Genomic DNA, 72,089 nt, shown 5'->3' on the forward strand with positions numbered 1-72,089 from the left:
TCTTATTCTCGAAGGAAAACTTTGCTAAATATAATATTCTTGGACTCCATATTATCTCCCTAAAGATCTTGCAGTATAAAGCTCAATTTCTTTCTGACAAGATATACTGCTCTTGAGAAGTATGCCAACTTGAATTTCCTTAATATGTGACATTTATTTTTCTAGATACACAAAACTATTCCATATCCTTACTGAAGTTATTTTACCTTTTAGAAAAAATTTACTTCTAAACTTTCTCAAATTGTTATAAATAATTATAATGTATTTTCTAGCTGCATCTCTTAAAAATTTTCCCTGAGGTTTTTATTTTATTATTATTGTTGGTTTATGATATTATTATCCTTTCTTTCAGGGTTACATGTGCTTCATCAACTTTTTAAGAGTATCTCTAAGAATACTATTTAATTTTATTCTATTTGTGTCTAGTTTTTAATTAATATAGGTCTTTAAAAATTCCTTATCTTGTACTATTTTTGTTTTAATTGAAGACATAAAACCTCTCTTTTTTAGTACGTATCCCCTTAGTTCCCAACTTCTATTCACTCCCATGAATTGCATTTCATTAATGTGTTATAATGAATCTCCAGTCTTTGACATCCTTGGTTATTTCACAAATACTTTGCTTCTCTCCACTATCAATGCTTACTCTTAGCCGTTGCCTCTCAAGAAGTATGCTAGAGATGGAATTTGCCTAACCCTGACCACCTCAATTGTTCATTCTATCACTTTCATGGTTTCTCTGGGTGGCTTGTCCTGGCAAACTGTCACACATAGTATCAACCTTGGGGTAATAAATGTAAACACATGGAACATTCAAATTAGGGTATGTCATTGTTCATTTTTTACATGAGAATATTTACATGGTGGGAGAACACTTATGTCCCAAGAAATACCATAGGTATCTACAAATAGCACTAGAGAAACTCTAAATCTCCCATGTATAAAGAAATAATGTTAAAAAGTGACTGACAAAACCTGGAAATAAATAAGTGGATAAAGTTGTATTAAAAGAAGTAATAATATCCATATAAAGGATACAATCACCAAACCTCCCAGGGACAAAAGTGATGGATTATATACACTTATGCCAATATAATTCCATTCCTTGGTTTCCTGTTAAGATTCTGTATTGGCTAAAAACAACCAAAGCCAAAGGATTCAGCCTTCCAGGGCAGAAAGAAAGAAAAGAATGGAGATTAGATTTGAAACTATACATGGAAGATCGGCCAAAATTTTCTTTTCCCCCTCTACTTTTTACTTTGTCCTTTTTTTCAGATAAATTGTTGTGTCCCAATTCCAGGGGATACCCTGGGCATAGTATGCTACTAATCACTACATGATCATGGGAATTGCTGATTTATTTTCACTTTTGTTCTTTACATAAGATAGAGGGAATGGGGAGAGAAAAATGTAGTATAAAATATAGCTGCTGTAGTCCTGGGCTTCACAGCTGGTCATGAACTATGTTTGTAAAAACAGATATTTTCATGGCCTAATTATTCTATATCTCCTTTGCCCTTTTCCACATCACACGTAAATTATGTACTTGAGCCAGTAACATAACTCAAAATTTTATATTTGCCAAGTATATGTTATTGTTACCCACTGTTCTAGTCAAAGCCACAGTTCCCCAATGATCATAAAAGATGGTTCTAAATTTCTTCTTATTTTCCAAATAAGTTTCCTGCTCCCTATGCATACACAACACAATTTTCCCTAGTAATAAAGATCAGTTAACACAGTAGATTCATATTGATTTGTTGTTTAATCTGGAAGAGAAATGGCAAAGAGTACCTTTCAGTTTGTAATTATGATTGGGTTCATTACTGGGTTCCCTGATGGGTAGAGACTTCTTGGGGGCAATATGACTTACAAGTTCAAATGCAAAGGTGATGAAAGCAATAAACAAACATATCTCATGTAGATTATTAGGTTTAATGATGAGAGAGCCCACTCCTATCTCAACTATTAGTTTCAGGACTCAGGTTTCTAATTATGGGGAAACTGTTACATTGACTCCTGATTTTAAAGAAATGTCAGAATTTATAGGCTGCACTCCCGACATAACAGGTTCATGTGGGCCACCTGTTATCACAACTGAGTCCTTTGAAGGTCACCAGATTGTTCTTTCAAATGAGATGATTCTGATTGATGAAACACATGACAAAAACAGTGAATTCCATGCACACAAATATATTGCATACTTTTTTTTGCTATAAATCCCCTGGTAAGTAATGTCATGTGCATACATCAAAATGAATATACTATTCTATGAACCTATGCATGGTAGTACACAAAGAAGTGTTGGATCTAAAAAAGATACATATATACCTAAATGATAATTGTGTCATTGAGAAGATAATCACTACTGTGATGGGAGTGTGTGCTAATGTAATCTGCCACAAGGATGCAGGTTGATCCTGCCTGTGGAATTGTGTCAGGCAAAGGATTTGCTTGGCATTTCTACAAAGATATCCTGAATTCAATCAGTAATCACTAAGTCAATCATGGAATATATGTTCTGTCATCATCCACCTGCTTAATGTTCTTTTTTTTTATTTTTAAAGAGAGAGAGAGAGAATTTTTTAATATTTATTTTTTTAGTTGTCGGCGAACACAACCTCTTTGTTTGTACGTGATGCTGAGGATCGAACCTGAGCCACATGCATGCCAGGCGAGCGGCTATCGCTTGAGCCACATCCCCAGCTCTTAATATTCTTTTTTTAACATCCTCATCTATAGCATATCTGTCCACTTATTTGCTCAAGCTAAAAATCAGATAGACATGCTTTCCTTGTTACTTTATTTTATTATGTATATTCTATTAGCAACAAAGTCTTAAAAATTCTATTCAAAATGTCTAATAGAATCTTTCCCTTTTCTTCATTCTCTAACTCACAACCTACTCCATAGATTGTTGTAATGCTCCTTTCACCACAAAGATACTTTCCTGTATAAGTGTGCGTTTTCCAGCCCCTTCCCTCTCCACACTTCACCAAGCTTCTTTCCCCAACAAAATACAAATATGTCACTAACTTCATTTTAAATGTATCTACTTTACTTTAGGGCTGAATACAGTTTTAAAAACCCACTAAAATCAATCCTGGCCCTTTCTTTCACTCATATCATGTATATGTCCCCTTCCAAGTTTTTGGCCTCTAACCCCATTGCTCTACACAACTGAGTGTCTGAGAGTCCATAGATAATATGTTATATGTTTCTGGTATAGTTCCATGCATTGTGATTTTTCATTGTACTCCAGGACAGATTCGATTAGGTATAATGAATACAATTTTAAATTAGAGAAAAAAATACAATCAGAAATAATAGATATATTTAATCTACAATATATTACTTATCTTCAAAATGAGGAGCCTCAAGAATGTTTTGTAGCCTTATTCAATTTGTCAAAATAATAGCTTATATTAGCCATTTTTCTGCCTAAATATTTATTTCTTCTCATTTAGTCAATTATTATGTATTTTTAAGTGTCAGAAATTCTATAACCTCACAAATACAAAACTAATACTGTGCAGAATTAGTCACAGTCACATAAAATGTATAGATATTTATTTTTAAGCAAAGGTATTAAATGCAAAAAAATGGTTCTTACAGTCTCAGTATTAGACATAAATTGATCATCTGAGAAGCACATAGTAATGCTGATAAAAAGGTATATAATATATATGTATATATGTATATACACCCCCCCACACACATATAATGCTATTTATTTTCACACTTTGTGTACACAATATGACATTTAGTATCCGGTCACCTTGTGTAAAAGGTTTTGTTTTGTCTGGTCTTGCTTTTCCTCCCATTGATTAGAAGGGTATGGAAGCAGAACTTCTTGTCACTTCACTGGAAACTGTCTGGATAGCAATGGAGTGTATCATAAATCAATTCTATCAGGCAAACCACTCACAACCAAAGTCAATATCACAGTATGAAGTATGCGTAACAGAACTCAGATCGAATAAACCTCAGCTCTTGCTTCATCAGAGAACTTCAGTATTTTTTTAAACACGTACAATGATATGAAGAAGCTGTGGATATATAATTTTTATCTATAATTAACAAGGCACGTAACTGGTAAACATATTTTTTAAAGTGAAAGTAGACAAATTAATTGACCACATTCTTAAAATTTTAGCCATTTTTGAAGATGTGTATCATGCCTAGATGAAAGTTCTATGAATTATTGAGTACCATGACCCACTAATAGGTCCAAGTTTTTTTTAAATTATGTTAACTATTTTGAATTGTATATCATAGATATTTTACCTATTACAGACATTTTCATATACAATATATTAATTTCCCCACATATTCTTTATTTAATTCATATCCTTAAATTATTTGATTTCTCTATAAAAATCTAAATTTGAACACAGGCCATTTTAGTTTGTCATAGTTATTTATATTTTTAATATGCACATAAAATTTGAATGGAGAAATATGGGTCTTGCATGGGAAATAAAGTTGAAATGATTCAATAACACATACTATATATATATATATATATACACAAATTGTTTATTATATAAATATTAAACATAAAATAATGATTAGTACAATATACCAGTCACCCAATTCAACATCAGCTAGTTATATGTCATTTTCATTTATTCTGTGCTTCCACTTACTTCCCATCTGAGCTCCACTTTATTTACTTCTGGGTTAGGTTAGATTACAGGTACTGTATGTAATAAATATTAGCTGTATGGTTTTGACAAATACACCCATAATACCTTACTGCTGTTAAGCATAGGCTATTCATAATCTGTGTTCCTACACAGGCAACTTGTTCTATCTCTAGATGTAAGTTACTGTTAAGTGTCTGAGATTCTATAATCTTACAAATATAAAACTAATACTATACAGAAGTAGTAAGAGTGAGATATTTATTTTCAAGCAAAGTTATTTAATGATTTTTTAACCATAGGTTCATTTTGTCTGAAATCATGCAATGTATACGATTTTGGTACAGCTGTCTCAGCACACCGAGCTTTTGAAATTCAACCTGGGTTATGTGCTTCAGTAATATGACTTTTGGTATTGTTGAACAGTATTTTATTGTGTGAGTACATGACACTTTGTTCATGCACTTCAGTATTGAAAAACCTTTGGGTTATTTCCTGTTTTGGACCATTAAGATTATAGGGTCTATTAACATTTTTAAACATGTACCTGTTCTATTCAGTTCAGTTTCTTCAAGTAATGTTAAGAAGTTTTCATTTGTAAAGCATTATTACTATCACTTATTCAATGATTTAAATATTTTAGGCATATAGAAAAAGAGAAAAGAAAGATCATAATTCTAAAGAATAAAAATTTGATCATTACAATTGCTATGATGATTAAGTAATACATAATTCTAGAATCAGAATCACACAAAGATTTATACAAAATAGGTTAGTTAGTAGAGACACAAAGGCAACTGTTTTTATCCACTTGTTTGGAAGGGTATTTTTTTTTAATAGCAAAGTTGCTTCTTCTTGACTTCTTGTCTTTAAATAGATGTTCAATAACCTATGTTACTGCTGAATAGTTCTTAAAGCCAGGAGAGGACTTTGTATATCATTAAGAAGGTTCCTACTGCAATAGACTAAGTCTGATTGCCTTGAACTTATAACAGCCAATGGTGAAGTTGCTCAAATATATTATTTTTTTTATATTACCAGTTCTATTCTGTTCCTCCTGCTCCTGATTTTTCAATTTTTACTACTTGTATTGTAATTTATATTACTTTTATTATTGATATAATTGTTATTATTGATATCTAACTACGTTATGTTATATAATTGTTATTTTTGTTTTCATTATAAACCAGTAGTCTTGAATGTTTATTGAGAAAAATATTAAATTTCAAGTGCTCTGTGAAACTAAGAACATATACAAATATGATTTCAAATAAAAAAAACAGCAATATAATATTCAGCCTTCAAATGTCATTTGCTCTTGGCCAATGCTTTGGGCATATTCATAATAAGACAATAATATAGAAATAATATATATATATATATATATTATAATATATATGCAAGGCTATTGTAACAAAATTATATTAGGAATTTTTTATGTTCAAGAAAAAACTTTGATAAATTATGCTAGATGTACTCAAAAATATGATGTAGTTACTAAAATGATATGTGGAGATATATTATTAATATGAAAATGTGTGTTTCTAAATTTAACTTATGACATTTACTGACTGAAAAAGTATCGGTAAACAAAAAAGCTACAATTCATAATATTATTTAGAAGTTAATGAAAATAAAAAATCTAAACAAAAGATCCATCAAGTGTATTGATTGTGACAGAGTGCAACCTCTCTTGACAGATTATGGGAGTCACAAAATGTTACAGTCAAGACAAAATGTTCACAATAAGAAGGAATTAACCAAGTCAATAAAAGTTAGGAGAAGAGCATTTCGTGATGCTATAAGGGGTTTGCCTGGATGTCCTATTTAATAAAGTAAGGCCTTGGTATAAGGAGACTAAAGAGGAAATTAGAACCAAGCTGGTCATATTGGACTATGGAAAGGATTTTGGATTTGATTATAAGTAAAATGTATAGCAATCCAAAATTTTTAGTCTAAGAGAAACATGATCCATATTCATTTTCAAAGCTTATCTCTTAAATGAGAGAGAATAGAATTAGAGTAGTGGATTAGGGAGGGTCAAGAGTGGACTCAGGCATAGTGAAGGAGATGAAAGTGACCCAAATAACAGGGTAGAAACAATAAACAAGACATTTTGTGGGTACATATGAGAAGACATGGTAATAGGTTGGATTTGGGGAATGAAGCAATGACAGACCTTTTTTTAAAAAATTCCAATATTAAAACTAAACAGCATATAACTACATGTTATATTAATAGAATGTTGGATCATTATACATGAAAATGTTAATAGAGCACTTACTGGTTTCCTCTTTCTGCATTTTTAAATAACATTTTTCAAAAATCAGTTATGAGCATTCCAATCTGATTTTCCATGTTGGTAATGCATGTAACCCAAGCTGTACATTACTCCTATCCCAATTTTTTGATTGGTGAATTTTTGTTTTGTTGCATATGTTTAATTAAGACTTTTCATTAGCACTAATTAGTCTAACTGAATGTTCTTAACTCTGCCTACAGAGTTGAGAATGGGTTAGACTGGAAATACAATATCTATGCTCAAGAGAAAAGAATACAGATTTCACTGTACCATTTCTGACTCTAAGTTTATGAAAGTCTGTTTTATTTATTATTTTTGTCTTCAGTATATAACATGTTGAATTGCAATTACTGCATAGGCAACATGATTTTAGTGAAAAACTGACTAAACCATTATTTTTTGTTGTTGTTATCAGTTTTACTCATTCAGAGTTTTCTCCATTTTTTGTGTGAGTTCTACTTGCCTTAAACTGAATAATATTTTTGTGTCATTTCATAGGAATGTATTCAGAAGTACCTTATTGTGAACCATATCCATAATTCTGCCCATGATTCCTGAGCACATAGGTCCCCTTCATATTTCAAACAACCTTGGAGTTCTCCTTCGTACTAACTGAGTCATAATTCTCCATCAATTCATTTCACACCTGGACTATGCACCACTTTCTTCTCATGACAAATTGCATGCTAGAAGCAGTTGCTTGAGATAGACATACAGCAATTCTATATTTATTTCATAAATTAACATGTTTTTTAAACAAAATAGTGGTCTTTTAAAAATTATATACCTTTAAAATAATAAAGAATTTTGAAATTATGCAAACGTTCTAAAATATATTTAAATTTTAAAATATGATGGTAAAGTTATATATTTTAAAAATGCATACAATATTAGAAATATAAGTTAGATATTTTTAAAATGGGTATGTTCACCTTTTTAATATGAATTGTGTGTGTGTGTGTGTGTGTGTGTGTGTGTGTGTGAGGTGCCTTACCACTAAGCTACATACCCAGCTGTTTTATTTTTAATTTTCAGAGAGGATTTTTTTTTTAAGTTGCTGAGTTTGGACTTGAACTTGCTATCCTATTGCTTCAACTTCCTGAGCCACTGGAATTGCAGGCATGTGCCACCTTGTCTGGTTTTAACAATAAACTATTTTAGATGATATTAAATCTCATGATTAGAAGTACATTTCTATTTCACTAATGAAATATATACACATAAAGTATTTTGTACTTATTATAATACTAGCGCTGGCAAATTATTAAGACTGAAACTATAGAAGTATCTAATTAAAGTCCTAGGTTTTATAATATTTTAATTTAACTTTCAAGAAATGTCCTTGTACATATTATTACAGGCAGAATTCAAATAATTCACAAGTCAAACTAAAATAGCTATTTAAAATATTCCCACAAAAATGATTTCAGCCAGATTAATGAAAAGAGCAAAATTTTCTTTCAAAAGAGAGACTTTGGGCTGTATATGTTTCCGTAAAAAAAAAATGGTAATGCTTATAAGCATTTCTATTCAATCAAGTAAGGGCTATGGCTCTATGCTCGATTTTCAGTTACATAAACAAAACATTAACATGTTCACTATCACAATCTCAACATCATACACACATTATCAACCTCAATGAATAAAGATTATGCTTTAGTAAATTAAAACTCTCCCATAAACATAAGGAAATGCTGGATTTGTTTCTTCATTTTTCATTAAAAGAATACTAGTAAGATATTAAATATTTCACAGGCAAATAATTCAACCAAGAGAAAGTTATATGACATCCAATAAGAGTTCAAATTGTATTCAGTAGACAATATTCATAATTTATAATTCTGTCTAATTACAAAGTTGAACTTATATTTATCACAATTCAATTAAAGGAAAAGAGGGAAAAAGAAATCATGTTTGATATAAGAAATCAAAGATGCAATGTTTACAATGCATAAAAGAAAATAATGTTTAATTTAATATACATGAAAGTTCCAATTTAAAATAAAACAGTGCAGAAACCAATAGTCTATCTATAGTTTCCATATTAATACGTTATGATGATCTAAATTAATTTAAAACACATTGAGTTGTTTATGAAAAAAATAGTGGTGTCATAAAATCAGTAGACTACCATAGTAATTGCCAAAATGGTATTTTAATAACCAATTTTGAAATAAAATATCATCATTTTTAAATATGAAAATTGAAGGAGGACAGTTGCAACTATGAAATGATATTGGATATTAGCTGCAATGATTCAGAAAAAAATCAATTTATTTTAGAGAAAAAAAATTCAGACAAAAAGTGATTAATCTCCTGAGAGATAGAAAGGAGAAAAATAATTTTAAAAAAATTACCTGGAAAAGTGAGAATTAAAAAAAATCAAAATTACCAGTGTTTCTAGTAAATATGAAAGTTTTAAATTGAAAGATAAAAACACAAAGTCTATAAAACTAAATTAAAAAGCCAATAACATTCTACTTATGAGGCATTCCTTTAAACACTTTTAAGTGAATATCCAAGCAAAGATATTCCAAGAAATTTGTTGTTGTCATTTCTATTTTAAGATGTGGAAATCCATAAGTGCACGTTCTTCCCACCCAAATAGCAAAAGAGTTTGGTCAACAACATTATTACTTTTTTCTTCATGTTTAATTTTAAAATTTTTAAATGAATACACAAAAAATTAAAGTTGGACATATTAATGGTGTATCATTAATACATGTACATATTGTGTAAAATTTAAATCATATATAACATATTTATCTACTAAGACATTGTTCATGTCTTTGAGGAGAAAACATTCAAATGTTTAGTACAATAAATGGACAATATTACAATAAACATTCAAATGTTTAGTACAATATGATTGTTATCTATAATTACCATATTACATAATGATATCCCAAGAGCTTCTTGCTCCTATCTAACTATATCTTAATAACTGTTAGTCAAACTTTCCTCATCCCTGTTTACTTACTCCCTACTTTTCCTGGCCTCTGGTAACCAATATCTTACTCTCAACTTCTATGAAATCAACTTTTTTAGATTATACATATGAGGTAGGTGATACAATACTTAGTTTCATTCTGTGACTGACTTGTTTTACCTAACATAAAGGTATCTGGTTCCATCTGTGTTAAAGCAAATAACAGCATTTCATTTTTCTGTGGCTGAATAGTATTCCATTTTATGAATGTACCATTTTTTCTGTATTCATCATCAAGATAAGCATTAGATAGTGTACAGTTTTTGACTTTTATGAGTAGTGATGTAATAAACATGGAAATGAAGATTTCTTCCCCATATCTATGTCATTTCTTTTGAATATATGCCCAGTAGTGGAATTGCTGGATTCTATACTAATTCCTTCTTCAATTTTCTGAGAAAAAAAAGTTCTCCAAAATGAGTACAGTAATTTGCATTCCCACAAACAGTGTGCAAAAATTTCCTTTTTTTCTGCATTCTCACCAGCACGTATTATTCATAGTCCTTTTGGTATTAACTATTCTTGCTATATCATTGTGGTTTTGATTTACATTCCCTTGATGTTTAGTTATGTTGATCATATTTCATGTACCTGTTAGAAATTTGCACATCACATATCTTATTTTTAATAAAGTCTATAGTCATAGCCTATTTTAACTGAGTTATTTGTGTTGTTTGTTATTCAGTGTTAGGGTTTCCTTTTATAGTCTAGCTATTAATGTTTTCTTCCAATATGTAGGCTGACTCTGTATTAAGTTGAGTGTTTCCTTTGATGTGCAGAAATTTTTAGTTTGAAATAATATTATTTGTCTATTTTTTTCTTTCATTTCATATGCTTTTGTAGTCTTTTTCCAAAAAAAATATATTGTCCATTCCAATGTCCTAATGTACTTCTTCTATGTTTTCTTCTAATAGTTTCATAGTTTCAGATCTTAATTTAAGTATTCAACCTTTTTGAATTGATCTTTTTAAGTGGTGAAAGAGGGAGTCTAGTTTCTGTGTGTGGATATTCAGTTTTTCTAACACCATTTAATAAAAAAGACTGTCCTTTTTGGGCTGGGATTGTGACTTAGTGGTAGCATGTGTGAGGCACTGGGTTCAATTATCAGCACCTCATATAAATAAAACAAAATAAAGTTCATTAAAACAACAACAACAACAACAAAAATATATATATATATATATATATATATATATATATATATATATATATATATATGAGACAGTCTTTTCTTCAATGCATATTCTTAGCACATTTGTCAAAAATAAGTTGTCTTCAGATGCATGGATTTACTTCCAGGCTTTCTATTCTAGTCTATTGGTCTATGTTTCTGTTTTAATCCCAATAAGATGCCATTTTGATTACTACAGCTTTAAAGTATGTTTTGAAACCAAGTAACATAGTGCATCTATAATTTTTGAGTCTATGAGACAGTTGACTTTTTAAGACCATTATATGACAAATTCCAAGGGATTCAAAGTTCCCTTTGAATTTTGTGCATGGTAAGACATAGGGCCTTAATTCATTTTGGTGCATATGGATTTCCAGTTTTCCCAGAACCATTTGTTGAAAAGGCTATCTTTCCTCCCATGTATGTTTTTGGCACCTTTCTATAGTATGAGATAATTGTATTTATGTGGGTTTGTCTCTGTGCCCTCTTTCTGTACCATTGGTATAAAAATCTATTTTGGTGACAATACCATGCCATTTTTGTTACTCTTGCTTTTTGGTATTGTTTAAGGTCTGGCATATAGAAGAAAAAGTAGGTTCAAATCTTCATCATGTCAGATTAGGTCCTGACTTCCTTAACAAGACTACTATAGCTCGAGAAATAAAATCAAGAGTCAATAATAGGGATGAACTCAAGCTGAAAAGCTTCTTCTCAGCAAAAGAAACCATCAGTGAAGTGAAGAAAGAGCCTAAACTTGGGATCAGAATTTTATCACACACACACATTAGATAGAGCACAAATTTCTAGATATATAAAGAACTCAAAAAAACTTAAAACCAAAAAAAAAAAAACAACAAGTAACCCTATCAATAAATGGTCTAAGGAACTAAACAGACAATTCTCAGAAAATGATATACAATTGATTAACAAATACATAAAAAATGTTCAACATCTCTAGCAATTAGAGAAATGCAAATCAAAACTATTCTAACATTTCATTTCATGCCAGACAGAATGGCAGCTATTAAGAATATAAGCAACAACAAGTATTGAGGAGGATGTGGGGGGAAAGGCACACTCATACATTGCTGGTGGGACTGCAATTTGTTGCAACCAATCCGGAACGCAGTATGAAGATTCCTTGGAAAATTTGGAATGGAACCACCATTTGACCCAGCTATCTCATTCCTCGGTTTATGCCTAAAGGATTTAAAAGCAGTATACTACAGGGATGTAGTCATGTCAATGTTTATAGCAACACAATTCACAATTGCAAAATTATGGAACAAGATAGATGCCCTTGAGTAGATGAATGGATAAAGAAACAGTGCTATATATACAAAATGGAATATTACTCAGCATTAAAATAGAATAAAATCATGAAATTTACATGTAAATAGATGGAGTTGGAGAATATCATGATAAGTGAAATATGACAATCCTCCAAACCCAAAGGCCAAATATTCTCTCTGATTTCTAGATGCTGAAACATAATGGAGGTGGGGGGACCATGGGAGGAATGGAGGAACTTTGGATAGGGCAAAGGGGAGGGGAGGGAGAGAAGGGACATGTGATTAGGAAAGATGTTGGAATGAGATGAACATCATTACCCAAGTACACGTATGAAGAAATGAATTATGTGACTATAACTTCTGTAAAATCAGAAACATGAAAAATTGTGCTCTATATGTATACAATGAATTGAAATGCACTCTCCTGACATGTATAACAAATGAGAATAAATAAATATATAAAAAAGTTCCCTTTAAGGACAAATAATGCATATATTTTCATCTCAAGCAAAATATATGAAAAGAAGTGAATGCTACAAAAATGATTAAGTGAACAAAATAACAACTAAATTGCAAAAAAATTGTTAAAGGTCGTGTATTCCATAATATTGACCATTTTGAATATTTGGAAGCCCCAGATACAAGCAGAACCTTTATACAACAACCAAATATTTTCCATAGCTTATTCTCAAAGTATGTGGGACATAGGGAAGGAGACAGAGTCTCCTTGAGTCTATAAATATATATAACCTACCAGAGTTTGAGTTTGGACCCTTAATATCTAGAAAAGCTCATATGTACTCAGACTCTACATTAATTCAAGGTGTGACTGACCATTTGTGGAATCAACAATGCCATTAAATTTATGATATAATGCCAAAGCTCTGATGTTGTTAAGGCATCGCAAAACCTAAACCTTCTATGATATAGACGAAGATATCTAATACTGGGGGATGGCCAGGCAGTCCACTCTTCACATAGTCTCGACAACTATCTACTTGCGATAAAGGTAGAGAAAAACTTCCTCCCTTGTCTGCAAAAAATCAAATCAAATTAAATTAAAAATCTTTAGCTAACACTTCTATTGGCAGTAGGACTGGAACTTGATCTTGATACACAAGATCAATTCCTGATCAGAAAACAGAAACTGGCACTAGCACTAGCACTAACGGCCTGAAAGAAAAAGAAAGCATTCCTGCTTACTTTGACACACATTCATTATTCTACCCAAAACTATGACATGTCAGGAAAAAGGATAAATAATAGAAATTGTCATAGGTAAAATATCAATATAATAATTACACCCACTAATGAAATAATTTTGGGAATTACTATACAAACACTTTTTCTGTATGAACATTATGATTTTTATGTTTAAAAATTTCGTGGGCTAGATGGACAGAATGAATTTGCAAAGAGATGGAAATTACAAAACTGTGCTAGAAAGAAACCCTAAAATTTAAGTCCATGTAAAACAAACACACACACACACACATACACACACACACACACACACACACACACACACACACACCCCTCTTGAGAAAAGAGGATGGCTTTTTTGGTAAGCTTAACAGAAATACTCAAGAAAGCAGAGTAAATAATCAAATATTTAAAGAAAGGTTAATGATCAAAAATGAAAATAGAAAAAAAATGAAAAATATACAAACAAAAACAATTATTCAACAAAAGACTAGACAGAAGACACCACTGAGAAAAGTACTATGGTTAATTTTCTAAAGCTAATGAATTACCAACATACCAGAAATACATAATTCAGTGATCCTCAAGGAAAATAACAGGAAAGAAAATGCACCTAAACTCATCATAGTCAAAGTGCCAGGAATAATTAAAAGAAGAAGGGAAAAAAAATCATGCTTGAATATAGCAAAAAAAAAAAATTAAAAATGGGCAATGGACAGAAGACAAAATGTGTCATTTCCTCCTTTCTTCTAATTATTTAAAGACATACAAAATCCTAAAGCAGCAATTATAATGCTGTATTATTATTATTTAATATTTATATCTATAACTTTATTATCATAATTAATATCTCAATAGTAAAGTTACAAAGGAAGTGTGTTCTAAAAATATTTCTGTATATAAATTTCAACAACTGGAAGTATTCAAAAGTAGAAAGATAAATTGAATTTTCTTGTTCTTGCAGATTCAGAATCCTGAGTCCAGAATTGCATAGGCCTCTTATAATACTTAATGATATTCTAGTATTTATTAACATATTATTTTTAATAAGATAGAAACTCCTGATGTAAGTCAATTGCTTTAGTTGTTACAAAACAGAACAAAAAAGCATCTATTTCTACATTGAGTAGAAACTTGGGTGACTTACACAAGTGAATGAGAAAGAAATATATAGATTCTACTTGGAAACTTTCTAGAACTTTGAATAATAATTGAATTTGGGTGATTTCTACCAAAATTTCAGATAATTTTTTCTCAGCTATTGTTTATCAGAGATAATTTTGGCTTCAAAATTAAGTTCTTGCACATAACCAATATTACGCTATGTAAAAAGAAGCATAACTCTATGTCAATTAAGTCAACTACCATTATCATATTAATGAATGTTTGTTAAGCAGGTTCATGAAATAGGTGCTATAATTGTGCTCAAACTGGAGACTTAGAAAAGAAGAATACTATTTCATTTCACTTTATTACCTTTATTTATATCTTTTATTTCTGCCTATATTTCTGGTGAATTTTCTGCAACATTTTGTTATATTATTTTCTTTGAGTTCTAGTTTCTGCAAAACTTTATTTCATTCATTGCTCAGACATTTCCCCTAATATTTCATGTATATATGACTCACATTAATGTGAGTTTACATGCTCAAAATACATACCAAACAACATATTGCAAACATTTAGCTCTACCAACACAGATTTCTATAATGTGTCCATAGAGCTAAATTTGTTAGCCCTGGCTATATACCTTTACGAATATTTGTCCTTAAATATATTAAAATTCTTGCCCCATGATGTTTTATTAATATTTATATATCCTATAGTTGCCAGGAGGACTTTGAAGGGGTAAATCCTTCAGGTTCCTCTTGACTATGGATCATACAGATTTTAATTGACTACAGACATACTATGTTGATAAAATTAGTACCACAAACATATTTAATTGTTAAATACAGTAGTTTTAATTTTGGTCAATTTAATATTTAATGATAATCAATGTTTTAGCAACTTTAAGATCATTTTACTGTGCATTCCATAACATTTAAATATTTGATGGATCTATGGCTTAATAATTTCTGATTTAGTGTGTGTGTGTGTGTGTGTGTGTGTGTATGTATAGTTATATAGTTATATAGTTATAGGTAGACACAATATCTTTTTAAAAAATTTTTATATGGTTTTGAGGATCAAACCCAGGGCCTCATGCATGCTAGGCGAGCGTTCTACCTCTGAGCCACAACTCCAGCCTTGATTGAGTATATTTTATATTTGAGAAAGAATTCAAAGAAAAGTAAACTTTTATATAATAGATAAAAACATAAACAACTCTATGTTGTAAAAATATTAGATTATGGAATCACAATCTGAACACTTGCTTCTATTTAGTGTATTACCTTCATTGTTAATATATATTAATAAAAGTGAAGAAATATTTTTTCAGCCTGATATATATGTATATATATATATATATATATATATATATATATATATATATATATATATATATCTTCCCTTAATATTTGTAAAATAAAACAGAAACCAGGTCCATATTATAAAATCAGAAATTATTAATTTTTATATTTATAAAAACAAATTAACCACAACCTTTATTAAAGCGAAATAATTTTTTTCCAACACATATAGAATTTGCTTTTACAAAATTTATAAGACACAAGCAAAGATAGATATATAACAATTCTTTACTGACAGTAATGGTTCAACTGCATTAATAAAAGGACACTTGCTTTTAATATTTCCTCCTTCACTATTGTGTAGCAGTGACTATGACATGCTTTTAATTTAGAATTTTTATACCATGAATATTTTATTAAAATTTCATGTGAAAATATCAGCATTGAAATACTTTTAAGTTGATTCCATTATTAGGGAACAATTTTGTAGATAAAGTTGCTTCACAAGGGTACAAAGAAAAACTTCAGGGAAGCGGAAGAGTTTGTAGTCAAGTTGTTTTCTAGTTTTTACTTGTAAGTTTAGAATCCATGGCTTGCCTCACATTGCACTCTGCTCCACTGATAGTATCCGGCCACTGCTTCAATTATTTTTGCTCAGACTCCCTAGGCCTATTTAAATGCACTTCATCACAGAGCAGTAATCTCTCCTAGTTCTTCCTCGTTAAAACATGTCAAAAAATCAGAATAAGGATACACACTTTGAATGTCATCACTCTTATATAAAACTAGTAAAGGAATAAAGCAAAAATCAATTTTCCAACAAAAAGAATTCATAAAAGAACTGGGCCATCATTATGACCCAGTTGTCTGTATTTTGTAATTTCTAACATCAAGATTATTTATTACCTAGTAAGTTATTTTCCTAGCATGTGCTATTTGCCTAGCATGTGTGAGGCATTGGGTTCGACTCTCAGCACCACATAAAAATAAACAAAATAAAGATTCATTGACAACTGAAAAATATTAAAAAAAAATTATGCCAGGCTCAGTGGCATATACCATTCAACTGTGAGCAAAAATGTTGTCAATGTCTTATTGTGACTCTCCATAAAAAACACTGTGCTAACAATCAATTCTTAATTTACAGTTTAAAAAATTATGACTGTATGAATGCAATTACTCTGAGCAATAATGTTTTCCTCAATATAATAGTATTGAAAATTTCAGTAATATCCTGTTCTTAGGCTTTGGATATAGAGCGATAAGTACATTGTAGCCTGGACTTATTTTAAAGCTATTCTTGTTGAGTTCACTTGAAGATCAGCACAATACATTTGGCATGCATTTCAACATTCGTCCATTGTTCTACAATTTTCTGGTATTCATTTGTCACACTGACAGAAACCAGTTTAAAATTTAAATCCATATCCCTCCTGAATCCTGTAAGAGAGTTTGTAGGCCAAAGCCCACACAGTGACTGATGATGCTGCTGTCAGGTGCCAGTAGAGGCAGTGGAATTGCTCAACAAGTTTCTTAACACGATAAACAATAAGGCAGATTACAGAGAAACAAATGACTTACCATAAGGTGGCTTCCATGGCATTCTTCATATTTGTCCCCTAAAGTCATTTCCACAAATAAAGTATTTCAAATGTAGGAAATATTGCTACAAATAGATTCATATTTAATTCTCTTCTTCATTTGGTTTAATCTTTTAAATAAACCATGTCCAACTGAAATACAAAATAAATGATTATTTTAAAACACTTCTATAAACAAGTTGTTTTTCTGCATCAAAGATAGAGATTGATGGGATTTGACTTTGGGCTAACTTTACTGTGAGTTTATTCATCATTGTGACCTAGTTCTCTGTATTTATTAATTTCTAACATCAAGACTATTACCTAGTAAGTTATTTTCCTCTAAGCCAGGGTCTCTCAAAGTCTGAGCTATGGAGGAATATTGTTGTTTATTTTCATATCAACACAAGCCATACAGAACTGTACAATATTCACACAGACTTTAATTTTTCCCTAACCAAATATTTAAGTCTATAATAACAGTCACAAAAGTTATGCACCTTAAAGAGCTCCATTAAGGATGTCCCCTAAGCACACCATGCGCTTATGTGCACTCTGTCTCTCATGCTATAATATATGCATATACAGGTTAAATCTTTTTAAAAATGCACTTTTTACCTGATCTAAAGGGGTCTATCATTTAACAAACGATTTGACCAACTCACCCATGTTAGTATCATCTATGAAAAATTAAATTTACAACATAACATTCATGTGTTCATACCTGTTATGCTTATATATTTAATGAAGCATATCCACTAGACAAAAAAATTAAGGACTTATATTCCTGAATCTTCTAGAAGTGTCTGACATAATATTTAAATGTACACCAAAGCATATTACCAGGGGAGTTCTAAAGATAAGCTTACTTATTAATGAGAATATATTGTTTTAATACAAATTAGAAAAGCAGATTAGCTTAATGTTTGATACATTGTCTCTTCATTTACTACATATTATTTATAGTGTCTTAGATAATATGAAAACTTTGAGTTTAGATAATAATAATTCACAGGAAATTTCATGAAGAATAAGGTAAAAAGTTATAAAAAATCTATGTTGATATTGGATCATAACCAATGTTTTACAGAAAATAAACAAATGATTATTGAAAGCTCGTTTGGGGAGTAAAATTTAAATGGGACAATTGGTCATTAATTAATATTAGAAGCACATTTTCAACTTTTCCATAAATACATTATAATTGCAAAGAAAAAAATATCATGATTAGAAGTCCAATTTGTGAACCGAATTTATCTGAAGAAGCTGCATCTTTATTAAATATCCTGTAGACTGCTTGACCTAGCTGACCAAAATGTGATTCTAGAGAGAAGAAATACTGTAGATCAAGAACCCAAATTAGAGGATGGATGGGGTTATGGCTCAGTGGCAGAGCACTTGCCTAGCATATGTGAGGCATTGGGTTTGATACTCAGAACCACATAAAAATAAACAAAATAAAGGTTCATTGACAACTAAAAGTATTTTTAAGAAATCAAAATTATGCCAGGTTCAGTGGCTCACACCTATACTCCCAGTGGCTCAGGAGCCTGAGGCAGGAGGATCCTAAGGTCAAAGCCAGCCTCAGGAAAAGGAAGCACTAAGAAAGTCAATGAGATCCTGTCATTAAATAAAACACAAAATAGGAGTATGGGTATGGCTCAGTGGATGGGTGCCCCTGGGTTCAATCCTGGTACCCCCCACTCCTCCGCCAATAAGAAAGAACCAAAATTATCTTGAGGTATTCTAGGTCCTTTGTTAGACACTTACCTTCAATTTTGTATCTGGCCTAACATTTTCAGGACTATGATGTAAATTTCTCAGAGTGTAACAGTAGGCTTAAAACACATCTAGCCTTCACAAACCCTAACACTAAGAGTACTGACAGGAAACATCTGAAATCTGTAGGAGAGATTTCTCCACCTTGCTGCAGCCTGCCTACCTGGTGTTTCCTCCCAAGTAACTGGCAAATGTAATGATTTATGATTTTATTTTATTCTGTGACTTTGAAAGTTTGTGTCACTTCTTCCACAGTGGAACATGTCATTCAGGTTAACTTGAACATATGTTCCCAAGGCCATAGTAAATTTTGCTTTACTTAGAATAAACAATTTTTTTCATTTGTTTTAAAGAAGAGTTGTTATTTTACATCAAGAAATTACATCAATCACGTAATGTGAATATGTAACAAGTACTTGTACTCTTTGATGTTGTATGCAAATGTTCTGTTAGTTGTTAAAAGCAAGGCTAAAGACTTGGGACTTCTGCTCCCTATTGCCTCCCTCTCCTTTGGTCTGTGTCACCTTGGATTCCAGTAGCAAGACCTGATGGCATAAACATCTCATAATGAACCAAAGCTGCCATGAGGAAACAGCAACTCTCTCATTGAGAACAAGGCCCTCTGTATCAAGGCTGAGATAATGATGAACAGACAACACTGATCAAGATCACCTGCATTGGCCACTGTGAAAATGCCCCAGCTATATAGCCCCGAACCCTTTCTCTCTTTTCCATTTCTATAAAAATTCAAAGTCATTTTCAGCACCTTAAAGACAGGGCCAAGGACATGGGTCCCTTGGAAAGACAAATTTGCTTTTACAATAGAAATAACATAAATATAACTGCATTTTCCATACCTCAGATGAAGTCCACCCAGTGTTATCACAGTGAAAATCCATTGTTTCCTTTGGCTATTTTACCAAGAATTCAAAACATAGCATTGCCTAGATGAATTTTCTATTTTCAACTCACCTACAATTACTTTTTATTTTAATTAAAGTTAAATATTTTTTATTACCTTTACCAGCTCAATGTTATTGATTTTGACTTTTCGTTTATTCTCACGTTTTTGACTTTAGTTATCAGTCCGCTCCTTCAAATGTTTCCTGCTTCCAAACCCTTCTTTTTATTACTTTTATTTCTGTAATGACTTATGAATTTATGATCTTGTGACGATTTTATTGTAAAATTATCTTCTGTATTTGCCCAGTCTCTTGTCTACCCACATTAATATTTGACACAACTGCTACTGAAGTAATTATCATATATTAATCATTCTGGGCATACCCCTGCTCAAATATTTTAATGATTTTGCTTTGTTATGGGACTTAGGTCTGAAAGCTCATTCCATGGAAAACCAATGTCCAAGAGATGAGTTTGGGGAGAAAGAAGGTCTCTAGTCAGTGGACAAATAGTGGGAAAGCAGGAGATCTGGTTGCAAATTCACTTCTCAAACTCAGGAAGTTGAAGAGCCACAGAAATAGGGTAGGAATGATGAAGAAGGAACATTCATGTCTTTTAGGGGAATAGGTGGAGGTCTTCCAGGAAGGTGCCACCATTTTTTTCTCATTTCACAGTCTGGTGTTTCTAGTCATAGCAGCTAAAAGGTGTATTTTTAATCTAGAAAAGGAGGAGAGAGACTTGGCAAGACCAGGTTAAATCAGCTCTATATAATAATTCTTGGCAAAATGTTTCTCGAGGATTGACATATCTACAAAATATAGGAGCAGATATAAAAAGCAAAAGTTAAGGCAGTGGATGAAACACAACATGGAGGAGAGAGACCAAATCGTTTTATCCCATTCTTGTCATTCATCAGACATTAGCAGGCCCAAGTAAAGAATCAGTTTTTTTTTTTTTTTTTCAGAAAAAGTGGGCTTCAACTTCCTGAAAGATAACCTTGGCAAACATCATCATCTTAATCCACATGTAAGAGGTGTTATCTATAGGAAAGCCAGTGGGAGAATAATGATGTACCGCCTAGTGTGTGACCTCTATTTTCAGTGACTAATAAGTCAACTAAGAGCAAGTGAAGTTAGAGGGCTTATTTAGGTTTTTCCTTGGTAACACCTTAACAAGGAAATATGGTTTAAACACTTCGACTAACCTTTAAGAATGTCCAAATCATTCCTTTAGGAAGCTGTGCGATGAAATGTGCATTCTCACAAATAAAAGCCATGGGATAACAGGAGGACTTAGGATCAGAAACAGGTTGAAATTATTCTAGGGAAGTATCAGTTATTCAGTTGCCAGTTTTGTTATTTTTCTCTATATTTATTTTCTTTCATGTCATTTTATTGTCAGATTTTGACTTACATTAGGAATTCATTTTATAAGAAAGAACAAGATTTCTTTGAGCACACTGGCTTTTATTATTATTTATAAATTATTTAAGATTATTAAAGACAATATGTTAGCTTCCCAGAATGCTAGGGGGGTTGAATGTTAATAAGGACTATATCAAAAAGGGAGTGATTTCTTGTATGTTAGAATTCCAGGCTGGCTGAACATTTCTGGAAGCATGAAATGTTGGTGTTGGTAAACACTACCTCATGAATATTTTCATGTTTCTCCATGGTCAGGGCTTTCAGAGCAAGGTCACTGGTATCTACTTTTAGGGACAATTTTATGACAAGCAGGTCTTGGGTGTCAGAGAGTGTGCTTTACTTCAAAGGAATGTGAATTGTCCTCTCCCTTGGATCATTTTTCTACATTCTAAGAAATGAATCCTGAATCACTGCTTTATAATTAAGGCAGTGACATACAGTTAGAGACTTCATACTCATCCCCCTCACCCCACCCCCATCTAGATTTCAGAGCAAATGAAGTCTCCTCCACTTAGGCTCCAGAGAAATAACAGCCAGTCAGATGTCCCAGCTGCCCTGCATAAGCTTTAAGTTTCATAATTCTAGGATCTATTTCCTCTGGTGCCTTCCCTGCATGCACAGCTGACATTTCAATCTCACTGTTCTCCCTGTGGAATACAGGGACATTCTAAGTTTACTTCACAAGGTCTCTTCTTGATCTAGAAGTGTGGTGCCCTTATTAATTACAGATAGATACAGAGGTTTTATATATATATATATATACATTCTATATATACACAATACTATATGCATGTATGTTGCTATGTATACATGCCTCCATATTTATATTTATGTATATATGTGTGTCTATTTTGTATATACATACACAAATGTATGTACACATGTGTATATATATGTGTGTGTGTGTATATATATATAATCATAAATGAAATTTTGATGAGATATTATATTAACTCTTTCACATCCAGCATAATATCTGTTTTAACAGGTAGTAAGAAGATCATACTGATGAAATGAAAAATTCTAGGTCCTGAAACATAGAAAGCATATAACGGCGGCTGCTGGAACAATTAGGGAAATAAATGTGAGTTTGACTCAGGACAACAGGAAATTCAACTTGTTCAATTTTGTAAAAGAAACATTTCTAAATGTTTTGTCCTTAATTTAGGTGTAGTTTATATTGAAAAAAATAAATTGTTTCATATATATAAATATACATATATGTATGTATATGTATGTGTGTATATATACATATATATATATTTTTTCCCTTTTAAATTGACATCTATATGCATCTGCCTTCTACAGATGTTTCCTGGTCTTCATGCCACTTATGAAGGTAGTAGTTTGTAGTGATTAAATATGTTGAACTAAATAGTTTTTTTCACGAGGCAGGAGAATAGGGAAGGAATACAAGCAAAAGTCTTTAGTCTTAGTGTTCAAACTAAAGCAAGTAACTGTGATTATAATGTTAATTTTAAGTAATAGTTCTTTCCTATTTTAAGCAGTAGTTTCACTGCTGTCCTATGCACCACACTTTCTCTTTCTCAAAGAAAACCCTTATTAAAACTGCAAACAGAGAACTCTCCAGCAAAGTAGTAGTGGAGGAGAAATGAGAGAACCATGTGGGATTCTTCTCAAGTCTTAAACATGATGCCACTCCATAAAGGTCTAGTCCCCATTAGGTTAGCATTTGGGACAGTGTTTTGTGGGATTTCTTTGGTTAATCTTGCTCTTTTTTTTTTTTTAAGAGAGAGTGAGAGAGGAGAGAGAGAATTTTTAATATTTATTTTTTAGTTCTCGGCGGACACAACATCTTTGTTGGTATGTGGTGCTGAGGATCGAACCCGGGCCGCACGCATGCCAGGCGAGCGCGCTACCGCTTGATCCACATCCCCAGCCCCTAATATTGCTTTAAAAAAAAAAAAAAAAAAGAGTGGTTCATAGAAAATCAATCATGTCCTCCACCTTTTTTCAGTTGGTTAGGTACTTGAACCACAGAAAGTCTGAGCTAGCTTGGGGAAAATTGTGTGACACCATACATGACCTTCATACACCTCACTGGGGAACAAATAAAATAATTTGGCATGAACAAGAAATGAATGACCTCTGTGTGCCATTTCTCTCAACCACTGTCTTTCCTGTGCCATGCATGCTATAGCTGAAAGTGCTGCTGTGCATCCCTTTTAATCCATGTTGCCTCCTGCATCTTTAAAAGAACTGCAGGTTCAGCAAAGGCAGGATCCCAAATGTGCATAATTAACATCAGTAGAGGTTAATTACAGCTGCCCATAAAGCTTCATTAAAATCTAGCAGAGAATAAAACCAATATGAATATTTTATTATTTTATAAATCACAATTATCTAGTCAGGGTAGTCAGTGTACAATAGGGCTGGACTCTTCTTCTGCAAAAGTATTTTTGAAGCTGTGGTCTAGTTCGTATTCATAACAGCACAACTTAACTAAGACTCATACAGCTTCAATGTTCACTCCTTTAGATGATAGTGCATTCACTGAATATAATGTTAAAAGAATAAAAAGGAAAATGTACATTCTGATTTCTTTTTAGGCTTATTGGTGAAGAAAATTAAATTAATCATAATTTCTGTTCAGAGTTACATTAGTGGCAGTGCACATGTGTACTTTTTATGTATCTATTTGTTTTAACACTGAAGAAAGTTGATAATCATCTAGTAACTAGAATTTAACTATAAAATATATCAGTTTATGTGATCCTCAAAGGGAGAATTTTCAAAGATTTCAGAGTTATGTTCAATAGTGGATTGTAAAAGACTGAGCTTTAAATTTTAACCCTCACTGAGAAAAACAAAGATAAAATATTTCAATTAAGGAACGTCTTAGAAATTTGTCTTAGACAAAGCAGCATACATTGGATTATTGATAATTAATGCTAGATTATAGGATATTTTGAACTAGTAGGAAGAAGTAAATACTAAGTAGCATGAAATAATTAGCATTTGTAAGACTATATCACAGAAATTTTTCACATCCAGATATAGTAGCTATTTCCTAGGTTCAAATTTTTGATAATGCTTTCTAAAATATATGTTGGGTTATATGGACCTTGCAGGATGAATAGAGTAAGCACTTTTCCAGCCCATTTTTTTATCAGCTCCTAGTCATTTTCTTTTAGTAAAATAAAGCTAACACAAGTATTATAAAAATCATTTTATTTGTTTGAGCTAATAACAGTAATTAATTCACTTTTGGTTTAGTCATAGACATGCTAAGTATGGTATTGCAAAAATGCCTATAATCTCAGTACATACAACTATATGTAATTTGATTTTGCAACACCATACAACAAGAGAAGTCTATTTCTCAATATCTTGAATGTGGCATTGGCCACAAAATTCAGCACAGCTTAACTAGTAATTGGTACAATGTTTATACATGATGTAAGCAGAGATGTGATATGTACCTATGCATTATTATTTGACATCTTCCCTGGTCCTTGAAATTCTGTGATCACATTCATGTGAAAACCCCAGAAAAACCTGCTGGGGACTGATGACCCAGTTACTTCCATTAACTCTTCTGAGATCCAACCAACCACCACACGTGTATATAAATAGGAACACAGCCTGTCAGCTGACTACAAATGCAAGCTTAGTGAGTTAAAGGCAAGTTATGCAAGCTTAGTCCCATGTAAGTTATTATTCTGCAGATTCATGGGCAAATACATGGTTATAGCTTCAACATATATATTTAAGAAGTGTTTTGTTTTCGTTTTGTTTTAGTTTAGCAAAGACTAATATATATTAGGCTATATGTGTACCACAATGAAATAAAGAAAAGTCTTCCAGTGTTATGCAAATTTTTACACATTTTTGCATTTGAATACGATAGATAGATGGATATATAATTTAAGTTACTAACATGATGTAAGAAATCAATTGATAGTTTGGAAGATGAAAGAAATGAAGTCCTCAGTGAGGTCATATTATTAGAGTAGTGTTTTTCACAGACTCTGGAAGCATTTCAATTACAGACTTCTTTTGGAGAAAAACAAATATATACATTATTTTACTTTATTTTTATTTTTTGATCATTTTTACTTGCAGCAAAAGAAAAAAAAATGGAAACTAATACAAAAGAGTTCCTTAAACAGGAATTTTCTTTTTTATCTGAATAAAAATATAACTTGAAAGAACTAGAATCTGAAAATCCATTCATGGCCTATGTCAGAAAAAAATGCTACTTGGAAAAATATGTCATCAGAACTTTCCATGATTGCTTAAGCTTGTATTAAAGTGGTTAGAAACATGAAGGCTTCAGTCATATTGCCAAGTGTCCAATATAAGGTGCATTCCAAAATATGGAAATACATTGAGCAGTAAACTGAAAAGCTTTGCAAAAAAAACTCTTGAGAAGTTCAGTGGAAATTCTCAAAATATCTTTGCTTTGAATAAAAATACCCACCTAGCTGGCAACTTTCCTAGATGCTAGAATGAATCAAAGGTAAATTCAGTCTTTACCAAAACCACAAGAACCTTAACAAATTCAGTTCATGATTCAAATTGTCTCTTCATACTGTCTTAGGAGAAGAATCATTGAATTATTCCTGATGGAAGATAAAACAATTAGCTTTCATACTTCTTTATATATATATGATCCAAATTTAATAAAATAATTACCAAGCTTGAAAATAAACGGGAATGCATAATCTGCAAAGGAATAAGCAACAAAACAAAAATAACAGAATCTGTCTCTGAGATATTTAAGATAATGAAATTACCAGATGAGAAATTAAAATTCCTAGCATTAATATGAGTAAGAGAAAATATTCAAGAAATATAATAAATCTAAGCAGGTCAAATGTGACATATTCCCCAAACACACACACACACACGCACACACACACACACACACACACGATAAGCAAATTATTAAAAGTCAATACAAGAAAAGGAAGCCCTTGAAATAGAGGTGAGGAAATGGAGGAAAAAAGGTCGTAAGACAGCCTAAAGGAGGGAAGAGAGAGGCAATTTGGAGGGCTGCTGCCTTTTACTTTCTCAGGGTTGGATTGACTGAATATGAGCCCTGTGCTGCATCAGAGCAGAAATAGTATGTGGCTCCATTTTGCCTCTCTTCTTGGGGGTCAAAGTGGAAAACAACATTCTTATTTTCTACCATGGCAGGGAATACATGAGTCTATGTCAATTCAGAAGACTATATGCTATCCATTTGATGGAAGACTATTTTCTGAAATATGAAGTTGTATTTAGGAATTTCTCTCTCTCCTCTTCTACTGACTGATGCTACTGTTTATTCAGTTCTGTAGAGAGAAAAGATCTCTTTTTCCTATTAGAGCTCCCTAACATTGTGAAGAGTAGGGTGATCTTTTTGGAAACCAAACATCCATCATTAGCTTAAACCTTGAGAGTTTCTTAGTGCCATGAGATGGTTCTTCATTTCAGGGTTTCAGAACAATGGAGTATTACCAAAATTTTCTGGATGGAATAAATATGGGATAAGCATGACCTCCTGATGAGGGCAGTGAATTTACTGTACAGTTTGGATCATAAATGTACTTCAAAAGTCCACGGATGAAAGACTTGGTCCTCAGCTTGGAATCACTAGAAGATAATAGAAATCTCTAAAAGGTGGGACCTAGTAGAAGGTCTTAGGTCACTATAGGCATATCCTTCAAAGGGATGGTGGGAATCTGATTCCTTCCCATTTCTTTTTCATCTGCAGCCATAAAGGAAACAGTTTCACCATGTCCTCATATCCTGTTGCTTTGCCATAGGCCCAAAGTGACAAGGCCAATGAGGCCAATAGCTCATGGAGTAATATCACTGAAACTGTTAGTCAAGATAACTTTTTCTTCATTTATAAGTAGATTATCTCATATATTTTATTCAAGTTAAAACTGTAACCAACAGACTGCTATTCATGAACTCTTGAAGAGCTTCCCTATCAATTCACAATCGTATCATCAATCTTGAGTTTGACTTCGAGCTCATCACCTGTGGAATATGACCTGGCCACAGAGGGAGTCCACGCATTCATTGCCTTCCACTTCAGTTACACTACATTTACCATATTCTGCCATTGATCTTGTGATACTCCAAATTGTTAAGCCCATCTTGAGATGCAATATCCATCTTGTCCAATTCTTCCCATTCATCTTTTGTGAAGTTTGAAACCTATCTTTGATCAAAAGCTCAAACCAGCATCTGCAATTTTCCAAGACCCTATTTCAAAAAACACAACAAAATGGGCTTGAGTATGGGCTGAGTGGCTTAATGCTCCTGGCTTTAAACCCTTGTACCACTCCCTCAAAATGGAAAGCTGTTTCATTTGCCTGTCTACACAAATCCTAAAATATGAGATTGAATAGCAGTACTCTGGATGTCCCTTGAATATTACAGCTTCAGTTAGGTGGTCTTCAGCTGTATTGAGGCAGACTTCCTTGGCATAATTATTCTATATCTGTATATCATATAATATAGCTCACAGAATTTATTACAGAGTTAAAAATGGAAGTTATTAGAAACCCTGACCATTCCAGAGCCATATTTAAAGAAAATCTTAGATCCTGACTGTGAAATTCCTACAAGTAGCCTTTGGGTATCCTTCATGTGTCCTTTGGGGAAAACGAGTCTATTCCAAGCCTTGTGGTAATGTGTACACATTTTCAGTGTTTAATGCTGCCATTATCTTCAAAAGAATGAGAAGAAGGCCACCCGGATTGGTCTTGTATTGTTACAAAAATGTTTCCTGTGAAAGTCTAATATTAAATGAGTTTTTATGAAAAAAAAACTCAATGACTATTTGATGGTAATGGTATGAGATTCTAAGAAGACAGTTCTTCATGTCAAATGAGACTGTAAAAAGCTATCACATAAAATAAAAAATTCAAGCATCCTTTGTAAGTCTTGTTCATTGATTATAACCAGTGAGACAATACAGGAAAAAAACAGATGTTATTGGCCTAATAATAGCAAACACTTCTACTAAAGAGGAAGACTCTTCATCCAAAAGAAAATAAATCTTATGCTACAAACACAAAGGCTTAACCAAGTATAAAACAGTATTCTTTGGTAAGGTATACAGTGTGACTTCTGTTGGTCCTGCTGCCATTTTGTCTTTGTCACCATATGACTCAGTACCACTCTAGCACATGACTATTTTGAGCTTGTTCATCAGATTTCCAGGAATGCAAAGAAATGATGTTAATCATGAACTACTTGGAATATGTTCTGCTAGCGTGCAGCAAAGTGTATAAGATGAATTAAATAAATTGTATTTACCAAATGGAAAATAATTTGCTTACTTCAGAATGAAAAAAAATCCTGCATTGTTATGCTAGTACTTTATTGTGAGATGTAAAAGATGGCTCAAAAGTTCTGTCAAAAATTTTAAAAGTGCTAAACATTTTGTACATGTTGCATTCATGTAGCAATAATGTTTTGTTAAGATTTATGGCTCCAGTATAAAATGTTATATATTTTTTTCATCATTGGTGAAAAAAAAATCTAAATAGCATGTACATATCACATTTCAACAAAGAAAATCTTTAAAGCAGTCATGGAAAGAAATCAAAAATAGAACCAAAAACAACAGTAACATATAGCTGATCTCTGGGCAGAAATGGTGGAAGGAAGATAATTTTGGCTATTGCCAAAGTAGAATTACCTCACCAGCCAAAAGATCCTCTAAGATCAAGAGTGGCTTAAATAGAAAGGAGAACAGTAGAATAGAGAAAGGGATCAAGAGCAGGGAGGAGGAAGAGAGGACAAAGGAAAGTACTGGGGAACCAAGTCATTGAAATTATGCCATGTGCCCATCTGAACATGTCACAATGAACACCACAATTATAATATTAATCATATAGAGACCTCTAAGATCCTAGGAAGGGGATGGGGAGATGGAAGTACTGAGAAATGAAATAGAGCAAAGTTTACAAGTGTGCAAGTATGGATATGTCCCGATGAACCCCATAGCTCTCTGCTATTATAAAGCACTAATAAAAGCATAATTTTAAAAGTGAAATGAAAAATTGAAAAGAAACTTGCATAAAAGGGATAGTGCAAGTTTTTCGTACATAGGAAATAATCCTGCACAGGAAGAAAGTAATGGAGTAAAGAAATGGCATCAGAGAAAGTAAGTATAGGTGCATTCATAAATTCAAGAAACAACATTAACATCATTCTCTATAATTTAAAATAAATGTAGAATTACTATTCTTGACAGTCCTGATGTAAAAGGTTGAGTGTAACATTAAGGAAACAAGCCTTTATGTGTGCTAAGATTCCAAAGGGAAACAACTCCTTGAACCCACACTTTATTATTCCTTGAGACAAAATGAAAATTTCATTCACTTTCTAGAGATAGTGCTTTTTTATTTTGCTGTTTTCTATCATTTTACTCTACTATTTATCCTGTTCTTTTCCCAAAAACATCTTGATATATAAGCCACTACCAAGAAGCAGAGTATTTTTAAATAAAAATAATAAATTGTCCATAGCTATAAATCTGATAAGAAACAATATCAAGATTTAAATATAGTTGTTCTGATTCCAAGATCAGAGTTCTTTTCTATCACTTGATTTATGTTTTATTGATATTTATTGAATTTGTCTCAGATTTTATGAAAAATTAGCTGTAGAGATAACCAGATTTTGATTGATTTCATATGTAGGAATTATTAAATTAGCAGAGTTACACCCCCCTTTAAATCTTAGAACATATTAATTTAAATATTATGCAAATTTGGTAACTGATGCACTTCTAACTTAAAATTGATTTGTTCAGTTAATTATAGTTGATATACTTCTTGTTCATGTCTTATAATATGATTTGGGTTTCAGAAATAAAATTTTGCTGTTATCTGAATACAAGTAATCAGGTGAATAAATTATTTCCCAATTTATTTTTTGTAGGTGCATTGTAATTATACATTAATAATAGTGTTTGTTGTTATATATTCTTACATGCACTAAGTACAATATAATTTGATCAGTTTTATTCCCCAGTATCTCCTCTTTCCCTCCATTCCTCCTCCACTTGAATATAAATATTTAATGTCTTAAATCTTTGCCTGAAGATTTGAACCTCTGTAACATAATAAAATGACAGACAATAGTAATCGTTATAGTTATAAGATCTCATTAAATAAAAACTTAGGTTAACATATGAGTGAAAGTCAAATAACTTTAAACAGAAGGTTTTAATCATGTTTTTTCTTCACCATTCCAAGATTTGTGTATTTTATTGTGAGTCTTAATATTTCATGTTCTACATTGAGAATTTACAGTATGATAAACAATGTTTCTCATGCTCTTTTATGTCCATGGCCTGTCAGTTTTGCTTTTAAATGAAAAAGAAATCATGCAGATATAAGTTAAAATCCTTGAGTTGACAAGCTTATCCTGGATTATGTGGGTGGTTCTGATATTTTCATTGGGGACCTTAGAAGGAGGACATAATTAGTCAGGAAGATCAGAAATGTGACCACAAAAATAGATTTGAGGATGCTAAAATTGTTGACTTTAAGATAAAGGAAAGGGCAAAACAAGAAATTTAAGGCATATAGCTCTAGAAACCAGAAATGACTAATAAAAACAATCTCTCCTCTGAGTCTCCACAAGGAATCAATATTGTCATTAGCCCAGTGAACTGGAAACAGACTTCTGACCTCCAGAGCTGAAAGAGAATAGATTTGTGTAGTTTAGGCCACTGTTTAAAGTAATTCTGACAGCAGCAATAGGAAACAAACGAAAAACTATTAAAAACTGTTTTCAATGTGTGAGCTTAAAGTTTCACATACATAGATGCTTGCATTTTAGTAGGATTTGATTTAAAATTCTTGTGCAACTCAGTTTTAATTTATAATACTTTTTCTATGCAGAATTTTATCCAACACACTGATCAGTATGTTTCAATTGCAGCATCTTAAAAATAAAACATTTGTTATCAAGTGATGGCATATGCCTATAATCCCAAGGATTTAGGAAGCTGATACAGGAGGATCATCTGTTAGAGGCTAGACTTGGCAATTTAGAGAGAGCCTGTCTCAAAACAGAAAGTAAAAAGGGCTAGTGATGTAGTTCAGTTGTAGAACACTCCTGGGTCCAATGCATAGTATCAAAGAGAGGAAGAAAGGAAGGAAGGGAGGAAGGGAGAGATAGAGAAAATTGTGTACCAAGCAATCTCCTGTCCAGATTTTCTTAACAGAAAAGCATTACAAAAATTAATATTCAATATTGGTTAATAATATAAAATGAATTAGGGCAGAATCCAATGGCATTCTATACAACAGCAGAAATGACTACTAAATTGATATCCTTAAAATTTCTTAGTCTTAAGTGAGAGTAAAGGATGCAGTTCCCTACAGGCCTACAAGAAACACAACACAAGGTCAATGCAAATCTGAGTAGTTGCTCCTCCAGCAGCCTGTGCCTTCAGGGAGCTTTTAAACTGAGAAAAAAAAAAGTTTCTTTGCATTAGCTTCTATTAGACCATGCACCTGTGTCACAATCCCCAGAGCATGAATTTTTGCCACCACCTGAGAAAATAAATAAAGTAATAGAATTTATTACTCAGTTTGAAAGATCCTTAAGGCAAGAAATGTGTTTTTTACACTCTACAAGCCACCATCAGAATGTGCCATTTGGCCAAAGGACAAGGAAATAGAAAATGTGAGATATCACAAACACAGCTGGTATTACATAATCAGGATTTACCTGTGTCTTAATTATTACTAGTCTCCTCTAAGGAAATTTTATTTTCTTAAAGGTAATAACAGAGGTTGTACTCTTCTTGAGCAGAATGGCTCTTTTGAAGAACAAGATTAAAATGACTATTAAAACCTAATGCCTTAATTTATGGCAAAATGCCTTTAAAACCATTCTTGAGAATTATTTGATTCATAACATTTCATTTTTATTTTTACTCTGATATTTTCTCCAAATTCAAGCTTTAATTTTTAATTTCCAACTTTCTTGTAAATATAGATACATTAGAAGCCATTCATTACAGGTGATTTTCAGATTAGGCAAATGTCACAGATACTCCACATGATGACTTGGGCAAAGAGAAAGATTTAGCCTTCCCTTTGTACCCCTGTGCTATATGCTGTATTCTATCTATTACATTAATGTATTCAACACAAATTAGGTACTCTCTGTAAGAGTGTAATAGATGCTTGGTATATACATATATATATATGGTCATATACATATATATATGGTCATGTGAAGGTATGGAATGAAAAATGAGGTAGGGAGAAAATTAGAATAAAACATATCATGTAATTTTAATGAAATTTGAACCAAGTACTGGAAAATCACATGCAATTTATTCTAGTAATGCTGTTCTCAATGTCAGAACTGGTATCACTTACATATGCCCTTTACTTTTGGAATAGTCTGTAGGTTAATGACTTTAGATATACACTTATAGATAATGACTTTAGATATACACTTATAGTTTATTATTTCAGCAAACATGTCTTAATTTATTCCAAAGTATTAGAAAACATCCTTGAAGTGGAGAGTAAAAATATTAAGGAGAAAATGTCTTACAGCTACTATGTACCATTCACATAAAATTGCCTATTTTGAATATAATTTCAACATGGTTAGAGGTGTAATCTTTGTTGCCAAACTATTTTTTATAATATATCATCAAGTTGCTGGTAAATCTTGATGTTGGTATTGTCAGTCTGGGATGTGGTAAAACCTTTTTCCAACACTCTGTCAGAATTCTCCACTTAGGCTAGTTCGGTGGTATTAGTAGCAATGCACAGTTCAGATTTCCCTTGAGGAAAAGCTAAAGTTTCAGCTGAGAAAATTGTGGTTGGCTGAGGGCATTTAGCTACAGAACCTTCAGGATCTGCATTCACATCAAACTCATACTCTTCTTGGACAGGTTATGGAATTTAATGAAGCAAGAAATGATAACAAAGTATAAAACTTTACTGCTTCCCTGAGATCATATCATTGTACATTTCTCAATGTTATTGCAAAAGCAAACAAACAAACAACAAAAACTCTATATTTGATGACAGTTGTTAACACCTGACCTGCTTTAACCTCACTAATAAAGTAGAAACCAGTGTTTTTCTACTGGTTAGAATATTTCTTAATTCTTATTAAAGCATCACACTTAAGCACAAAGGGCATTGCATTTAAGTATGCAGCTGGCCATTGAACTTGCTGGCATTCAGTAAATTGGCTCTAGGATGTGAAATTAATGGACTATAAAATTTGTCCTGAGAGAACTTTAATTTTACAAGGATAGCAATAAAATCCATGTTATTATTTTTCCTACATGGACCTTTTAGTCATAACTGTGTGTCTAAAACTTAACGGCAATCTATTGGTGGACATAGTCAGTATCTATGTATTGAAGGAGACTTCCCTGTTAAAAAAGTAATTATGCTATTATTAAAATATAAATTGAGAAAAACAGTAGTGATAGGAGCCACTTTGTATGGTTTAGCTCCCTTACTTAAACTTTACTGTTCTGGATCACATTTAATTTTTAGAACATTACAAAAGAGATTTTGTACACATGAGATATGTGAAGAAGAATTGCCAATTATGTAAATATTACAAATATGTGAATAATATTTTCTTGTTAATGGCAAAATCAGGATTCAAATCCAGTTTTATCTAGCATTATAGTCTTGTCTTTTTCGCCCACTATGCCACACTGATTCGCAAACCTGTTTATTCAACACAATACTTGATTAAATAGTTTTAGGTAATTCCCTAGCCTTCCCTCTCCACACATCGGGGAAACCTTAAGGGCCTCTCCCAGCTCTCCCCTAAGGGCCCCTCCCAGCTCTCCCGTGAGCGCAATAGCCAGACCGAGGGAATCAGAGGTGACTCGGGACCCGCATCGCGGAACTACCGCTCCCACCAGTGCTGACAGCTGAGGTCTCTAGCACCAGCTACCGGGGGCGTGGCTACCAGAGGGCAAGTAAAATTCGCTGAGGATTCTCAGCCCCAAGCTCTACAAACTTAGGGTCTGAGGGAATGGCAAACTGGAAGAGTGTGCCCAGTCGTTCATGAAAACCGGGCTCCCGGGAGCAGCAGACCTGGCGTGCAGCCAGTATTGTGGTAAGCGGCACCCGTGAGAGGGGCCTGGCTAGAGGAAAAGTGGGAAGTGACTAGACACAAGAGGAGGCCCTAGGCACTCAGGATTGGAGACTCGCCCAGTCTGGGAGGAGCTGCTGCACAGTGATTGGTTCCCTCATATTGACAGGAGAAACTTGGCCTGGTGGGCACAGCGCCACCTCCTGGAAGAGAAGTTAATCAAACTGCATTTATTAGTTTTTTTTTTCTTTTTTTGTTTTCTATTTTTTTTTTGATTTGGGTTTTTCTTTCATTTTCATTTTTCTTTCTTGTTTTTTTAAATTTTTTTTCTTCTAATTTTAATTTTAATTTTTTTATTAATTTTTTTAATTTTGTTTTCTTTTTTTATTTCCTATTTTTTTTCTTCTTTTGTCATTTCATTTCTTTTCAATTATCTTATCCCCCTTCCGTGAATTCTCCCTGCTTACTCTCATTCTCTTTAGTGACTTCTTCCCTTCCCTTCTAATACCTTTCCTCCCAAGCATCTAATAAATTTATAGGAGTAAACAGTAACTCACCAGTCAAACAGAACAAGAAGTAACATGAGCAGCATGAAAAAGCAAGGAAGAAAAGGAGTACAAACAATGCAGGACAGCCTAAATATTCAGGAGGACCTAGAGTCATCAGAAAAATGGTCATATAAAGAACTCAAGGAACACCTTAGACAGATGGAATGGGAACTTAAAGAGGATACAAGACAGCAAATTCAAGCAGTGAAAGAACACATTGAGAATGAATTACATAAACAGATAAAAGAAGAAGATAAGCATCTTTATCAGGAGATAGAGATTATAAAAAATAATCAAACAATAATTCTAGAAATGAAGGAAACGATAAACCAAATTAAAAACTCAATTGAGAGTATCACTAACAGAGTGGAGCAAGTAGAAGCCAGAACATCAGATAATGAAGACAAAATATATCATCTTGAAAAGAGTCTAGCCAACTCAGATAGGCTGGTAAAAAATCACGAGAAAAACATCCAAGAGTTATGGGATAACATAAAAAAACCAAACTTATGAGTCATCGGGATAGAAGAAGGTACAGAGATTCAAACCAAGGGAATGAGTAACCTGCTGAATGAAATAATTACAGAAAACTTCCCAGAAATAAAAAAGGAAACAGATATACAAATTGAAGATGCATACAGGACACCGAGCACACAATATCACAGTAGACCAATGCCAAGACACATTGTTATGAAGATATCCAATATACAGAACAAAGAGAAAATATTAAAAGCTACAAGAGAAAGGAGACAGATTACATTCAGGGGTAAACCAATAAGGTTAACAACAGATTTTTCATCACAGACACTGAAAGCAAGAAGGTCATGGAACAATGTATTTCAAACACTGAAAGACAATGGATGCCAACCAAGAATTCTGTATCCAGCAAAATTAAGCTTCAGGCATGACAACGAAATAAAAATCTTTCATGATAAACAAAAGTTAAAAGAATTTGCAGCCAGAAAACCAGCATTGCAAAGCATTTTGAGGAAAACACTACACGAGGAAGAAATGAAAAACTATAACCAAAACCATCAGTAGGAAGTGCCTCGGTAAAGACAGAGGGCGAGGGGAAAGATAACCATCGAGAAACAAACTAATTTTTTTTAAAAAAAGGATAAATAATCAAACATGGATGGAAGTACAAACCATATATCAATAGTAACTCTGAATGTTAATGGCTTAAACTCTCCAATAAAGCGACATAGGCTGGTATCATGGATTAAAAAAACAAATCCAACAATATGCTGCCTCCAGGAGACAGATCTGATTGGAAAAGTTATACACAGGCTGAAGGTGAATGGATGGGAAAAAATATACCATGCACACGGTCCTCGTAAGCAAGCAGGGGTGGCCATCCTCATATCGAATAAAATCAACTTCAAGACTAAGTTAATCAAAAGGGATAAAGAAGGACATTATATACTGTTAAAAGGAACCATTCACCAACAAGACATAAAAATTATCAATATTTATGCACCAAATAATGCTGCTGCGACATTCATAAAACAAATTCTCCTCAAGTTCAAGAATCAAATAGACCACAACACAACAATTATGGGTGACTTTAACACACCTCTCTCACCATTGGACACATCCTCCAAACAAAAGTTGAATAAAGAAACTATAGAACTCAATATCACAATCAATAACCTAGACTTAACTGACATATATAGAATATATCAACCATCATCAAATGGATATACTTTTTTCTCAGCAGCACATGGATCCTTCTCAAAAATAGACCATATATTATGCCATAGGGCAACCCTCAGTAAATATAAAGGGGTGGAGATAATACCTTGCATTTTATCTGATCATGATGGAATGAAACTGGAAATCAATGATAAAAGAAGGAAGGAAAAATCCTACATCACATAGAAAATGAACAATATGTTACTGAATGATCAATGGGTTACAGAAGACATAAAGGAGGAAATCAAAAAATTCTTAGAGATAAATGAAAATACAGACACAACATATCGGAATCTATGGGACACAATGAAAGCAGTTTTAAGAGGAAAATTCATCGCCTGGTGGTCATTCCTCAAAAAAAGAAAAAACCAACAAATAAATGAGCTCACACTTCATCTCAAAGCCCTAGAAAAGGAAGATCAAAACAACAGCAAATGTAGCAGAAGGCAAGAAATAATTAAAATCAGAGCAGAAATCAGTGAAATTGAAACAAAAGAAACTATTGAAAAAATTAACAAAACTAAAAGTTGGTTCTTCGAAAAAATAAATAAAATAGACAGACCCTTAGCCATGCTAACGAAGAGAAGAAGAGAGAACTCAAATTACTAACATACGGGATGAAAAAGGCAATATCACAACAGATGCTACAGAAATACAGAAGACAATTGGAAATTATTTTGAAAACCTATATTCCAATAAAATAGAAGATAGTGAAGACATCGATAAATTTCTTAAGTCATATGATTTGCCCAGACTGAGTCAGGAGGATACACACAATTTGAACAGACCAATATCAATGGATGAATTTGAAGAAGCCATCAAAAGACTACCAACCAAGAAAAGCCCAGGACCGGATGGGTATACAGCGGAGTTTTACAAAACCTTTAAAGAAGAATTAATACCAATACTTTTCAAGTTATTTCAGGACATAGAAAAAGAGGGAGCTCTTCCAAATTCATTCTATGAGGCCAACATCACCCTGATTCCGAAACCAGACAAAGACACCTTAAAGAAACAAAACTACAGACCAATATCTCTAATGAACCTAAATGCAAAAATCCTCAATAAAATTCTGGTGAATCGAATACAAAAACACATCAAAAAAATTGTGCACCATGATCAAGTAGGATTCATCCCTGGGATGCAAGGATGGTTCAACATATGGAAATCAATAAATGTTATTCACCACATCAATAGACTTAAAGATAAGAACCATATGATCATCTCGATAGACGCAGCGAAAGCATTCGACAAAGTACAGAATCCCTTTATGTTCAAAACATTAGAAAAACTAGGGATAACAGGAACTTACCTTGACACTGTAAAAGCTATCTATGCCAAGCCTCAGACTAGCATCATTCTGAATGGACAAAAGTTAAAGGCATTCCCTCGAAAATCTGGAACAAGACAGGGATGCCCTCTATCACCACTTCTATTCAATATAGTTCTCGAAACACTGGCCAGAGCAATTAGACAGATGAAAGAAATTAAAGGCATAAAAATAGGAAAAGAAGAACTTAAATTATCACTATTTGCGGGCGACATGATTCTATACCTAGAAGACCCAAAAGGGTCTACAAAGAAACTACTAGAACTAATAAATGAATTCAGCAAAGTGGCAGGATATAAAATCAACACGCATAAATCAAAGTTATTTCTGTATATCAGCAACAAAACTTCTGAAACGGAAATGAGGAAAAACACTCCATTCACAATATCCTCAAAAAAAAATAAAATACTTGGGAATCAATCTAACAAAAGAGGTGAAAGATTTATACAATGAAAACTACAGAACCCTAAAGAGAGAAGTAGAAGAAGATCTTAGAAGATGGAAAAATATACCCTGTTCATGGATAGGCAGATCTAACATCATTAAAATGGCAATATTACCAAAAGTTCTCTATAGGTTTAATGCAATGCCAATCAAAATCCCAATGGCATTTCTTGTAGAAATAGATAAAGCAATCATGAAATTCATATGGAAAAATAAAAGACCCAGAATAGCAAAAGCAATTCTAAACAGGAAGTGTGAATCAGGCAGTATAGCGATACCAGATTTCAAACTATATTACAGAGCAATAGTGACAAAAACAGCATGGTACTGGTACCAAAACAGGTGGGTGGACCAATGGTATAGAAGAGAGGACACAGAGACTAATCCACAAAGTTACAACTATCTTATATTTGATAAAGGGGCTAAAAGCATGCAATGGAGGAAGGATAGCATCTTCAAAAAATGGTGTTGGGAAAACTGGAAATCCATATGCAACAAAATGAAACTGAATCCCTTTCTCTCACCATGCACAAAAGTTAACTCAAAATGGATCAAGGAGCTTGATATCAAATCAGAGACTCTGTGTCTGATACAAGAAAAAGTTGGCTCCAATCTACATATTGTGGGGTCAGGCTCCAAATTCCTTAATAGGACACCCATAGCACAAGAGTTAATAACAACAATCAACAAATGGGACTTACGTAAACTAAAAAGTTTTTTTCTAAGCAAGAGAAACAATAAGAGAGGTAAATAGGGAGCCTACATCCTGGGAACAAATTTTTACTCCTCACACTTCAGATAGAGCCCTAATATCCAGAGTATACAAAGAACTCAAAAAATTAAACAATAAGAAAACAAATAACCCAATCAACAAATGGGCCAAGGACCTGAACAGACACTTCTCAGAGGAGGACATACAATCAATCAACAAGTACATGAAAAAATGCTCACCATCTCTAGCAGTCAGAGAAATGCAAATCAAAACCACCCTAAGATACCATCTCACTCCAGTAAGATTGGCAGCCACTATGAAGTCAAACAACAACAAGTGCTGGCGAGGATGTGGAGAAAAGGGTACACTTGTACACTGCTGGTGGGACTGCAAATTGGTGCGGCCAATTTGGAAAGCAGTTTGGATATTCCTAGGAAAGATGGGATTGGAACCACCATTTGACCCTGCTATTGCCCTTCTAGGACTATTCCCTGAAGACCTTAAAAGAGCATGCTACAGGGATACTGCCACATTGATTTTCATAGCAACACAATTCACAATTGCTAGACTGTGGAATCAACCCAGATGCCCTTCAATAGATGAATGGATAAAAAAAAATGTGTCATCTATACACAATGGTGTACTATGCAGCAATAAAAAATGACAAAATCATAGAATTTGCAGGGAAATGGATGGCACTAGAGCAGATTATGCTTAGTGAAGCTAGCCAAACCCTAAAAAACAAATACCAAATGTCTTCTTTGATATAATGAGAGCAACTATGAACAGAGCAGGGAGGAAGAGCAGGAAGGAAAGATTGACATTAAAACAGAGACATGAGATGGGAGGGAAAGAGAGAGAAAAGGGAAATTGCATGGAAATGAAGGGAGACCCTCATTGCTATACAAAATTACATATAAGAGGTTGTGAGGGGAATGGGAAAAATAAACAAGGAGAGAAATGAATTACAGTAGATGGGGTAGAGAGAGAAGATGGGAGGGGAGGGGGGATAGTGGGGGATAGGAAAAGTAGCAGAATACAACAATTACTAATAGGGCATTATGTAAAATTGTGGATGTGTAACCGACGTGATTCTGCAATCTGCATTTGGGGTAAAATTGGGGGTTCATAACCCACTTCAATCTAATGTATGAAATATGATATATCAAGAGCTTTGTAATGTTGTGAACAACCAATAAAAAACTTAAAAAAAAGAAATAGTTTTATATGTGATAATTTCATGAAGTTTCATTCTGATATTAACCTCATATTTTCATTAAAAGATGGATTTCTGCCCATTCCTTAGACACATGGAGTAATTAAATTGTTTCCTTTCTTTTATATAAGTTAGCCCTGCATACTGGTTTGATGTCTGAAACTCCCCTTGAACACATTCTTCTCCACTACATCTTAGCCAATACCACTCATTCATATATAATATTTTTATAACTTGAGAATAAAACCTTCACAACTTTTCAGTTATGAAATGTACTTATTGACTTTAACAGGAAAGTAAAAGAAAATGAAGAAAAAAATAGTAAAAGAAAAGAAAATTTTGCCACGGTAGTATTGGTTGTAAGAAAAAATAATAACGTGTTCAGTGTTAGAGTGTATTCAGCAAACATGCTAATAAGCATCATTTTTCTTCCCTCCTCCCCAAGCACTCCAAACAGATCAAAAGAGAAGTTACAATTCTGAGAAAAAATAAGAAACTGGTTAAGTAAATAAAAGGAAAATATCATTTTTTATATTAATAGGCTATTATCTCACACGCTGACTTTGCAAAATGAGTATGTATTGTTTATGTTCACTTTTGGATATTAAGTAGCCATATTGGCAGTAGATACATAGAGTAGAATATATCTATCTAACAATATATAATGTATATTTTCCTGAGTCTTTGGGTCATATATATTCTAGCCGGCAAATGAGTCTTGAAAACATAGTTAAAATGTATTAATTATCCGAGCAGATTAAAAATTTGTTCAAAAGGCTACTTAGTAATGATATAAGAGTCAATTTAAAATTTAAATTAATTTCCTTACTATATTTAGCAGAACTATTAGTCAGAAGACTAACTTAAATACTTTTTAAAAAAAATTCTGCCAAGAGGTAGAAGCATTAATCCAAAAGAAATAATCAAAATATGAGTTTAGAATTTTAAGGATTTCACAGAATTTTGTGAAAACAAGTAAAGGAAGCAAGTAAAAATTGTATGGTAACAGCATGGTTCAAGAGGATGTATAAATTCATAATAGTTTTATAAGTAAAATGTATTGGAGTTAATTGATTTAGAGCTTTGCTTCATTTATTCCAAAATATTTTAAAATTATACATTATAAAAATATAAATAATTATAATTATATGAAAAGAAATAAATATTTATAACAAGTAAATAGCTATTCAAATACACTTTGATCATGTTGGATTTTAATATTTTGAACAAAAAAATATTTTTGAAAAGCAATCAATTGAAGTAAAATAAATTTCCTCTAAAATTAGTTTACTTAGTTCAAATAAAAAATTTCAAATGTTTAATGCTTGTTATGAGATAAAATATATATTAGATAACATCTAAAATATATATCTGCTTTTTATTTTTCCCCCTCAGTAATTAAAGCTTTTGTTTGTTTGTTTGTTTTGGTTTTGTTATCACACAATGAACCCGGGGCTTTGTACCATTGAGCTTCCTCCCCAGCCCTTTTTATTTTGAGACAGGTTCTCACTCTGTTGTCCAGACTGACCACAAGCTTGAGATGGCTCTGCCTCAGCCTCTCCAATAGCTGGGATTACAGACATACGCCACCATGTCCAGCTTAAATAATATTTTTGAAATGAAAAAAATAAAACCTGTTACCACTTCAAAATTACATTGAAAACAAAGAAACAGAAATGGAAGAATCACTGCCAAAGCTTTGGAGTATACAGAAACAAATTGTCCATGCTGGTAACATGTCTAAAGCAACAAATGTAAAAGGTGTTTCTTATCACATTTTTACATATTCATGCATAAAATTGTAATTAGTATAAAAATACAATAAATCTGTCTGAATGTTGCAGTGCCATTTTATCTGATTTTGGGTCTGTTTATATTAATCCTGTTCAGGAAAATCTGATCTGAAAACTTTTATCACTCTTTTTATTATTACATATTAATTATTCAAAATGGTGGGTTTCATTATGGCATATTATGCATGCATAAAAAAATCATAAATTTCACTTTCCAATATCAAATTTCTCTTCAAATATTTTTTACTCACAATTAACAATTTTTCTTTCTTCTTAATTTCTATAGTAAATATAATTAAGTTGCAGATTTTCATTGTTTACTACATGGTTTAATTACACAATTAAATATTATCAAATATTAAATTACATAGTCATTAAATGTTTTTCCAATTTTTATTTATTTTTTTAATTAGGTATGGAACATCTTTCCATGATATTTATCTGTTGATATTTTATTTCAGGTATACTTTTTCTTCAAATTTTGCTTTTTTCTCTTTACCAATTGTGATTGTTCTTTTATCTTATGTCATTATGTTATGCCATAATAAATTTACATTTACAATGAGTACATTTAATCTGTAGAAAAAATTGTATTTTTGTTTTCTGGTTTCCTTCAATCTGTTCTACTTTTGGTAGTTCAGGAACAAGGAAGTTTTTGTTGTATATGCTTTTTCTATCATGGTAATTTATTTCCTAGAAGATTTTCAATTATTTTAATTTTTTAATTAAATATTTTAACTAATATATAAAAACCATAAAATTGTACATATTTATGGAGTATCATGAAATTTTGATAGGATCACATATTATATGTTGTTTAAATCAGGATAATTATACTTATACCCTTAAACATGTATCATTTACTTATTGTAGAAAAAAACGAAAATTATTTAATATAGCTTTTTGGAATACACTGAACACTGTTATCTGCAGTCACCCCACTATGCTATAGTACAAATAGAATTCCTGACCACTAACTGTAACTTAGTATGAATGGTTATCCTTTCTTTATATCTTTTCCCCCCTCTCAGCCTCTTATAATCATTTTTTTTTCAATTTTTCAATAGAGATTATATTCCATACTTTATTCTAGTTATACTTCTTGGTACCCATGGTTATAAAATCATTTTAAAAATCCCATCCCAGTTCTGTGAATAATCTTGACTTGTATCTGCCTTGTGATTTATGAGCATGTATATACTATATACTTGAATAACACATGAAACGAAATCTCAAATATTTATTTGCAAAGTTTTTTTTTTTTTTTTTTTTTTTTTTTTTTTAAAGAGAGAGGAGAGGGGGAGGGAGAGAGAGAGAGAGAAAGAGAGAATTTATTTATTTATTTTAGTTCTCGGCGGACACAACATCTTTGTTTGTATGTGGTGCTGAGGATCGAACCCGGGCCGCGCGCATGCCAGGCGAGCGCGCTACCGCTTGAGCCATATCCCCAGCCCCTATTTGCAAAGTTTTTGTTAAATTTTTTGTCTTACAGAGAATATATTTATGCTACAGTTTTCTTATTACCCGACTGCGATTTTTTTTTGTGGTAAAGAATATGTAACACAAAACATATATTTATTAACCACTTTTAAGTACGCAGTTCAGTGAACTGAAGTACCTCAGTGTTGTGCAACCATCATCACCTTAGTCCTATTCCTGATACAATACTTTCTATCCTTTATTCCCAGCCACATCATTTCTGTTATTATAAATGCAACAATTCTGATACCTCATATTATTAAATTAATAGAGTATTTACCCCTTTTTGAGGAGGGCTTGTGGTACTGGGATTCAACTCAGGGACACTTGACCATTGAGCCATATCCCCAGCCCTATTTTATATTTTAGAGACAGGGTCTCATTGAATTGCTTAGAACCTTGCTTTTTATAAGGCTGGCTTTGTATGTACTCATGATACTCCTGCCTCAGCCTCCCAAATTTCTGGGATTACAGGCATGTGCCACTTCACCCAGCCAGTATTTACCCTGTTGTGTCTGCCTTGCTTAACCTAGCATGACTTCAAAGTTCATCCATGTTACAGCATGTGATATAATCTTCTTTTGGGGGCTGAATAGTATTTGCTTCCGTACCTACCTCATTTTATTTCTCCACACAACCATTAATAGGTACTTATGTAGCTTTCAGATTTTGAGGATTGCTGCCTGATGTTACTATGAAATTTCTCTCCCGATTCTCTGCTTCCTATGCTTCCTGCAAGTGGAATTGCTAGACTCTAGGTTAGTTCCATTTTTATTTTTGGGGGGAAACCTCCACACTGTTTTCTGTGTTACTAAGTGCTATGCTGTTTGACGCCCTCCCCAGAAACACACATATTCCAATATCTCCATATCCTTGTCAACACTTGTTATTTTCAGACCACTGCTTTTGATTTTAATAATAGCCATCTTAATAAGTGTTATGTGTTATCTACCTTTGGCTTTGATTTACAATTCCTTAATAACAATTTCTTTTTCTGTGCATATTGGTACATTTTTATCTACTTTGGATAAATATCTATTCAAATCCTCTGTGCATTTCTGATTCAATTTTTCATTTTATGACTGTTGAGTTGCAGAGGTTCTTTGTGTATTCTTTGTGTACATTTAGCAGATATACAATTTGCCGGTATTTTTTTTTTTTTTTTTACCATCACCTGAGTTTCCTTTTCCTCTGTTTGTGTTGATACACAAAAGTTTTTCCTTAGAATATTAATTAAATCCAACTTATGTATTTTTTATTGCTTGATTTTTTTGTATTATATACAAGAAATCACTGCCCAATTCACTCCTGTGATGCTCTTCCATGTTTACTTCTAAGAATTTCAGAGCTTTGGCTCTTCTGTTTAGATTTTTTATACTTTTTGAACTAATTTTTATTTATCTTGCAGGGTTGGGTCCAGTTTCATTTTTTTGCATGTGGTTATACACTTTTCATAGTATCATTTATTAAAAAGTTGGTATCTTTCCCCTTTGAATGATTTGGACCTTTTGGTTGAAAATAATTTAACAATATATTTAAGGATATAATCCCAAATTTATTCCCTTGGTCTATATGGCTGGCTTTGTACCAGTATTGTACTGTTTTTATTACTACAGTTTAAATAAATTGTATTTATTCTTCAGTCATAGAAGAGCATCACTTTAATGGTGTGGATTGTTATAACGATCCTACTTCATATAATTTTCTTTATGTTAATGCTGGAAACATTTGTGCTGCCTGGAATTAATACCAGCAATATGTTTTCTTTTCACTTATAGGATCTCAGTACTTCTAATTCTTTCTGTACTCCCCCCTCTTTTTTTTTCAAATTCAATTGTTCTCCATTTCTAATTCAATATTTTATCCAGAATTTTAAAAGTATTTATTGTACATTCACAGCAACTTATTCATAATATTTCTGGAAATGATAGAATATATGTATTATTTGAAGAGTTCCAACTAACAAATCAAAATTTTAAAAACTACAGTAAGTCATCAGAAAATATAGAATATCAAGATCCAAAGATTCATTGGACAGTAAACAATAATTATCTGCTTTTAATATATGCTTCAAATAAAAATTTAACATCACATTATATATATATATATATATATATATATATATATATATATATAATGACATGAAATAGTTTATCACTCATTCTCATATTGAAAGTATATTTGTATTTAAAGCATGTATTTGTTACAGAGGATGAACTCTGCTCTGTTTTCTTCATGAACGAAATGAACTGTTCTTTGTTAGACTGTACCTTAGTCACCTCCAATTCTATAAGCTTTATGAAAATACAAAGAGTATTTTAGAGACTAATATCAGTGATAGTATCTTTTAAGATTACGTTCATCTATATAAATTGATCTAAAATTATCTTCATTGGAATTCAAAATGATTCAACATTCATTTGGTATTATCAGAAATTGAAAGGTTAAACTAGAAAATAAAACAAAATATTTAATTTTCATTTCTCAGGAAAAATAAGTTGATGTCTAAGATGCTCCATAATTCTCCCAATATTTGTCAATCAAAAAGTCTGTTCAGGGGCTGGGGTTGTGGCTCAGTTGTAGAGCACTTGCCTAGCATGTGAAAGGACCTAGGTTCCATCCTCAGCACCACATAAAAATAAATAAATAAAATAAAAGGTATTGTGTCCAACTATAAGTAAAAAATAAAATATTTTTAAAAAGTCAGTTCAGCTTTATACCACAATTTATCATATCTCTGATTGTATATAAGATATGTTGATACCAAATTCACACCTTCATACATGTATTTTGTAGAGGTGTATTAAGAATTGTAATGCAAAAAAAGAAATAATAATAATAATAGAGCTCATGTATACTTGCATAAATTGGAGTGAACATACTTTATATAGAGAGTTACAAAAAATGGTATTGTGAATGGATAATTATGATTGTAATGCATTCCACTATTGTCATGTATGTAAGACATTTTTTTTAAAAAAGTCAGTTCAGGCAATGACATTAGGACTATATAGAATTGTCAAAAAATCATAATTTCATGTATCAAGGAAGATTAACCAAGAAGTTATGAGCTTTAAAACAAGTCCTCAGCATTTTCATGGATAGGCAGTTTTGCAAGAGAAGAGAAAACACAGGATTCAGATATTGTCATCCCTGGCACTCCAGGAATAGCCCAAGTCTTCTCTTGCTAATGGAGTACATAGCACCTCCCTCCTATGTTTCCCTCATGTGTGCAGACTTTTTGGAACCAACATTTGACCCAAGTATCCCTCTCCTCTGACTATACCCAAGGACTTTAAAACAGCATACAACAGGGACACAGCCACATCAATATTTATAGCAGCCAATTCACAATAGCTAAACTGTGGAATCAACCTCCATGTCCTTCAATAGATGAATAGATTTAAAAAATGTGGCATATATACACAATGGAATATTACTCAGCAATAAAAGAGACTACAATCATGGCATTTGCAGGCAAATGGATGGAGTTAGAGAAGATAATGCTAAGTGAAGTTAGCCAATCCCAAAAAACCAAATGCTGAATGTTTTCTCTGATATAAGGAGGCTGATTAGTAGTGTGGTAGGGAGAGGGAGCATGGGAGGAATAGAGGAACTCTAGATAGGGCAGAAGGGTGGGAAGGGAAAGGAGGGACATGGGGTTGGATATGATGGTGGAATGTGATGGACATTATTATTCGAAATACATGTATGAAGAGATGAATTGGTGTGAGTATACTTTGTATACAACCAGAGATATGAAAAATTGTGCTGTATATGTGTAATAAGAATTGTAATGCATTCTGCTGTCACATATAAATAAAAAATAATAATTATAAAAAAACAGCAGAATGAACTGCCTAGGATTCACTGCCCAGAAGAAAAACAGTGTTTTAAAAATCTGAACAAAAATACATAAGGATAAAAAAGTAACTATGAATGACTTCCTCTGTGTTGAAATTTTTAAAACAGAGTGATCCTTTACTTTCCACATATTTGAAACTTTAAAGTGCTGGTTCTACAAATAGACATATTATAAATATTTCAATCTTCTACATATTAAAAAAACTTTTTAAAAAGTATCATAAAGCTCTGACCTCATGAAGTCTAAAAATTTCTCAAGTATGTATAGGGTATTTTTTAAGGAAATATGATTTTTTGATATCGATGCATGTCCTGATTTAGTCAATGAATTATGAGACAAAATCAGTTTTTTTTTTCAAATAAACAATGGATTTATATATGTTGGCAGGCAATCTACTAACAAAAATGATAGCCATATACTACAAAAAATAAAAATTATTTCTCAAAGGAATTCAGCATTTCAAATATTTCAAAAACATTTTCTTTTGAAGCAACATGTTCACAATTTTGAAATTTCTCTCTAATTTTGCTAGTCATTGTTGATGTCATTTAACAAACTTACAACATCCAGTGTTTAACTTTTATTTCAAGTTATTAATCAACTAGGTCATTACTTAATAATATATCATGCATTCTTCTTTATCTCTAATTGTGTATTATTTTTCTTGGAATATAGAATCAATGACAATAAAAAAACATTATAGAAAACTTTAAGACAATGCTGTTTGTTTCAGGCCAAAACCAAATCTATATTAGGTTGCTGCAAATAGCCAGTTCTCTTGTCTCCAAATATAAATTGTAAAGAAATTTCATTAATTATGATACATTATAACTATTCCATCCTGTTATGATGCAGCACAGTAAAAATTAGTATTAATAATCAGTGTTTCTTGTGTTTATTTTTCTTTCATTATATAGTAGATGAAAATAACTTGAAAACATTTTTCTACAATTACCATGACACAGTAAATTTAATTTTATTTTTATCAATGAAGTATTATCTTATTGAGCATAATTTAATAGCTATTATTTTTCTTCATTTACTTGCCATATAATAGTAATATACAGCTATGTAATAATTCAAAGACAACAGGAAATATAATTAATTTTTTTTAAAAAGCTCTTTTCCTTCCCCTGGTTGCCAAATCTTCATTGTAGCATATAACAGTTTTGTATGAGTTCAAAATTGTTACACACACAGAAACACATGCATGTATAATTTTTTGAACAAAAAGAAATTTGCTTTCTGTACTTAGCCTTTACCCCTTAATATATTTTAAATCTACATTGTATCAACAAGCTTGATCCATTTTAAAAATTGATCTCAGTACATTTCTTGACTATATATATATATATATATATATATATATATATATATATATTCCTTTGAAGTGAAACAAGCTCTAAATGGCTTCCTTATGCTGTTTTTACAAAAAATAAAACAGAAAGCAAGATTTTTCACATCTTAAGTACTTGTCTAATTTCATTATTTCTTTCTTAAGACTATTTCATGTAAACCACTTTGGTTTATACTCTGTTGCCTGTCCTGGTAGCAGTTTATTCTATTCAAGGAACAATGGGTAAGGTGTTTTGAAATTAAGTTTAGAGAATCACATTCTTTGTGTATAGATTGATATTCCATTGGCAGGCAGTTTTTTTCTAATTTTTAGGAAATTAAAAGTAGTCTCATGTATATATTTGCTTAGAGAAATATTTTAAATATAAACGCCCTTTTAACTTTTCTGTTTAGATAACAGATAGCAGTATATAATGAAGAAGAAATGTATGAATATTGCAGAATCTTCTCTTTCAAAAATGCTCCTATTCTTCATATTTCTGTAAAAAGGATTCTATAATTTGCTTCCACTGATTTGCTGTGTGATAGTATTTTCCTTCTTTGGGGGATGAATGCTATCTAACCTGAAAGGAAACATTGATCCTTAATTTTAATGCATAAAAATGATTCAAGAGAAATATTTATTTCTACAATTTTCATTAAATTATATATTAAAATATGTAGCATTAAATTTTAAATGGTGGGAGGTAAAGTTACATTACATAATGCTCATGAATGGGTAACACATTTGGAACCTCCATTTCATTTGTTTTAATCTAAAAGTATATTACTTCTTTAATTTACTTTATTTGGGACATACATTTCATTTGTTTTAATGTAAAATATATATTACTTCCTTAATTTACTTCTAAAACTCTAACCTTACCTCTTCTAAAAGCCCCAGATATCAGATATGCCCTAGTTTTTTTTTTTTTTTTTTTTTTTTTTTTTTTGTAAATGAAGGCTTCTATAAGTATAAAAATTTAACACAATATTCAGAGAGGATGATTTAAAAACAGTGTTTATCACCTTTGGCATCTTCCTCCTAAGAGTTGAGATGGCAAAACTTATGAATTGACTGATTTGCTAAATAATGATATCATGGCACAGGATGAAATAGAAAAATTGAACTTTTTTTTTTTTTTTTTTGCATAGCTGGAAAGAAAGAACATACATTGTGTTTTCAAATGCCACTCTCACTGAATTAGCTCATATTCTAAAGAGGTGCATATCTGTAGCCATGGCTTCATGTTTCCAGGGATTTGAAAACAAATGGGATTCCACTAATATTTAAAGAATATAAAATAAATCTTATAATAAAATTTTCAGAACAGAAGGATTACATAGTTATTTCATGTATTTTTTAAGGTCTATCAAGAGGTCATTTAGACAGTATCCTACTGTTTAAGAATCATCTATCTTCATTTACATTTTATTTCACTTCTCCCATTCTGTCTCAGTACTTATCACCATAATTATCTTGTAATGTTTTTGGACACCTAGAGGAAGGAGAGGAGAGAAGGTGTCAGTAGCAATATATAGACGTAAATTCTACTAAAGTTTCCATTTTAAGTTGACATGACAAAGGCAATTTGAGCATTTTAAACTGCTTATTGTAAGAAGCATCTTAATATATATGAAGACATCCAAAGAAACCATAGGGAATATGTTGAAACGTTATAAAAGTCTCACCTTTTGGAGCTTGATAATGTTTTTCTTGTATTATATTGACTTTACATTAAGAAAATTTAAATAGTACACATGTCACTGTTTTATGATTTGTGGCTGAAGAAACAATCCCACCTTTTTGGGAAAGATCATGCCTTATGTGCTTGCAAGATTGATATTTGCTTTTTAGTTCATCAGCTCATCTTAGTTTAATGGACCTCTAACACATGAAATAAAATGTGTATCTTTTTGTAGACCCCAAATCTGTCTCTGTAAATTTTGCCCATTGTTTCAATTTCTGTTGAAATACTCAAAACCAGAATGGAACCAATTTTGTGAGTTAATCTTTCAAATAGTTGGAGAAAACTATCAATTCTTCTGGCTTAATCTCTTCTCTAAATAAATCTTCTTTTCTGTCAATTACTATTCACCTGACATAAATTCAAGTTTCCTTATCAAGTTAGACTTTATCATTTCAAGAAATTCAAACTATCCCCATGTCTCTGTAATGTAATATGAATTTTTATTATAACAATCTTTATCTAAATTACTCTGTGTGCTACTGTAGTATAAATTGACATCTAGGGAAGTTTATTTTGTCATGTTTATCATACATTTTATTCAGTTTTTATATTGCTGTGACCAAAGATCTCATAAGAACAATAGACTTTTACTTTTAGAGTAGTAAAAGTGTATTTGATGCTGCAGGTTACAGAGGTTTCTGTTCACTGACAGTTGAGGTCATCTGGGCTCAAAGTGAGGCAGAACTTCCTGGTGCTAAGGGAGCAGAGAAAGCTTTGCCCACCAGGAAAAAAAAAATATGAACCTCAAAGGCAGACCCCCAGTGACCTAACACCTCTAGTCACATCCCACATGCCTACATTTACCACCCACTTAATCCCTGAAGTGGGATTAATGAACTGATTATATTAAGGCAAATCATTTTATTTCTAAACTTTCTAGCATTTTCTCAGACATGAGATTTGGGGGACATGTCATATCTAAATCACAACAATACAGCATTATATGTTTTCTCACTTTCAAAACACATACTATCTAGTATAAATTATAGCATTTAAAATTTAGGTTTCCTTACAGAAATTGTATGTGTTTGATGTCATCATATATGAGAACATTTTAAAAAATATGTATATTTAAATTAAATACAATGAAAATGAAGACCTGTTCTTTTAAAATAAAATATATAAAAGTCATGGAGTTGTTTTTTATTTTTTTTTACCCAAAAGTAGAATAAAGGAGGATTGCAGGTGAAAATCATTCCAAAGAGGTGAAAGTATTTATTTTTGTAAAAGCTTTAGGATTTCATAAGTAAGGCTGCTTACTCAACTAGAACTTGTTATTTTCTGATATTTTTAAAAGGGAGGAGAGAGAGAGAGAGAGAGAGAGAGAGAGAGAGAGAGAGAGAGAGAGAGAATTTTTTAATGTTTATTTTATTTTTTCAGTTTTCAGCGGACACAACATCTTTGTATGTGGTGCCAGGCGAGAGTGCTACCACTTGGGCCACATCCCCAGCCCCTTTTCTGATCTATTTTTCTCTTTTTATTTTATTTTATTTTCAATTTCTTTTAGTTGTAGGTGGATATATTATTATTATTATTATTATTATTATTATTATTATTTGTGGTGCTGAGAATGGAACCTAGTGCCTCACACGTTAGGCAAGTGCTCACCACAGAGCTACAACCCTAGCTCCTTTTGGTGATGTTTGAATGTTGAAAATAAAAGTATAACCAAAAGAATCATTTGGTGTATGAACAAAGGTTAGATTTGCAAAATGAAGCTACAGATTTCAATCCTAACATAATTTATCTATTTCATCAACACCAATAAATACATGAAATTCAATGAGCCTTACTTTCCTCAATTGCAAAGCCATCAAAGTCTGTGCTGACCCTCTTTCTTGACCAGGTCCTTGAAGTAATTTTGAAATGTAAAGATTCAATGCCCCCAAATCCATGTAGTAAGTAAAATAATGAAATACTATGGTGATTGTCATCATCCAACATACTTAACTATGATGTCTTTTTTTTATTGGTTGTTCAAAACATTACAAAGCTCTTGACATATCATATTTCATACATTAGATTCAAGTGGGTTATGAACTCCCATTTTTACCCCAAATACAGATTGCAGAATCACATGGTTACACATCCACTTTTTTTACATAATGCCATATTAGTAACTGTTGAATTCTGCTACCTTTCCTATCCTCTACTATCCCCCCTCCACTCCTCTCCCATCTTCTCTCTCTACCCCATCTACTGTAATTCATTTCTCTCCTTGTTTTTTTTTCCCATTCCCCTCACAACCTCTTATATGTAATTTTGTATAACAATGAGGGTCTTCTTCCATTTCCATGCAATTTCCCTTTTCTCTCCCTTTCCCTCCCACCTCATGTCTCTGTTTAAATTTAATATTTTCCTCCTGCTCTTCCTCCCTGCTCTGTTCTTAGTTGCTCTCATTTTATCAAAGAAGACAGTTGGCATTTGTTTTTTAGGGATTGGCTAGCTTCACTAAGCATAATCTGCTCTAGTGCCATCCATTTCCCTGCAAATTCCATGATTTTGTCATTTTTAGTGCTGCGTAATACTCCATTGTGTATAAATGCCACATTTTTTATCCATTCATCTATTGAAGGGCATCTGGGTTGGTTCCACAGTCTAGCTATTGTGAATTGTGCTGCTATGAACATTGATGTGGCGGTATCCCTGTAGTACGCTCTTTTAAGGTCTTTAGGGAATAGTCTGAGAAGGGCAATAGCAGGGTCAAATGGTGGTTCCATTCCCAGTTTTCCCAGGAATCTCCATACTGCTTTCCAAATTGGCCGCACCAATTTGCAGTCCCACCAGAAATGTACAAGAGTACCCTTTTCCCCACATCCTCACCAGCACTTGTTGTTGTTTGACTTCATAATGGCTGCCAATCTTACTGGAGTGAGATGGTATCTTAGGGTGGTTTTGATTTCCATTTCTCTGACTTCTAGCAATGGTGAGCATTTTTTCATGTACTTGTTGATTGATTGTATGTCCTCCTCTGAGAAGTGTCTGTTCAGGTCCTTGGCCCATTTGTTGATTGGGTTATTTGTTTTCTTATTGTTTAATTTTTTGAGTTCTTTGTATACTCTGGATATTAGGGCTCTATCTGAAGTGTGAGGAGTAAAAATTTGTTCCCAGGATGTAGGCTCCCTATTTACCTCTCTTATTGTTTCTCTTGCTGAGAAAAAAACTTTTTAGTTTAAGTAAGTCCCATTTGTTGATTGTTGTTATTAACTCTTGTGCTAAGGGTGTCCTATTAAGGAATTTGGAGCCCGACCACACAATATGTAGATCGGAACCAACTTTTTCTTCTATCAGACGGAGAGTCTCTGATTTGATATCAAGCTTCTTGATCCATTTTGAGTTAACTTTTGTGCATGTAGAGAGGAGGGGATTCAGTTTCATTTTGTTGCATATGGATTTCCAGTTTTCCCAGCACCATTTGTTGAAGGTGCTATCCTTTCTCCATTACATGCTTTTAGCCCCTCTATCAAATATAAGATAGTTATAACTGTGGATTAGTCTCTGTGTCCTCTATTCTGTACCATTGGTCTACCCGCCTGTTTTGGTACCAGTACCATACTGTTTTTGTTACTATTGCTCTGTAATATAGTTTGAAATCTGGTATCGCTATACCGCCTGATTCACACTTCCTGCTTAGAGTTGCTTTTGCTATTCTGGGTCTTTTATTTTTCCATATGAATTTCATGATTGCTTTATCTATTTCTACAAGAAATGCCATTGGGATTTTGATTGGCATTGCATTAAACCTATAGAGAACTTTTGGTAATATCGCCATTTTGATGATGTTAGTTCTTCCTATCCATGAACAGGGTATATTTTTCCATCTTCTAAGATCTTCTTCTATTTCTCTCTTTAGGGTTCTGTAGTTTTCATTGTATAACCATATGATAATCTCGATAGATGCAGAAAAAGCATTCGACAAAGTACAGCATCCTTTTATGTTCAAAACATTAGAAAAACTAGGGATCACAGGAACTTACCTCAACATTGTAAAAGCTATCTATGCTAAGCCTCATGCTAGCATCATTCTGAATGGAGAAAAATTGAAGGCATTCCCTCTAAAATCTGGAACAATACAAGGATGCCCTCTATCACCACTTCTATTCAATATAGTTCTCAAAACACTGGCCAGAGCAATTAGACAGATGAAAGAAATTAAAGGCATAAAAATAGGAAAAGAAGAACTTAAATTATCACTATTTGCGGGCGACATGATTCTATACCTAGAAGACCCAAAAGGGTCTACAAAAAAACTACTAGAACTAATAAATGAATTCAGCAAAGTGGCAGGATATGAAATCAACACGCATAAATCAAAGGCATTTCTGTATATCAGCGACAAAACTTCTGAAACGGAAATGAGGAAAAACACCCTATTCACAATGTCCTCAAAAAAGTAAAATAAAATACTTGGGAATCAACCTAACAAAAGAGGTAAAAGACTATGATGTCTTTTTGATAATTAATCATTGCTTTAGCCAGCTTTAATTCGCTATGACCAAAAGAACTGTCAAGAATAACACAGAGGAGGAAGTTTATTTTTTGGCTCATGATTTCAGAGAGTTAGTCTATGGTTATCATACACCAAAGCTCTTGACTGAAAGTGAGGCAGCACATCATGGTGGTAGGGCATGGCAGAGGAAAGCAGCTCAGGACATGATACTCAGGAAGTGGAGAGAAAAATGAGAGAGAGAGAGAGAGAGAGAGAGAGAGAGAGAGAGAGAGCTATCTGCTCACCAGGTACAAAATCCAATCCCTAAAGGCATAATCCCAGTGACCTACTTCTTTCAGTCACACCTACCTGCCTATTTTTTCCTGCCCAATCAATCCATATCAGTAGATTTAACTACTGATTAAGCTAAGACTCTCATAACCTTATTATTTCACCTCTGAAAATGCTTTCATTTTATTTCACATGGGCTCTTTGGGGATCTCATATCTATAAAATGACACTCATGAACCAAATATTTAAATTCTAAATATGCCACACGTGACTGATACTTTACAATACTTTCTATATTAAAGAATAAATTAGCAAAGTCAGTGAAAAGAGAAATGTTAGTGTGGCCAGAGGATGGGGGATTTCCTTCATGGATTTCATTAACTTGTAATATTAAGAGTCTTATGTCTACATTTATTCTTATAAACTTAGTTTTATGCTTGCATGCTAAATGGACTGGAAAAAAATGAGAAGGCTGACTGTCATATACAATGTTTGTTTGTGGGTATAAAAGATAATTTGTTTTATGCAAATTTAATTAATCCTCACCTAAAGCATACTGAGTGCCCTGGTAATTAATGTACAGGAAAAATGCACATAGGATTTTGATACTATCCTGTACTACTGAGAAGTAACATTGTACTGTGATGCTATATTAATAAGTCACTTAGACAGCTTCCCAAAAGGATACACGATCATACATTCTAACTTTAAAATGAGAATCAATTCCCAGAGTAGAATATGTCTTTATGATTTGAATTTTCTCTCACATTTTCTTCTTTGGTAATCTGTGAAACAATTTATGGATGAAAATTTGTATTTGAAGTAATCAGTATAATAGTGGAGGGAATCAGAAATAGATCATTCAAAATAAAATATCGAATTTACAGATAGCAGCATGCTATCAATTTCAGTTGTGCTTTGCAATTATGCAATTTCTTCAGTAACGTTTTTATGAACTTGATGGGATTCTGATAACTCCCCTTAGCTAAGAGCGAGTAACTAATTGCTTTGCCTTCATTATATTGGCTGAAGGGTAAAAAGCTAAAACCCAACTTATCTAGTAATTGCTACATTTGTGAAAAACAGCATCAAAGCCTTGATGTGTTTTACTGTAGTCTCTTGGGAAGGCTCATGTCTAATTCTTATGCTGATATGGCTCATAATATAGTCCTCTGACTCTTCTATTTTCTCTTGCAATTACAAGGTTTCCTATTCCATTGTGAATATTCCTCTGAACTAAGATTAGCTTAACTGAGCTTCCTTTGAAAACTTGCCTACCCATCAAATGTGTCAGGCTAATGCATTCAGTAGCCACAGAAAATCAATGAACAGCACACTTTTCTGCTTCCTGCAATGATCAATAGGATTCACATAATGGGTGGAAAATTTTTAATCATGACAACTCTGAATCTTCTTAACATAAATCTTCCCTGCATTACAACCTCTCCATTTCCCAGTTCTTGAATTTGCAGACTCCAAGTAACATCTCTATTGAAGATACATTATGAAGAGTAATATAATTATAACTTCACACTTCAGTGATAATGAGTTTAGATCCCAAGGGACTATTTTCTGGGCAATGAGAAGTCTTATATATATTGTTTTGGAAATCTAAAAACTGAAGATATTTTGTCAGATTGCAAATATTTATTTAAATTCATTTGTATTTGCCTATGTGAATGTTTAATAATTTCCTACTATACTAACATAAAGAATATAAGATTATGTTAAAATATCAATTCAATCAACTAAATATTTTATTGACACTATATGAAATTATATTTACATATGCACATAGAGAGAAGTAGACACTGCTATGATTTTTTAATAAATTAGAATTATCGAGTTATTTAAGGTTTTTGAAGCTGATTTTTTTTTAGTTTTTCTAAGAATATATGCATCAAAAATAAAAAATCAAAGAATCAAAGAGTCTTTGGATTTGTAATGCTCAACAGTGGAGTTTGGGTAAATAAAGAGAAACAAAGTTATATAAATAATTAAAGGTAAACTAAATGTGCTTAGAATTTAGTCTTTCTATCATGAATTTATTATTTATAAACATATTTATTAATTCATAAGTTAATTCATCCCCCAAACAATGTCTTCCTTGTGTATTCCTGTGCTGAGTTAACTGTTGGGTACTAGACATCAAAGACAAAGGGTAGTTGTTGCTTTGAACTAATTTTACACTTACTTGAAGTGGAGAATTCTAATTGGGTGAAGCAAGCTTACGCGTATTTTTACCAAATATACATGAAATTAATTTTAGCATTCTCTTTTCTGCCAGAATATTAAATCCAAAAAAGAATATCTGTTTTGAAAGAGCAATTATATATTTGTTTAGTAGTTTCTTATTGTACTAACTTATAAAGAACATAAAATTATGTTACATATAAATCTCTGTAAATTTAATCAGCTAAATAATATATTGATACTTCTATCTTATTTTGAACTATTTCATGCTTTTAAAATAATTGAGCTAAATACATAAACAGTGTGACTATTATAACATCAGTTCAATCATTAAGAAAGTAGCTTAATACTTCCATATAAGCAAAAATTTTAAAACTCTTTATGCTGTCTTTTCATTCTAAAATAGAGTGAGTCAGAGCTAGTGATGAAAGGGCAGGTGATTAATGCAGTAGATTTTTTTTGTCTTATATGTGAAAAAGTAGGAACAAAAATTACTGCCCTTAATAAGAATAAATCAAAGTTAAAATAGGCCCCAATACAGTTCCTCCCACCTTACGTCACCTCAAGTTATCTTCTGTCACTGGTGCTGAGCAATCTTTATAGGGTGGCATTCATCAGAACTGTCTACTGAACATCCACAGGGGTAGGAGTGTTATTATCAGCTATCCCCAGAGCAGCACACAGTTCAGTTTCTAATTTTAGATTATTTAAATATAAATCACAGTTTTGAGGGTGAATTCTATTGCACCTCTAAGAATTTAGCAAATATCTTGTTATTAACAGGATTAAAAAATATTCACCCTTCCATTCAATATGGTAGGTATCCTGTCACTCAGACATTTGGATATCTTATACTTGCCATGAATTATGGAGCCACAGACTTCACTTTGGCCTTTTCTTATAATGCATCTAATTCAGTAGTTATTCAATTCCCTTCTCTTTTTATGACTTCAGTAATCTGTGGGTATAGAAAGAATTGCCAACAAATCCAAATGTGAAATATTGAAAGGTCAAAGCTGTAAAAAACTCTACTCAATTTTTAAGAATATCTTAGCTCCTAAATTCTGCTACTACTGAATATTCAAGTATTAAAAATAATAAAAGTACTTAATACTTGTCCTAACAATTCAGATAGCAGGTTATCAATGGATATCTTATTTTTTTTCTAAATCTGAGAATTTCTATTTTCCTATAAAAATGTGTTAAGTACACTTTTTCTTATTAATATTTGTTCCCACTTTTAATGTACCTTTATTAGCTTATACTTGAATGAGGAAAAATTCTGTAAATTCATTTTTATCTACACTTCTCATTTGAGAAATTGGTAACAAAATCTCTACTGTTAAATCTTTTTACCAAATTAAATCTTTTTAACCTTGGTCACATTCCTCCCTTTCTAATAGTTTGAGACTGTTAGATTGATATTTTTTATCTGCAAAATTAGCCATTAAGTTATCACTAACAGCCTTTCCAACTCTGAAATTTCTCACATCTTTTATATTTGAATGAAGCCTGCAATGTCCTTGAAATCATTTTTTGAAATTAAATGTGAAGGTTTGTTCACCCTCTTCTTCTGATGTCTGTCCATTTGCCCAAGTTAATATTCTCTTCCAAGAGTTTACAGTCTTAGATCCCTTGTGGTTTCTGGTTAGCAGGACTAGCCTCCATTATCATTGGGGAAAATTTATTCTCTACTTTCTATACCCCAAGGACCTGGAAACCTCCTATATTTATCACTTCTCTAAAAGCAGATTCATTGTGCCTTCAAAGATGTTATTTCTCCAACTTAATAAATTTAATCTACAAAAATGTATTAATGAATGTAGAATAAATTACTTGCAGGCTAATGATATTGATTCAGCTTTACTTTGACTTGCTATGTAAAGTAATTTCACCTTTATTTTATCGACTTGTAATAGTTATATAATTTTTATATAATTTTGCTTATTAAATGTCTTGAAGAAAAATATGGTATAAGAAAAGGTATTACATATGTATAATTCACATTTTATTTGTGTATGTATATAAGGTATTTTATATGTGATAGATCATATACTATTACCATTTTCCTGAGGTCACTTGATTTTATGCATATTATAAATCAGTTGTTACCTGGTGATTAATTTGTTCCCCTTTTATTACCCCAAATTTCCCTATCTAGGAAACAAATTTTATCATTATTTCCCTATTACTTCTTTTATATGCAATTCGGCTTACAGTTCTCATAGGTAATTATATAGACTAAAATCATAAAATTAATTTCTCAGCATATGTATGGAATAAGACATTTATATTAGTTCACTTCTCATCAAAAGAAGCATAAAAACTGGGCACAGTGCCACACCCTGTAATCCAGCAACTTTGGAGACTGAGACAGGAGTATCACAAATTCAAAGCCAGCCTCAACAACTTAATGAAGCCCTAAAATACTTAAGGCAACTCTGTTACAAAATATAAGAAAGGCAAGGGATGTTGCTCAGTGGTTATGTACCCCTGGGTTCAGTTCCTGTTCAAAACCAAAACAAAATAAACAAACACACAAAAAGCAAAAGAAAGGACAAAAAATCATAAAAGTTTCTGTGATATGAATCACCTTCCTTAGATTATACACACACACACACACACACACACACACACACACACACACACCTATCTTGAAGGAAAAAAAAAAAACAAGCATCTTCCTGTAAATGGCTGAAAAGCAAACAAAATGATTTTACTTGATGGTTGAATGCAAAAGAATGATTGAGGGATTCTTTTTAATTTGTGTCCTCTAAACTAAAATGAAGAAAATACATGACTTTCACTGAATATTCTGTTAAGCAATTCACCATGTATTTTGGCCAAATTTAGTGGAGGATTACTGTAATTATGCCTTGCATATGCTATTCTGACCTTAGCGGCATGGCACAAAAATCCATTGATATTCTCTGTTGCCCCCCACACAAAACAACAACAACAACAACAGAATACATGCTACATGAATCTAAAAATGCCTATTAGCCTATTGTCTGTGAAAAATGTATATTGTTACATGTTTTGTATACAGAAAAAGTAGTTGTTGGGGTGAAATATCTCTTTGGAAAGAAACAAAATAACCAACATTTTATATGTAATTTTGAAAACATTATTTTTTTCCTGATGAATGAGTCATTACGTGGGCCTACTGAAACTTATCTTCCCACATGCTTTTTAACACACATAAATAGTTTCCTAGTAATAGAGGATGCATATGTTTCAGATTGATCAATTTGCTGGATGTTAATCCAATGATGAACACCATTTCCTTCCTTGCAAAATTGTTTCCTGTCGATGTCTAAAGTCTCCTAATGGCTAATCATCTTTAAAAGCTACATTTTCCCAACCATGTAAACCTCTTTATACAGATTCAGAACTTTAGTAAACCATAATGTAAAAAAAAAAAAAAGAAAAAATCTAGTGCTCTATTATAAGTAATCTTTTATTCTTTTTTTTGAAGCATATATTACATGATGGTTTTAAAACAGGTATTGTCAAACTTTATATATATATATATATATATATCTCCCCCAGGAAATTGCCAGGTAATATAAATATGACCCATTGGATCCTAGAAAGAAAAACAAGACAATATTTTGCAAGCTACTATATATTTAACTTTTGTTCATGCACTAAACAATGACATAATGCTAAATTATTGGGAAAAATAATAAAATAAAATCTCCCTTTTTAAAACAACTCAAATACATATCCTAGTTTAATACTGCAGTGTGAACAGGAACACTGAGCACAGATCACATGCAAGTTACTTTTTTAATAGAACTGCATGTAAATAGCACCACAAAATAGCCCAGGACTTGAGGGGGTTTGCACATTTTCATGTCAATACATGTACCTCCTAAGATTTTCTCTTTTGACATTCGGTTCAAGATTATGTATTCTAGATTTCTAGAAGAAAAGGAAAAATAGGGATAATAGAGGGGAATCTATATATCCAATGTACACTTCTTACTTTATTCATTACTAAGCCTCCGTCTACTTTGTTGAAATCTGCCTGTATCTAAATATCTTGGTATTTTTCAATCCAAGTACTCTGCTACACTGAAATTTTTATTAGAATTGGCTTCTTATTTCTCATATTTCTCAAAATGAAACAGCTCAGTTTCTAGTTGTTCAATCCATGGACACCAGCATGTCTAATTGTGTACAGTCTTCATGCAGTGGCAGAATGGTCCAGCTCGTCCTCACAGCCACATCTTTCTTATCCTTTACATTCCGGGTCTGAGAGTTAATCACATTCACTCTATACATCCATGATAAAATAATAAATGATTTATCTTAGGAACAATGGATGTGGTACACCATTATCAACCATCTATTTGCTGTGAAATTATTTACTGGAAAATCTTGTAAAAATTAGCTGCTTGTATTTTTTATTATTTTTATGAGTTGAGTTATCTCTCTGGAGAATGGTTATGAAACTGCCCAGATGATACCTAGAGATTTTGCTGTGGATGCTTAACAATGTACAAAGTACCTTTCAGGGAATAACTATATTCTTGGTGGTCAATTTATTGCTCAAGTGTCTGACCTATGACCAATTTCCCTCTCATAAGAAACTTCTCGGGGCTGGGGATGTGGCTCAAGCGGTAGCACACTTGCCTGGCATGCGTGCAGCCTGGGTTCGATCCTCAGCACCACATACCAACAAAGATGTTGTGTCCGCCGAGAACTAAGAAAAAATAAATAAATATTAAAATTCTCTCTCTCTCTGTCCCCCTCTCTCTCCCACTCTCTCTTAAAAAAAAAAAAAAGAAACTTCTCTATAATGACAGATGGCTTTTGTATTATCTGTGTCCAGTTCATTCCCACCAAGAGAGTGAATCTGTAGGAGAGCCTTCCCCAGAAAAGACGTTAGGTTTGATGGTGTCCATCAGGTACCACAAACAGGAGGTGACTCAAAGGCACATGAAATAACAGAACAGCCCCCCCGCACACACACACACACACACACACACACACTAGAAATTCCAGACAGGATAGGGCAAGAAGGCAGAGCTTTTAAAAATATGGGTATTCCTCTGATATGGCCACACTCAACAAACAATAGAAGAGCAAGAAATAGAGAGAGGAAGAGAAGAAGATGTGAGGGCCAATGCACTTACTGGGGCCCATGGCAATACACAGGTTTCCATTTGGCAGGGAAGAACACTGCAATTACTGGTTTTAGAAAAGACATAAGATCCTCAATATCAAACTATGTCTGGGTCCTTCCAACCTTGAAGCACACTTGTGCAGTCCATGCAGCTTGTGCAGATCAGTGGGTGTATCAAAATCTGAATAATGAGAAGATGGTCATCAGGAGGCAGAGTTATTATGAAGTTATAAAACCACCCTGAGAAACAGAAAAGTTGGAGAAATGGAAGCAGTGTAATAGATGACTAAATCTTGCTTCTAAAATGAGAAAGTTAAACCTCTAATCAAAATGGATGCTGAAAAAAACAGTATAAAATTATAAGAAATTCACTATAGGTCCTATGTCATGTAAGTTTTGAGAAGGGGAATGAGAAATAAAGTAAGATATATCCCAAATGAAGGTATCATGTCTTAACCCAATAGTGGACGTCTAAAAAGAGCATGCCAGTAATGGAAACCTACTAGGAAAAGACACATGAAAAGAAAGTAGAAAGAACTTAGTAGTGCTGAAGCTATTAAGTGTGCTGACATTGATTCCAGAGAGCTATTCCTAGCTGTCATCATTTGGCAAAGATACTTAAACTTTCTGATTTAGAAAAAAAAAATAGTCAGTAGTTGGAAAAGAAAATGATATTTTTAAGGGATATAATATTCCCTGTTTCACAGAGAAATCAGTCGTCATAGTTTTATCAAAATTTCAAATGGCCTATATAAGAAATATAGGCACAACCCCTGTGATTTATCATAGTAAAATTAGTGGAGACTATTTTAATGTCAAAATAGATGCAACCTTTAAGATATATATTAGCCATAAATTTCACACCCCATTAAATGACCCCCAGTTCCTAATAAGGGTAATGCCAGGCTGAAGAAAAAGAAGAGGGGAGGGAACATAGCATGGCCAGTCACTGTGGAGGAACTTTATATGGATCATCCAAAAAACTGAAACAAATGGTTGAAATATAATGGAAAGACTTATAATAACCTATTTTAAGATATTATACATAGATATGAGTAAATATTGTCATTTTAAGTAAGTTTTATATGAACTAAATTACAATATAGGTAAAATATATAATCATATGGTGCATACTACAAAGGAGTATGATAAATGAATAAGTAAAATTGAAATAATTATTTAGCCTATGTTTGTAAAACAGAAGATAGTAATAAAAAGTAAGTTTGATAATATTGATGTATAAAACATATAGAATATTTGCCCATATAAAGTAACTGCAATAAGTAATAACCACACTATGAAGGAGTTTACTGTAAATTCCCTGGGCACCAGGACATGAAGTTGTTACTACAGATTGCTCCCTTGTGCCAATAGCCATCCTTACAGTCTTCTGAGCCAAAATCAGCATAAAAATAATCCTTTGCTTCCTTCTTAGTAAAATCCAGTTAGTATATAGTATGCCTGAAAGAATACAGTTCCAATATGATTTTAGTAGTTATGAATACTTGGGTAGTAGTAAATTTTAAAAAATCATATATTGCACTATAAAATTTGGGAGTCATAAATAATGTTTTGATAATATGCAAAACACAGAAGGTTGAAGCAGGGGATATGTGATACATTTTGATTGAATAAACATGTCATCATCTCTCTTCCATGCTAAAACAGTGAATTCTTCCCCCCTTGTATTTCTCAGTGTGAACTGAAAATCTAAGCTCAACAAAGCATATTTTCATGGATTTGTGAAGCAAAGAAAAAATATTTTCCAACTGAGTTAAGGTCAGGCTGAACTAGCAGTCAACCAAAAGATAAAATCTGATAAATACGCCATGAGAAGTCCTCTATTCATAACTTTCTTCTAGTGCCTCTGACCTTCTCTTGAGCATGGAACTTCTCTCTTGCAGAATTGCTACTTTTTGAATTAATAATTCCTTCCATGAATACAAAATATTTCTGACAAATTTATTATCTTTTAATCCATAAAGTATTCTTCCAAGAACTTACGTATGCTAAAGAGTTGACATGAATTTACTAATACACAAAAGTGAGGTTATTGGGATTAGGAAGTCTAAGAACATTCCGTACCTGAGGGTATAAAGCAGTATATATTGAGTAAGGAGAAATTAGTAGAAAATGTAAATAAAAATAAAGGAAAACATGACAGCTTTTCTCCCTCCTGATTCCCTCCTTCCTCCTTCTCTCTCATATATGTTTAATATAGTACATTATAATTTTTTTTTTATTCTTAGTTAAGTGATTGTGAACCATAGCAGCAAGCCTTATGCCCCATTTAAAAAGACATTGGGGGACAATCTAAGAGGAAAATGGCAGTGATGTATGATTCTCCTGATGTCTCTATTTTCAGATGCTCTTTATAAATTTTACTCCTGGTCCCTCTGCCAACTATGACTCATAGTTATTACTCTGGTTTTTTTTGGCTTTTTTTTTTTTGGAGGTGGAATGGATTTTCATCCTGTGCTCATAATGTCATTGAAGAAGTGCTTGTTTGGGAGGAGAGGCAGCCATTAAGTTCCACATAACAGGAATTTTGACATATTGCATGTACAATTTGTGTGACCTTCAGTTAACATTCTATGCATTATCTCACTTACTGGTTCTTACCAAATTTTATTCTTGGGTAAGAATTTTAATCACTGAGGAAAAAATAAGAACTATCTAATCATTTTAACCACAGAGGGAAAAAAAAATAAGAAATAGTTACAAGATTCTGTGGCCATACAATCAAAAAGTGAAAATGTTGTTTGAAACCAACATGGTCATTGATTGAAATCCCTGTATTGTTCTGCTTCTGTAAAATCTATACAATTGAGAAAAACAAAAAAAAAAGAACTGTTTATTGTCACCTGTTAAGTAAGACTGATGATACATACCTTGTCATATCCATATCCTCTTCTGAGCAACCTCTGGTTTTCTTTGTTTATTGCACTATGGAGTCACAAATCTGGTTTCATGATGACTGTTATGCTAACACACAGACACACACACACACACACACACACACACACACACACAATTTGAGAAAGCCCTGGAGGATGTTGATATTGTGCTGTGCTTGCAGCTGGAGCTTATCTTTACAGACAGGCATGTGTACTGTGCAAATTATAACTTCTTTTACTGTTTCCTTTGTTTAAAAATATCACAATTTCTTTTATTTAAAACAGTTGTAAATCTTGTTTCTATGTTTACTACACACATGGAATAATCAACCAACATAGGTCTGAATGGAAATGGTAGGTCAAATATTATGATCAGAGTTAAAATCATTAGCTATTGGAAAAGAATAATGGGAGAAGGCTCTTTCAGAGAATTAATGCACCACAGTATGTCATAAATAATACTGATGTTCTACCTCAGTTATGAGACATGGGTGAAGTCTATAGACAGCACTGCAACTTCAAATGTGCAAAACCTGCTGAGTCACTGGTCCTATCAGAAACACAGGGAAAAACATGGAATCATGGAGATTTCTAAATAAGATTGAGTAGTCAGAAAAAAATACATAAGGCTTCCATAAACTTTGACATCCAAAGAAATATTAAGTAAGAAGTAACCCAAACTATCATACAAGGTGGATACTGGGAGATTGAAGAATATCTTCAGTCTGAGGGATATACTTTATTTAGTCATTCTCTGTTGGAAGGGTACAATACTAGAGAAATTTTACTACAAACTTATATTTAGCTAAATGAGTTTTAAATCATAAAAAAACATAAATAGGTATGTTTGCTCTTTTAAAAAGAAAAATATGAATGACAGAGTTAAAGAAAAAAAGAGAGTCTCTAATATTTGCAAAAACGCATTTCTACTTTTTTTTTAATTTTTGTGTTCTTGTACCTAAAGAAAGTCTCAAATTCCTACTGACTGATAAATCTGGTAAATATACAGTCAATAAGCAGGAACAAATAGAGAATATGCTATGAATATTGAAAATCAGTTAAAATCCAATGCATACATATATTGTGAATATTCTGAGATGATAACAACTAATTGAATTTAAAAGTATTAAATGTATTAAATTACTTAAATAGTATGTGAAGGTTGAATTAGGTCTTTGAAAAAGGTATATTCAAATCATAACCCCCAGAATCTTAATATGACCATATTTGATGTCTTTATGTATGTAGTTACCTTAATTGATCACTATCCAATGAAAACAGGAATCAAAACATCAGATTGTAACACATTAGTATGTTATTTGGGATTTTTGGCATTCACCATTAAATATTGACATATGTATAAATATGTCAATAAAAATCTTAAAAATAAATACAAAAGAAAATATAGAAAGAGACAAGATATCCAACTTGACTTGGAACAATTTCAAATTTGGACTAATTCCTCTACTAGACAGGTTTCCTAGTGAGTCCTAATAACTGAACCAGTGTGGGGCACTGGTAGAAATCCAGGGAAACAGAAATAGAGGAGAAGAGGGAAAATGATAAGAGAGTTAATTTTTTAAATCATCTTTATGTAGGGACTGTAAATACTGATTAGCTAGTGATCTTGACTGAAAATAAGCAATAACAAAAATATCAATCACTTTAAACTTTTATCATTTCTTTATAGTGAGCATAATTTCCTCTCTTTCAACTTTTTAAAGATATATGGTATATTATTGCTAAATCATATTCACTTTGATGTGCCACAGAACATCAGACTTTATTCTTCCTCTTAGAGAATAGCAGTGTACTTTCTTTCTGAACATTCCTCTATTCTCTTCCTTCTACTCTCCCCAATCTCTGGTAAGGACACTTTGATACTCAATATTTATGATCAATTATTTCATGAGAAAGTTTATTTCTTGTCTTTCTGTGTCTGACTTATTTCATTTAACATCTTTCAGGCCTATCTCTGTTAAAAATAACATTATTTGTAGATTTATAATAGTGGCTGAATAGTATCCCATTGTGTATACATGCCACATTTTCTTTATCCATTTATCTATTAATAAATATCTAAGTTGATTTTGTATCCTAGCTATTGTAAATAGTGCTATCAGAATATTGAAACTTTTGCATATTCGGTCTCTAATTTCTTCTCCCATTTCTTTTTATGGATTGACATAGCCATTATCATATTGTACAGAAATGGTGCTGGTTGGTATTTTTGGCATTCACCATTAAATATGAAGTTTTAATATTTATGCAAGATTCACTTCAAAATAATTTTATTGGATTAAATTAAGATTGCTTTTTCTATTAATTTGCAATTTTCAAATTCTCTCTATCACATGATAGCTTTCTGCCCCATTAATATTTATTCTACTTCCTTCCCTCATTATCTTCACACTTTTAAAAAATTCTTATTTAATGACTTCTATAAAGTATGCTGGATTATTTTAAACTTTAATATTTTTCTAATAATACACAAAATTTTATGCATACCCTTCTCAAATCAACTTACTCTATCCCACTAATTTATTTGTTTGCTTGTTTTGGTACTAGGGCATGAACCCCGGTTTGCTTAACCACCAAGCCACATTCTCAGCCCTTTTTAATTTTTTATTTAAGACAGGGTCTTGCTGAGTTGCTAAGTGCCTTGCTAAGTCATTGAATCTGGCCTGAATTTAAGATCCTCCTGCCTCTGCTTCCCAAACTGCTGGGATTACAGGAGTGCACCATGGCACCTGGTTATCCCATTCGGTTTGTTAACACTATATTGATATAACAATTATTTTTCCCATGATTACTTTGTGTTTTCTAATTTGCTTTTACTTTGATGAAATGATTAGTTATTTTACTCTTTACTATTAGTATTTTCTGCAGAGTAGAACATGCACTACTTATTCATTGTAGTTTAATGCCCATTATAAATATAATTTTAGAATGAAATATTGAGTATTGTGTATCATGCCTACAATAGTCATCTGAAGGAAAATGGCTGTGTTACTATACTACATGGATGATAATATATGAAATGCCCATCTCTATTTTTATCTAACTCTTGGGCAGAATAGTAAAATTTAAAGTGAGAAAGGAGAGAGATGACAACATGACAAAATGTCAATGAAGATGAAAGACCCATGATAGAAAGCTGAACTCACAAGCTGAGTCATGAGGAAGTTATATAATAGGTAACCTCTCTAATTTCTGCAGGCACATTGCTTTTCTGGCACTCTGAAGGCTTGAGTTAAAAAAATTTTTTGAGGTTTCTATCTCAGTAACTGAGCATATGAGAAGATCTGTGAGTCCCATCCTCTCTCCTTGGGAGGGACTTATTTGTGCAGTAAAGATTAAGTTTAAGGAATCATGCATTTTTGGAGGCTGGGTCAACCCATGATTTTCAGGCTACAGATGCTTAGACCTGAAGCTCAGCAATGAACATAAAGTTAAATAACTCTTAAATTATATGATACATTTGCAATATGCTTAATACATAAAGTTATATTGTACTCAATTTTTCATTTTACTCTGATATAATTTTTATTTTTTTTCTTTTATACATGGAGAGAGTCCAAATATTATAATTGATATCAAATTGTTATCAATCTAAAATTGATTTCCAGTGTAACAATCTCATCCCATGTGCAGTTTCAAGTTAAGTGTCAGCCCAGTGTTGCATCCAAATTAGTCCGTAGTTCATACAAATCTTGCGGATCTTAAGAAGATGATTAGGAGATCATTTTAGCACAGAATATGTAGAAACACCTTCAAAGTCCTCTTTATTCAACTTCCTTCAAAATATATTTATTAGGACAGTTGCTGCTCCTAAAATTTCCCTTTCCCATGTTTTTAAGAGGGAGCTAAGAGAATAGGTTGTAAAATAGTTACACAGACACACACACACATCAGTTGATGTTGATCTTATGATCCTCTGGTGCTCATTACTGTGCTCTTTTAGTTGCCAGGAGTTGTGACTTTACACATGTTCAGCTGAGCTCTTTATGGGACATACTGATATACCTTTTAGTCTAGGAGTGCAATCCTTCTCAGAATATCTTACAACCAATCCTTGATGTGCAAAGGAGTTTGTTTACCTGGACATCTTTTTCATACTTACAACAGCTCTTCAAGGCCATTTGAGCCTCAGAAACCCCCAGGAGTTTTCCCAGGGCAGTTCTTACACATATATCACAGTTATAATTCTCCCTGTGCTTAATATTACAAAGAACATGCATAGAAAATAATTTATAGTAATGAATTCCTAGGAATTCATTTGCTGTAAATTTTTTATAACAACAAATCCTCATTAAAATTATATTTCAAATATTCAGGAGTCATCAAATTAAAATTGCTGCCTAGCCTATCTGTACCAAATTTGCAAATAGTAAGAAGTATCTTAAAAGCACAGAAAAAAGAATGCTATGAATAGACTATTTCAGTTTTTTAGAAAATATATCAAGTGTGTGATATTTTATATTGTCATTATACAATTTAAGGGAGAAAGTTTGCATAGAATCTGAAGCATAATCAATTTACCCTTCAAGAAGGAAGCACTAGAATCAGCATTGCTTTATTTCTTTTCTTTTTTTTTTTTTTATGCTGATACTTTGGAGAGTACCTTCCATGAGTGTAAGAAAAAGCAGGTCCTGGATGTATTATAGTAGTATTTTTTTAATAGAACTGCATTTTTTAAAGACTAACAGTTTAAACTGCAAAATTTATTATCATTCTTACCTGAAATTATATCTTCGAACAAAGTGTTAAGTTAATAGACTATATAAAAGTTCTATTAATTTGGGGTTCTCCCATGTTTTTATGATTTAGATACGAGGAGTCCCCCAGAAACTCATGTGAAAGACTATGTAAGAAAGTTTAGAGGTCTAATGATTGAGTTATGAGAACCTTAACCTAATCAGTGCATTAATCCATTTGAATGGATTAACGAGATGGTAACTATAGGAATGTAGGGTATAGCTGGAGGAGGAGGGTCACTGGGATGTGCTTTTGGAACATATATTTTGTCCTTATTGGGGAAAGCTCTCCCTGCGCTTCCTCATGGGTTATCTTGAGCCACTTTTTTCCACTACATTCTTCTACCATGATGTTTTGCCTTATCTCAAGTCCTGAGAAATGAAGCTGACTGTCTATTTACTGAGACCTGTGAAACCAGGAGGCCCCAAATAAACTTTTCTTTCTCTAAAATCGTTCTTGTCAGGTCTTTTGATCACAGAATCAAGAAAGCTGATGAAAGCCCATATAGACTATCTGTGATCAAATTAGCATCTCACTAGAAGAGATTTACCACTAACCTCTTTCAAAGATGTATCACACTTCCTGACAGAAAACTGGGGTCAATATAGTAGGTTTTCAGAATAATTTATATTTGTAAATGTACATTATGAAACTTAAAATAACATTTTAAAATTACTAAATGGAAGTTTATAATAATATTATTAAAGAAGAAAGATAATATTTTTAAAAATACAAAACATTTTGGAATTTCAAGTTAGATAAGCTTTCTATGGAAATATGATCTATTGTAATTTCAATCTTTTATTCTATATAGGATAAACAATTTTAAATATTCCCTCTATTTTACCACCAAGGAAACTTATTGCAGGCTTTTCAGAATATTCCTTGGAGACTTCCTTTCTACCTGCTGTGTAGACTTTTTACATGCCCTTCAATTGAATATAGGGGACTGCATGGTCCTAATAAAATGATCGTGAAAACATGACTATAAATCTACTGAATGAAGGACTATGGGATATGGAAAGTGTGTGCTCCCACACAGATGCGATTAAAGTAAAAAAAAATACAAAAAATACAAAAATCATATAACATACACATTAGGCATTTAACTCTTAAATTAGAAAGTGTCTGACCAATTTGTGGTAACTTAAAATGTGTAGTCCATTTACCACCATTGGCCCCTGGGTCACTTTTTTTGGGATCTCTAGGTCCTGTTGAGTTTCTATCATGGTATGGATAAATGCAACTCTTGCATAAGAAATACTTCAGTACTTTGTAAGAATCATAAGGCCTAGGGAACTCATAAGGTCATATAAGAATCTATGAAGAAAAGTGTTGTGAAAAAGTTTAGGACTATAGGCAGAATGTAGTCCTAAAAAGGCAACAGAACAATCAGACCTGTGCAAACATTAGGAGACACTGATCACAGATTTTAAGTCCCT

Source organism: Spermophilus citellus, assembly GCF_964194105.1.
Source record: "Spermophilus citellus genome assembly, chromosome: 1".
In the NCBI taxonomy this organism is placed as follows: domain Eukaryota; kingdom Metazoa; phylum Chordata; class Mammalia; order Rodentia; family Sciuridae; genus Spermophilus; species Spermophilus citellus.